Raw genomic sequence first — 69808 nt, forward strand, 5'->3', positions numbered from 1 at the left:
TATTGAGAGCTATACTATAGAGTATTGATGGGACCACTCTTTATCTCCTGAATGTTGATGATGGTCCTGTTGTCTCTACAAGGGGAAATGATACTCATTCTGTAATGGATCATTTTGGAAACATAGAAACATAGTTGAGCCTGCTGGACCATGACAACTAATGGAAACACTTCAACCATGTAAACAGGTGAGTGCAACACTTGCATTTATATCAATACTCCCCACAGGCGAATAAAATATCATTACAAGGATCGGGCATTTACACACCACAATCCAAATAAAATAGAACTTGCTCCATGGTCAGAGACAATACATTAGGCATTATTCCAATTATTTTCAAAATATTGTAAACCAAACACATTTTGCAATAACACAAATAAATAGACCTACTCTTGTCCCATCGGTTACACTTGTGCACTTTCTCTCCATGTGCAGAGCAGGCGGAATCTGTAATACAACAAGACAAGGCACAATCAATCATGCAATAAAGTTAAAGAGATTTACATATATATAACATCATGCAGCAACAAGGTACTGTCTATTGGAACCAAATAGTTATCTCTCAACTAACATCACTAAAACAGATTAACAGATCATTAGCAGCTTTCTGGGAGCTTTCTGAATGAAAATAGCCTGCAAGTTTCTAGGTGCATCAGGACAGCACTTCAAAATTAGTTCATTGGCTGTGATGCACTTTGGGATATCCTGAAGTCATAAAAGACTTAATATAAATGCAAGTCCTTTTTTATTTTATATCGATATATACTTCAACAACCAATGGAAAAGAAGCTAGAAATCAACATTGAACAAGTGCACTACTGATAACATTTATTAAAACGTATTATTATTGAACAGTTTGTTTTGCTCACCAAACCTGGTCGAGCTCTTTGATAGAGCTGTGCAATTAGTCCCATTCCCCAACTTTTCCACCAAACCCTGCAAATGAACTCCCTTCAACTGAAGGTTATTATGGACTCTGCTTCCCCAATACACTTTCAGGAAGTGCATTCCAGATCGTAAGACTCCTCTGTGTGAAGATGTTTCTCCTCATTTCCCTCTCTACTTCTTCTGGCAAAAATCTATGATCTCTGGTTGCTAACTGATTTGCCCAAGGAAATTGGCGCTCCACTATTCAAAGTCTTCATGGTTTTGAATATCTCTATTAAATATCCATTTAATCTTTTCTGCTTTGGTGAGAACAATACCAGCTTTTCTGACCTCTCCACCTAATTAACTCCTTCTTCAGTGGTATCATTCTGGTAAACGTCCAAGGCCATGGCGTCCTTCCAAAAAATTGGTGCCCAGAATACTCCAGATGGGACCTGACCTTATTTGTGCAGGGAGTTAAGGCACTTCCCATTTAAGGTGGCAAATGGATGGATAAAAAACGTCCAACAGCGGATGGACTGAGTTAGAGTCAAAGATGGGTGATGTTATGTAACAAGACAGTCTTTGTGACAGAAAGGATATGCATATCATCAGTCCAGGCTAGATTTAAACTGTGACTTCAGAAGTGAAAAGCTTGCAAGAACCTCATACACTGCGCACTATAAGAGAAACTAATAAAAACTAAGGTTGCATCTTGTAATTTAACGTGCATCTATGTTGTTTATGTATTGGTTGTGCAAGACCTGAGTTTGGAAAGATGCCCATTATTGGAACACAACTGTATCAGGAGTCAATGGAAGCATAAGTGAGTGACAACCTGATATTACTACTTAAGTGGCATTCCATTGGACTGATAGAGACAGACTCGAAGACTAGTTACCAATATTATACAATTGCAGGGAGGTGCAAGTATGGAGGGTGGATACAGGCATGAACCAGTTGAACCAAACTGTCCCTTTTTCTGTTGTGCATTCTAGGTAAAACAAATTATTTCATACAGGTACCAAGTTAAGTGCAAATACCAGTCCCCAAAAGGCAAAACATATATAATCCTGCAAGTGATTAGCACTGTGGGTGTACCTACACCTCAGGGATTGCAACTGTTCAAAAAGGCAGCTCACCACCACTTTCTCAAGGCCAACTAGGGATGAGCAATACATGTTAGTAGACAGCAATGCGCACATCCAGCAAATGAATTTATAAAAAAGTTACTCTAAATTGGACTCACCAAGAACATAAAGAAAATTACAACCTATTTACATTGAAACTGGGAGCAGATGCCTCATGTCTGATGTCCTTTGATCTTTTTCCTTCATATCTTTTTCCCTTTCTTTCCTTGAAGGGTGTTGAGCTTTGTTGGGGTAAAGTTCCACAGATAGCCAAGGCAAACTTCTTCAATGATTTTGCTATGCAATTAGACGCAAGTGACCTCGAAGAGTTTGCACACGGCCTTACCCCTGTGTGCTGAAAACACTGACAGCAATGCCCTGGATGAGATGAGCTAACATAGACAATAGGAATGTGAGGAGGCCATTCAGTTCCTTAAACCTGCTCAGCCATCCAGCCATGGCTGATCGTAACTCCATCTTACAAAGAACAAAGAACAAAGAAAAGTACAGCACAGGAACAGGCCCTTCGGCCCGGCGTGCCAACCATGCTGCCCGACTAAACTACAATCTTCTTAACTTCCTGGGTCCGTATCCCTCTATTCCCATCCTATTCATGTATTTATCAAGATGCCCCTTCAATGTCACTATCGTCCCTGCTTCCACCACCTCCTCCGGCAGCGAGTTCCAGGCACCCACTACCCTCTGTGTAAAATACTTGCCTCGTATATCTACTCTAAACGTTGCCCCTCACACCGTAAACCTATGCCCCCTCGTAATTGACCCCTCTTCCCTGGGGAAAAGCCTCTGACGATCCACTCTGTCTATGCCCCTCATAATTTTGTAGACCTCTATCAGGTCGCCCGTCAACCTCCGTCACTCCAGTGAGAACAAACCGAGTTTATTAAACCGCTCCTCATAGCTAATGCCGTCCATACCAGGCAACATCCTGGTAAATCTATTCTGCACCCTCTCTAAATCCTCCACATCCTTCTGATAGTGTGGCGACCAGAATTGAACACTATACTCCAAGTGTGGCCTAACTAAGGTTCTATACAGCTGCAACATGATTTGCCAATTCTTATACTCAATGCCCCGGCCAATGAAGGCAAGCATGCCGTATGCCTTCTTGACTACCTTCTCCACCTGTGTTGCCCCTTTCAGTGACCTGTGGACCTGTACACCTAGATCTCTCTGACTGTCAATACACTTTAGAGTTCACCATTCACTGTATATTCCCTACCTGCATTAGACCTTCCAAAATACATTACCTCACATTTGTCCGCATTAAATTCTATCTGCCATCTCGCCGCCCAAGTCTCCAAACGATCTAAATCCTGCTGTATCCTCTGACAGTCCTCATCACTATCTGTAATTCCACCAACCTTTGTGTCGTCTGCAAACTTACTAATCAGACCAGTTACATTTTCCTCCAAATCATTTATATATACTACGGACAGCAAAGGTCCCAGCACTGATCCCTGCGGAACACCACTAGTCACAGCCCTCCAATTAGAAAAGCATCCTTCCATTGCTACTCTCTGTCTCTATAACCTAGCCAGTTCTATATCCACCTTGCCAGCTCAGTCCTGATCCCGTGTGACTTCACCTTTTGTACCAGTCTACCATGAGGGACCTTGTCAAAGGCCTTACTGAAGTCCATATAGACAACATCCACTGCCCTACCTGCATCAATCATCTTTGTGACCTCTTCGAAAAACTCTACCAAGTTAGTGAGACACGACGTCCCCTTCACAAAACCACACTGCCTCTCATTAATATGTCCATTTGTTTCCAAATGGGTAATCTTGCTTGGCCTCAGTAATTTTTTCTTTAACAAAAATTCATCAATTCCAGTTTTGAAATTTTAAACTGATCTCTACGCTCAAGAGTTTTTTTTTCACAGGGAGAATATTCCAAATTTCTACCATCTTTCCCATGTATAAGTTCTTCCTGACAGCCTAGTCACTTCCTGATAGTCAGAAAGTCAGGAGCAAGTGGCTAAGGTGAAATAGCTTCTCTCTATCTACCTGTCAACTCATTTAATCATGTTAATTAGATCACCCTTTAATCTTAGAAATTTAAGGGAACACATGCCTTTCTGTGCAACGTGCCCCCATAATTTAACCCTCTGCTATCATTCTGGTGAATCTACACTGCATTCCCTCCAAGGTCAATATATATTTCCTGAGGTGGGTTGCCCAGAACTGAACATAGTACAGCAGATGGAATCTGAACTCAGCTTTCTACAATTGAAGTTTAAACTCCATCCCATTCAACTCAATGGGAAGGAGCCCTTTTTAAAATCTCTCAAAGGAGAGCCCTAGTAAAAATACTCGATAACGGGCAGAGGCTTATGTAAGAAAGAGCCACAGGTCAATTAAAGTGATATGGTGTCAAAAATCAATGCTACCCTGTGATGCATTCTGACTGATGATCTTCGTACCCAGTGACAGAAAAAGGCAGCAATGTGCGGAGACAAGAACAGCATGGGGTTAAAGCATGACCAATATCACCGTAATACTGTAGCAATGGCATCAGGGAGCTTCAATTATTAAAAAACATAAGAAATAGGAGCAGGATCACACCACCCCTCAAGTTCAGCAAGATCGTGGCTGACGTCCCTGCCTTGTCCCCATATCATCCAATTCCAAAATCTCAGTTTGTAATATACTCCATAGCCCTGGAGTGGAGGACTGCAAAGATTCCCAACTCTCTGAGTGAAAGCATTTCTTCCCATCTCAGACTTAAATGGTCAACCGATGGTCTCGAGGGAAATTAGGAATGGACAATAAAAGTGTTAGCATCACATAAGAAAATAGTAAAAAATCTGCCCTGAGACTATGACCCCTAATTCTGGACCTTCAGCCAGGGGCACAAACCTCTCAACATCTACCCGTTTTATTCTTTAAAAAAAAAATTAGAGTACCCAATTATTTTTTCCAATTAAGGGGCAATTTAGCGTGGCCAATCCACCTAACCCATCTTTGGGTTGTGGGAGCACAACCGACGCAAACATGGGGAGAATGTGCAAACTCCACACAGACAGTGACCCAGAGCCGGGATCAAACCATGAGGCAACAGTGCTAACCACTGCACCACTGTGCCGCCCTGCTCTACATCTACCCTGCTGAGCTCCCACATGTCATAGGAACTAGGAGCAGGAGTAGGACATTCGGCCCTTCAAGCTCATTGAGACAGATCATGGCTGATCACCTTTCTCTACACCAAAGAAATCCTACAGTTCCAAAAGAGGCCACTCAGCCCATCGAGTCTGCACCAACACCCCGAAAGAACACCCTACCTAGGTCCACTGTGCCACCTTGCCGACCCATTACCCCTTGATGTCATGAATCTCCAGAAGTCTATTTCTGTCTTGAACAAGCTCAGCGATTGAGCTTCCACGGTCTTCTGCGGTCGCGAAATCACCGAGATCGCCTCTCATTCTGCTAAATCCCAGAGAGTCTCGGCTCAATCCACTCATATGGCCTCTTGTCCCGCAGGTGCTGGCTGGAGTTGGGATATGGTTCTGCCTTTCTCTCACTGACGCTTTCCTCTGTGGGGCTGGACATTGACTAGCCTGTTCTTGTAGCTGGACAGCACAGCCCTGTCGGGATTTGACCTGCCTATACCCTCTCCAGCACGTGCCAGCTCAGCCCTGGACCCGGGAACTGAGGCCAATTGCAAGCCCGTCTTGAGCTCCTCGTTGCAACGAATAACAATATTTCATAAAGTAAAGCAGGGAATGGACACAGCCCCTATAATATCCCTAATGCAAATTGCCTGTGAATCTTTCCACATCCCAGGCTGACTCCCACCCCTCCCCTCCCGCCAGTAGCAAGGGAGCCTCACAGTTCAAGTTTAGACATCTAAAGTACAAAAATGAACGATCCATTCGCTGTTGGAATGCATGGCTGAACGTGAAATATTAAAAGCGACTCAACGGTATCGACAAGAGGAGGGAGAGAGACTTGAGCGTGGAGGGATAACATTAGCAGCTAGATTTACTTGGCGATGAGGGTGGGGGCAAATGCAAATCCCTGGACGGACCCTGTGGCTTTGATCGAGGTGACTGGGGGGGAGGGGGGTGTGGGGGATGAAGACCACCCGATGAATCCCCCCCCCCCCCCGGGTCTGGGGGTTCCAAGTGCTGCACATTCTCTCCGTCTTACCTTTGCAAAGTTCCAGCTGTCTAGTCCAATTCCGCTGTGTCCTCCGAGCTGCTTTTCCTTAACCCACCGCCCCCTCTCCAGAGCCTCACCCTCCACCCCGCAAGGCTTTGGTCAGAAATGGCGTGGAGTCTGGCACTTAAACAAAACATTAGAAATCTCCTTCCACCGCCACTGACTAGAAGGGGGAGGTTTTAAAACAAAAAGTTTCTTGCGAACTTGGGCGGCTGTGCACAGAGTGAAGGAGCTCCCTGTGGCCTCACTGCCCATCGTCAGGACAACGGCAGAGGCAGTCTGCAGTATGAGTGACTTCCCAAAACAAAAGCGGGTGATAACTGCGCTCATTGTGCAAAAATAACAAAAAACAAAAGCCAGATTTAAAACAAAAAACCCCACACAATAAACAGAAGCCATTTTTGCTTTCTCTAGTGTCCCGGGCTCTCTCCTTACCTCCCAATAATTCTTGCGTTTCTCAATCAGTTGGAAAGGGAAGACTCGCCCTCACACATCTCCCCCCACCCCCCTCCCACACATCTCCCCCCCCCCCCCTCCCATACATCTCCCCCCCCCACACATCTCCCCCCTCCCACACAGCTCCTCCCTCCCACACAGCTCCCCCCTCCCACACATCTCCCCCTTCCCTCCCACACATCTCCCACCCCACCTCCCACACATCTCCCACCCCACCTCCCACACATCTCCCCCCTCCCACACATCTCCCCCCTCCCACACATCTCCCCCCCCCACCTCCCCCCCACATCTCCCCCTTCCCACACATCTCCCCCCTCCCACACACCTCCCCCCCACATCTCCCCCTTCCCACACATCTCCCCCTTCCCACACATCTCCCCCTCCCACACATCTCCCCCCTCCCACACATCTCCCCCCCTCCCACACATCTCCCCCTTCCCACACATCTCCCCCCTCCCACACATCTCCCCCCTCCCACACATCTCCCCCCCCCACACAGCTCCCCCTCCCACACATCTCCCCCCCCACACAGCTCCCCCTCCCACACAGCTCCCCCCTCCCACATATCTCCCCCCTCCTACACATCTCCCCCCTCCCACACATCTCCCCCCCACACAGCTCCCCCTCCCACACATCTCCCCCCACACATCTCCCCCTCCCACACAGCTCCCCCCTCCCACATATCTCCCCCCTCCTACACATCTCCCCCTCCCACACAGCTCCCCCCCACACACATCTCCCCCCTCACACACATCTCCCCCTCCCACACATCTCCCCCTCCCACACATCTCCCCCCTCCCACACATCTCCCCCCTCCCACACATCTCCCCCCTCCCACACATCTCCCCCCTCCCACACATCTCCCCCTCCCACACATCTCCCCCCCACACAGCTCCCCCTCCCACACATCTCCCCCCACACATCTCCCCCTCCCACACATCTCCCCCCTCCCACACATCTCCCCCTCCCACACATCTCCCCCTCCCACACATCTCCCCCCCACATCTCCCCCCTCCCACACATCTCCCCCCCACACACATCTCCCCCCTCCCACACATCTCCCCCCTCCCACACATCTCCCCCCTCCCACACATCTCCCCCCTCCCACACATCTCCCCCCTCCCACACATCTCCCCCACCCACATCTCCCCCCTCCCACATAGATCCCCCTCCCACACAGCTCCCCCCTCCCACACAGCTCCCCCCTCCCACACAGCTCCCCCCTTCCCACACAGCTCCCCTCTCCCACACAGCTCCCCCCTCCCACACAGCTCCCCCGTCCCACACAGCTTCCCCTCCCAGACAGCTCCCCCACACACATCACCCCCTCCCACACATCTCCCCCCTCCCACACAGCTTCCCCCTCCCACACAGCTCCCCCCTCCCACACACTTACATCCCCCCTTTCCACACACACACCCCCTCCTTCCACCCCCCCCCCCCCTTCCACACACACACACACACACTCCCTCTCCCACACAAACATCCCCAAATATCTCCAAAGGTAAAATCCTGTACAATGGGCAACTTTGAAATACTGGATCAGGCTGGGCAAAAGCTGCCCACTGCAATAACAGTGCAATTTCCTCTCCTTCGCCCAGTCTCAAACAATCCTGTACTGAAAGTTCATCACTTTGCAGTGCCCCCCCTCCCCCCCCCCCCCCACACACACACACACAACCTCCTTCACCCCCATCCCACACCTCTTATTCTTTTCCAAATAGATCCGCCCATGAAGTCCACCTTGTCTCCCATTGACAGCGATAGTTCAAGCCCACGAGCTCAGTGATAAGTTAGAAGTCTTACAACACAGGTTAAAGTCCAACATGTTTGTTTAAACACAAGCTTTCGGAGCACTGCTCCTTCCTTAGGTGAATGAGCAGTGCTCCGAAAGCTAGCATGTTGGACTTTAACCTGGTGTTGTAAGACTTCTCACTGTGCTTACCCCAGTCCAACGCCGGCATCTCCACATCAGTGTCAATTGTAACAGATTTGCTCGTGTTTTCTGAGGGCGCCTAAAGCTCTCTCACACCGTGTCTGCAACAAGTTCTCTGCTCATTTTTACATTGCGGTTTTCTGTTTTGTGTGTGAGGAGTTTGCTGTCACATTTCCCATATCACTGCTGATCTTAAAGCCTGTAAAGCGTGTTGGGAAGTCCTGTGGTCAGTAACACATGTTGAAAGACACTGCCCTGAACTTCCACCCTGTCCAACCTGCTGGCTCAGGCAAGAGTTCTTACCCAGTGAGCTCGCTGGAATCTCCGGGGGGTCAATTGATGAACTGCTGCGCCTGAAAGGGAGAAAGTTAATTTTGAAGAGCCGGGAGGGAACCTATTTTGAAAGAGTGGGAGGTCCTCGATGGCCCAGTGAAAGAGGAGACGGAGGTGTACTGTAAGGAGTCTTACAACACCAGGTTAAAGTCCAACAGGTTTGATTCAAACACGAGCTTTCGGAGCGCAGCTCCTTCCTCAGGTGAATGGCGAGGTATGTTCCAGAAACATTTATATAGACAAAGTCAGAGATGCTGGACAATGCTTGGAATGCAGGCATTTGCAGGTAATCAAATCATTACAGATCCAGGGAGAGGGGTAACCCCAGGTTAAAGAGGTGTGAATTGTCTCAAGCCCGAACAGTTGGTAGGATTTTGTAAGTCCAGGCCTGATGGTGGGGGGTGGATGTAATACGACATGAATCCAAGATCCCTGTTGAGGCCGCACTCATGCGTGCGGAACTTAGCTATAAGTTTTTGCTCGGCAATTCTGCATTGTCGCGTGTCCTGAAGACCGCCTTGGAGAACGCTTACCCGGAAATCAGAGGCTGAATGCCCTTGACTGCTGAAGTGTTCCCCGACTGGAAGGGAACATTCCTACCTGGTGATTGTTGCACGATGCCCGTTCATTCGTTGTCGCAGTGTCTGCATGGTCTCGCCGATGTACCACGCTTCGGGACATCCTTTCCTGCAGCGTAAGAGGTAGACTACATTGGTTGAGTCGCACGAGTATGTGCCGCGTACCTGGTGGGTGGTGTTACCACGTGTAATGGTGGTATCCGAGTCGATGATCTGGCATGTCTTGCAGAGATTGCCTTGGCAGGGTTGTGTGGTGTCGTGGTCGCTGTTCTGAAGGCTGGGTAATTTGGGTAATGAGGTGTACTGGGCAGAGAGAGGCATTGCATTTGGAGGGGTCTGGAGGGCGTGAACACCGGGGGGGGGGGGGGGACGTGCAATCTCGGGGAACTGGATACACAGTGAATGGAATTAGTAGCGAGAGTGGCCAGGGGTGGTTGTGAGTGGACAAGGCGAGTGATGGCGAGGAGTAGCTGAGTTGGAAAGGGGACAGAACTTTGGCTCATCTCTGCCTTGCTAAGAGAAGAAAGCGTGAGCCCGACCTTACAGACCCATCGTGTAGCTGGATCTGTGATGCCTTATGCACATTTTGTCATTAGGTCTGCCTCTGTCACCTTCAAAACACCCCGATCACACAGAGAATAAAATCCCTTTCCATTCCGGCATGTTGACCAAGGTAGATTGCTGGGTATGGCGAACATTTCAATGTTAAGACAATATGCTATGTGAAGGGGAATTAACTATAACGAGCAGCTCATTATAATGCAATTGATGCTCGTCTTCTGAGGACTGGTAGAATGAGATCAGAGCTCAGCACCAAAGATAATGGACAGGCACGGAATGGAGATGGGCTTTCAGACTTGCCTGTCCCTGTGTAGATAGATGCACATCTATCGACCTAAAGTTCAAGTTGATATTTATGAAAACGCTCCCCTACCGATAGTGTTTGGTTGGATCAATGCTCCACCAGAAGATGTAGAATGCTGACGCTGCCCCAGATCAGAGGCAAGTTTAACACGCAGCAGAAAGTTGGAGTAATGGCTCCCTCTGGCGACAGAAATAAAGTACTTTAAGTTACATAGTGAGTTCCTTTGTTCATTTATGTATCCACGATCGTTGAACTCAAGCAACAAGCCACCGCCCAGCACAGCCAAAGCCAATGTTTTATATCGACAGTCATTTCAAACCAATTGGCATTTAATTCAACAGGCTCACGACATAGGATGTTACCTGTGAAAGAGCCGTCTAATTAGACACAATTCCTTTCCTCCTTACCCCTGCAATGCTCCTTTTCAAAAATATATCTAATTGACTTGTGAAAATTATCACTGATTCCGTTTCCACTGCCCATTCAGGCGGTGCATTCCAGATCATACCAGCTCACTGCGTTTTTAAAAACATCTCCTCATCTCCCCCTAAATCTTTCATTTTGACAATTATCTTAAACCTGTATCCTCTGGTTTCCGCCACTGGGAATACATTTTCTCCTTATTTTCATGCTTGTTCTATTTAAAGTTCATGGACATTTACAAAAGTCTCTTCGCAAAATGGCGATACATCCTAAATCAGAATCCCAAGCTCCCTTTAATGCCAGCAGTTTAAGATAAATGGAAAATGAATGAGAAAGGGGATTTAACTTTTTTGTGTGTGGCCGAGCCATACATTTAAACATTCCACAAAGGCAAAAAACTGGGAAAATCCCATACTGTAGGACAGTGTTCCTATGTTGGTACTACAGTATTAGCTGCGGATCAGTTGGTAGCAGACTTCACCTCTGAGTTAGAAGGTTAAGGTTTCAAGTTTATCACTTACTCAGCTACAATGCTGTCAATTCCTCCAGCAGTATCAAACATTAAAAAAAACTTTAGTGTACCCAATTAATTTTTTCCAATTAAGATACAATTTACCATGGCCAATCCACCGAGCCTGCACATCTTTTGGGTTGTGGGGGGCGAAACTCACACAAAGACAGGGAGAATGTGCAAACTCCACATGGACAGTGAGCCAGAGCCAGGATCAAACCTGGGACCTCGGCGCCGTGAGGCTGCAGGGCTAACCCACTGCGCCACCGTGCTGCCCCTAGCGGTATCAAACATGAGGCACATCAAGCTATACTTAACACTTGGAGATTGAGGTTGAAAAAGCTGAAGATTGGACCTTGGATGATGAAGTCTATATCCATTCATAGAATGTACAGTGCAGAAGGAGGCCATTCAGCCCATCAAGTCTGCACCGGCTCTTAGAATGAGCACCCAATTTAAGCTCACCCACCCCCCACCTTATCCCCGTAACCCAGTAACCCTAACTCACCTTTGTTTTGGACATTAAGGGCAATTTATCATGGCCAATCGACCTAAGCTGCACATCTTTGGACTGTGGGAGGAAACCAGAGCTCCCAGAGGAAACCCACGCAGACACGGGGAGGACATGCAGACTCCGCACTGAGAGTGACCCATGCCGGGAAGCAAACCTGGGACCCTGGCGCTGTGAATTAACCACTGTGCTACCATGCTTCCCAATAAGTACAGTGAAATGCAATCAGTGGAGACAGTCTGAACACCCTCTGGAATTGCCTCAGTTACAGCACTCCATTATAATTATGTTCCTATATATTTTACATAAATATATTATCCAGTGTTCAGTTTTTCTATGCTATTCAAAGGGCTGGCTGGGAACATTGTGACAGGTTATGATGTGTTTGCCAGTTGCAACTGTCCTGGGCTTTCATTGCCAGTTTCCAAATGTCACAACCTTTATTACAATAGCCTTTTGCTGCAGCCAATTAACCACCTTTTCTCCCAGCTTTTTTTGTTGCACTTCCCATTCTCCTTGTCAACAGAAAATGTTAAAAGGTTGATGTCATTTGTCATTGCAAGGTGTTAGCCACAATTTTAAAAAAAACACAGGTGACGTTGAACATCCAAGGCAATCCAATGACTGTCTTCAGTAATGATTTTTTAAAATAAATTTAGAGCACCCAATTCATTTTTTTCCAATTAAGGGGCAATTTAATGTGGCCAATCCACCTAACCTTTTGGCACATCTTTGGGTTGTGGGGGCGAAACCCACGCAGACACAGGGAGAATGTGCAAACTCCACACGATCAGTGACCCAGGTCTGGGATTCGAACCTAACCCTAACTCCCCCCCCCCCCCCCCAACACATCCAAACGAAACGTAGAACCAAGCACTGGCCCACAAAAACTCTAACTGTTAGTATTTCTCTTGTTCATTTGCAATTTTGCCTTCAGAAATGTGCAAATCCAGCTACAGAAGTTGCTTTCTATATGATTACATTTGATAACATTAATGTATTTTTAAAAACATTTCTGTAATAATTTGAAGAGTTCTGCCAGGGTGCCTGGGTGCCAGGGGGAGTGCCAGGGTACTACCCTGTCCCTGACCACCCGCATGCAATGCGGTGGCTGAATCATGCCCTTCATTAATTTATTTGAATCAAATTCCAACCCCAGCAAACAATGCATTGGTCTGCCAGCCTGATCTCAGAAGTTAAAGGTTGTGCCTATTAGGATGACAGACCAGGCTGGGCTTCTTTCCCTAGAAAATAGATTGAGGGGGTCACCTGACAGGAGTCCATAAATATTAGATCATTACTAACAAATCCAAAAGAATTTCGGAAAAAAGGGACAAAACACGGATGTTTTCTAAATGGTGAGAAGTTGGAGGTTGAAAGGCACTTGGGAGTCCAAGTACATAGGTCATTGGATTGTCATAGACAAGTACAAGGGCGGCATAATAGTTAGCACTGCTGCCTCACAGCTCCAGGGTCCTGGGTTCAATTCCAACCTCGAGTGACTGTGTGGACTTTGTACTTTCTCCCCGTGTCTGCGTGGGTTTTCTCCGGGTGCTCCAGTTTCCTCCCACAATCCAAAGATGTTCAGGATAGGTGGATTGGCCATGCTAAATTGCCCCTTCTTGTCCAAAAGGTTAGGTGAGGTTACTGGGTTCCAGGGATAGGGTGGAAGTGAGGGCTTGGGTGGGGTGCTCTTTCCAAGGGCTCGATGGGCCAATGGCGTCCTTCTGCACTGCAAGTTTTATAATTCTATGATTTTATAAGTCGATGAAATAAGCAAAAAGACTAAAGGAAAGGGCAGCACGGTGGCACAGTGGTTAGCATTGCTGCCTACGGCGCTGAGGACCCGGGTTCGAATCCCGGCCCTGGGTCACTGTCCGTGAGGAGTTTGCACATTCTCTCCGTGTCTGCGTGGGTTTCACCCCCACAACCCAAAGATGTGCAGGATAGGTGAATTTGCCACGCTAAATTGCCCCTTAATTGGAAAAAATAATTGGGTACTCTAAATTTTAAAAAAAAAAAAAAAAAAAAAAAAAAAAAAAAAAAAAAAAAAAAAAAAAAAAAGACTAAAGGAATTCTGATCTTCATATCTAAAAACTGGTGGTTATTGGAGGTCAATCAATTCCAGGACATCACTGGAGGAATTCCTCAGGGTAGTGTCTTAGGCACAACCATCTTCAGCTGCTTCATCGATGACCTTCCCTTCATCATAAGTAGTCAGATGGGGATGTTTGCTGATGACCACACAATATTCAGCATCATTTGCAACTGCTCATGTACTGAGACCATCCAATTCCAAATGCAACAAGACCTGGACAATATCCAGACTTTGGCTGACAGATGGCAAGTAACATTCACACCACACAAGTGCCAGGCACTGACCATCTCCAACAGGAGTGAATCTAACCATCGCCCCCATGAGATTCAAATGGTTTACCATCGCTGAATCCCCCACTATCTATATCTGGGGGTTACCATTGGCCAGAAACTCAACTGGAGTAGCCACTTAAATACTGTGGCTACCAGAGCAGGTCAGAGGCTAGGAATCCTGCGGTTGAGAAACTCACCTCCAGACTCCCCAGAGTTTGTCCACAATCTACAAGGCACAAGTCAGGAGTGTGATGGAATACTCATCCCTTACCTGGATAAGTGCAGCTCCAATAAAGCTTGACACCATCCAGGACAAAGCAGTCCACTTGATTGTTACCCCTTCCACAAATATTCACTCTTTCCACCACCAACATAGAATGGCAGCTCTGTCTAACCATCTACAAGAATCACTGCAGGAACTCACCAAGGCTCCTTAGGCAGCACCTTCCAAACCATGACCATTACCACTGAGAAGCACAAGGGCAGCAGACACATGGAAACACCACCACCTGGAAATTCTCTTGCAAACCATTCACCATCCCGACTTCGAAATATATTGCCGTTCAATCACTGCTGCTTGATCAAAATCCTGGAACTCTCTCCCTAACTGTGTTTATGCCTACACTACGTGGACTGCAGCGGTTCAAGAAGGCAGCTCACCACCACTTTCTCGGGAGCAATTAAGGATGGACAATAAATGCTTGCCTAGCTCGTGATCCCATGAATTAAAAAAAACAAGGCGATAGAATTCATGCTTCAGCTGTACAAAGTCCTGGTTAGATCATACCTAGAATACTGTCAGTGGTTTTAGGCACCAGGTCTTAGGAAGGATATGTTGGCCTTCGATGGAATGCAAGGGCCTTCGATGGAATGCAACACAGACTTACCAGAATGATACCTGGTCTCCATACGCTAAAGTACAAACAATGTCTTTATTCCCTGAAATTTAGATGGTCAAGGAGTAATTTGATCAATGTTTACATGATGCTAAGAGGAGCGGTTAGGTACGCTGGGGAAACTATTTACAGCATCTAGTTTGATCTCCCCCATAAGCAGAAACATTTCCTTTATATCAACCCAATCAAACACTTTCATCATTTTAACAACCTCTATTTATTTGGTTGAGGAGTCGAGCACCAAAAAATTAAAGCCAGACCTTTCAGGAGTGAAATGATGAAAAACATCTCCTCACAAATGGTCAGAGGATGGAACTCTTCTGCGAATGGCACTTGATATTAGATCAGCTGTAAAATTAAAATCTGTGCTTGACCGAATTTTGCTAATCAAAAATTTTTATGGTAAAGGTAGGTATATTTGGTTGGGTTTCAATAATCGAGGGCCTAAATGACCAACTCCTGCTCCTATTTTCTTTGCCCATAAAGTGGTCAGAATGTGGAAATCACTGCCACAGTTGATAAGCGTAGACGCTTTTCAAGGGAAGCTAAACAAACACACGAGGGAGAAAGGCTGATAGGGTGAGATGAATTAGGATTAGGTGAAGCATAAATACTAATATACGTCAGTTTGGCAGAACGCCCTGGGGAAGAGTCATGTTGGACTCGAGACATTCTCTTTCCACAGATGCTGCCAGATCTGCTGGGTTCTTCCAGTATTATCTGTTTCTTCGGCATGTTGGACTGTTTTATGTGCTGTAAACTCTACGTAATCTGAACCAAGAACTGGATGGTTTATTTTGAAATCAAAGATAACACCTTACAATCAGCTGACCAAGATTTCCACAGTGATTTAAAGAAAAAAATAACACAACCTTCTGGCTGCAACATTTCCAATGGTGTGACAGCAACAAATTTCGTGATGCAAATAGCTGTTATCTGTCTGTTAGTAATTAAGCAATTATGAAGTAAAAAAAAAAAATAGGCCAGTCTTGCGAGAATAGCACACAGCAGGTAAATACAGCACCGTAAGATTTCAACAGTACATTGAGCAGTCGGAAGTAAACCATGGGCAGGCTGAGATTTTGTTGGAAAATGACAACTGCATTCTGTAGGATCTATTTAAATAGCTATAATAAGTAGTCCACGTCCCGTGACATTGCAATCAGGGACTCAAGACCAAATGTAGACTTCAGGTGAACTGGAGTTAATACTGTAGGAGATAATTGAATCAGCAAGCATAGATGGAATTCAATCCCCATTTTCAAACCAAATTCTCTGTTATGTTCCTATGGTAACATGATTTTGCAATGTCTCTATAGTTAAGCAGCAAGACCTTAGGCAAATTTTTAAGTCGGTTTGATGACCTGCCAGTTTGATCTTGTAAATGCTGAGCAATTTAGCATAGAGTCCAAATTGAGTTGATGGATCAGCACCCGGTTTCAGTATGAGCACCACATTGAAAAACCTCCATATTGCAGCTTTACCCCAACCATTTAGAAAATAGGCCACCTTCTAATCACACACCCGAGTGGCCTGGGACTGATCGAGAATTCATTGCACAATGAGTTTCAATTCTCAGTTATCGCTACTGTGGCAAAAAGGCTGACCCGAGACTGGGTGTTTCCCCCAAAGAAAGGACAGGACAAAAAACAAAAAAAGAAATCAGCGGCAGTTCTCAACTGGTTCAGTCGCCAAAATATCAGCCTGTCATAAAGCAGCAGGGTCGAATACCTGATCAATACAACTGATCACACAATTGAAAGAAAAATAAATCATGGACTTGTATAACTTGCTCTCTTCCCCAGCAAAGATATTGTCACCATAAATACTCACAATCTAACCCCTCAAATCCCAAGCATGGAAATGTGTGCCTCCCAAAATTGCAGTCTTTGTCCATCAAAATTCTCAATGTAGTGAGTGGTGTTCAGGCACGTTGGGAGGTCAACACTAAAAACTGTTGGGTGCGACTTGGCTGAAATGTAACATTTAAAAACCATCAAACCCAATGCAAACCTGCCCTCACCTGGATTTAAGAGGCAGGGAGCAAACCTACTCTCAGGAGGCAGATTGGAAATTGAGGTATGAGGCTGTGAGCCCCGCATTTAACCTGTTTGACAGGTATAACCTGTCAGCTGGGTTTCTCAGACCTGGCAACTGAAGGGAGATAGGAACCGCTTTGGGAAATGGGTAAGGGCTTTTCACAGCACTAGTGTGGGCCAGCCAAAACAGAAATGCTTCCCCGTGGCCCCCTTGCAAACTTATCCTTTCGTTATCGTTGGAGCCCCATCCCAACATCCAGAGTCAGGAATCGGACCACCCCCCAGTCCACACACCATACTCCCACTAACAGTAGCAGGTCCCTTAACAGATCTGGAGTACTCCCAGCCCGGCAGGCAGCCAAGCATAATTATGTGGGGAATTACTGGACCAAAACTCCTTCCCTCCTCCAACTTGCAAAACTGCCAATACTTCACTCTCATATCACACTTCAGCTTGTACATTCCTGTCCACTGTTGTCATTTCTCTATCAGTGCAATACCAAAATGATAACTATCCCTCCCAATACCAGCCCTCACTTCACTTTCCTAATTTTAATCCCCTCTTACTTTAACTACCCATCTATTCATTCAACATCTCCCTTGCTTGGCCACCTTTTGATTTCAAATCAGAAGTGAAGCATGCACTGGAGACAAAGAATTGCCTCCTTACTATCACTGCCTTAGGCAGAAGAACAGAGAGGTACAAAATCACATTGTACCAGTGGTTCCATCGCCTTCACAGAGATCATTTCACTTACTGCAATAGCTGGCTTTTTGAAGTGTTGCTGTGGGATTTTATTGTAAATACCGTGCATCCCCAGATATTCAGTTCAAAAGAATTGTAATCCCAATGCTAAAGAAAACATAAAGTCAGATTACAATCACTTTTTTCATTCACTGCTAGCACCAATCAAAATGGTGGCACAGTGGTTATCACTGCTGACTCACTGGGCCAGGGACCCGGGTTCGATTCCAGCCTTGGCTGACTGTCAGTATTACATATTTTCCCCATGCCTGCGTGGGTTTCCTCTCAGTCCAAGATGTGCAGTTTCGGTGGATTGGCTATGCTAAATTGCTCCTCAGTGTCCTAAGGTTAGGTAGGGTTACAGGGATAGGGCAGGGGATTGGGCTTAGGTAAGGTGGTCTTTCAGGGAGTCGGTACAGACTCTATGGCCACCTTCTGCAGTGTAGGGATTCTATGATTATAAATAAAAACGAGTTGGATACAAATTAGAGCTCCCTCGAATCTTTCCTAGCAGCAGACCACCATCCTATCATAGCAAGTTTCCATTTCCCACATCATCATACTGGCCTCTTCTGAGGAAGACCTGCAATGTTGAATTTGGTCATCTAATGTTTAATTCCCTTTTCTTCCATGTACTGAATGATCTTTTGAGCTGCTTGCAGAAAAATACTTTTCACTGTACCTCGGAACACATGACAATAAACAAATCCAATCCAATCCAAATGCTGTGAACCAGACCCACTGGGAACTGGATGATGACCATATGTAGGACCAGTACAACCACCCAGAGAGCAAACTTCATCTCATTGTTTTAGAACACCATAGCTTTGCAAGACATTGAACATTCCGTTAGGATCAGTTTTACAGGACAGAAAGAGGGCCTTTGGCCCATCCTGTCTGCACCAGCCATTCAGCACCTGTATACTCTAATCCCATTTTCCAGCACTTGCCCCGTAGCTTTGTATGCTATGGCATTTCAAGTGCTCATCTTAAATGTTTGAGGGTTCCTTCCTCTACCACCCTTTCAGGCAGAGCTCCAGATTCCCAACACCCTGTGGGTGAAAAAGGTTTTCCTCAAATCCTCTGCCCCATTTCTTAAATCTATGCCCCCTGGCTCCCCTCTACTAAGGGGAAAGTTATTTCCTATATATGTCCCTCAATTTTAAACACCTCAATCAGGGCCCCAGCCTAAACAATCTACATAGCTGAAACACATTTATGAAACTATCCAGGGTAAATGTAACATTTGACAGAATGTTCTATGGTGTCTTCTGTGGACTCAATATATTCCAAAGTGCATTACAGCTAATTAAATAATGTTGGAAGTGTTGTAATGGAGAAAATGCAGAAGCCACCTTGGACACAAACAACTTGATGGATAAATTTTAGCCAGGAACCATACTGCTCCTCTTCAAATACTGCTTGGGATCTGACATTTATCTGAGGAGGCAAGACATACCTTGATTTAACATCTCAGCTACAAGTTGGCACACCAGACAGTGCTGTGCTCCTTCAGTACTGATCTGAAGTAGGGGCCTGGCTTATGTGTCTAAATTTCTGGATATTACACCCTGCCCCACTCTGAATATTTTGCATTAAAGGTGAGGAATTTTAGTCCATTTTGGGCACCGAGTGTTCGCAACAAACATTAACAGGCAGACAAGAGTCAGATGCAGAGTGGAGTTTCCATAGAACCATAGAATTTGTATGAACATACTATGACGTTCTAAGTGCATTGTTAAGACTCCCTTAATAATAGCATTTTTCTGATGGCACATCAGTCTAACCATAGAATCCCTTCAGTGCAGGAGGCCATTCAGCCCATCAAGTCTGCACCGACCCTCTGAAAGCACTCTCCCTAGGCCCACTCCTCCGCCTTAATTCCATAACCCGCCTAACCTGCACATATTTAAACAGTGGGAGAAAGCCGGAGCACCCAGAGGAAATCACGCAAACCACAGTCACCCAAGGCCAGAATTGAACCTGGACCCCTGGGGCTGAGGCAGCAGTGCTAACCACTGTGCCATCCTTAATTAGCTTCCTCTAATCTTCTTCAACAGCTTGTTACTACATCAACATGAAAACAAATACAGCCATGAAAACAAATACAGCAAAGTGAGGAACGACCAAAAAAAGGCGAACAAACGCAATGGTTTTGCTGAACAGGATATCACATTTATTACTGAGAAGTGATTAATAATGAAGGGCAAATTCCCAGCTTTTCACTGTTGACGAGGAGTGAAAAAGAATAAGCAGTTTTTGTTTTTCAAAGTTCAGTGTCCAAAAAATTCCTTACAGTATTCCTTTAGTCCAGTCTTCTTTATTAGTTAGGTGGATTTAGACTTAATTTGCGGCAATTTAAAAAAAACTTGCTCACTTTAACTTTTGTGAACAGTAACCATTTTAATTTTTTTGCAACGAAAGGAGGGACAACAGAGAAGTAACAGCTCTTTCCTGGAGCATTTTTGAAACAAAATGAGCAGCATTTTCAGGAAAACGTGGTTGGGGTGGGATGCAGTTCTCAAAAGGACCTGGATGTTTCAGTTTGGGCTCCATAAATTAAACTTGAGTTGGAGAAGGAATCTGTCCACGTGCTGACCCAGCTGTGCGATGACCTTTCGGATGCAGTGAAGCAGCTGGTTTCTTTCCCAAGGAAATGTATTTAAATGTAGCCCACGAACCATAAAAATCAAAAATTGATTTAAATTTTTTTTTTTTTAAAACAGAAGGAAAACAAGTTGTACCACTTTGTAAAGTCACAACCGATTGTTGAGAAAGGATTTTTAAACATTTTCCCCCACCTAGTTCTTGCTATCGTTACCAAAGTTCTATAGAAGAGGATTAAAGTTTGACAACTACAAGTCTGAAAGTCGTAGAGTTCACTGAAAATGAAAGAGGGCGAGTGGGAAGGTAGGGACAGGACGGGAAGAAGGGTGCTGGGGGAGGGGGTCTTCATTATCATTCAATTTCTTGAAGAGAATTCAGGACACGACATTTAGGTCGACGTCACATTTCCAGAGAATACATTGTTACTTGACACGACCTTGGCGTTCCTGTAAAGGAAAGGAAAAAGGTTTAACACACAGCTCCCAAAGCAGCTTCACATTCAGTGACACCAAAGCACAAATTTAAAAAAGAGAAAACTTTTCAGGTAAAAACACTCTACAGGTGCTTAGAACATGGGATGCTCAGTTGTTGAATGAAGAGTCTGTAGATTCTTTTAAAGGGCAAGGTAGCTATCCTTTAATATTCTTCTTCAAAAAGCTAATGGGAAGGGAGCAGTTGGGATTTAAACTGTATTACTTGCATAGACTCAACACTGGCACAAACGATATGGGCTGTCTCCGTTTGGGAATAATTAGGGATTAATAACCCTCGAATCCATTTTCTCTGATTGGTGGCAATCAATTAAAATCTGCTGATGGCCTTGTTGGTAAAGTGTGTATGTCGTGCTTATAGGCTTAGGTTCAATGTCTAGTACGTGCTCTTTTATCATTGGACACAGGTGAGAAATTAAATACAAAGTTGCAGTTCATCAATGCCACATGTGCTCAGGAGGCTCCAAAACTCTTCACATCTAATATTTATTTTGGAACGGCTGCCATCTTTATAGGTGCTTCCAACTAAGGAAACAGCAAAACAACAAAGGTGCAGTAATCCTGAGCTTGGGGAGCAAGGTGGGTTGCACATGCAGGGAGGGAATGATACTAGAGAACAAAGGCATGGAGGCAGAGGGTGGGAAAAGTCAGCCAGCGTTTAAAATCCTAATTGATATCAGTGGTCCCTGCTGGGAAGCATAAGTGTTGGATGAGTAATAGGGCAAACTTAATGCTGCCACTGGAGAATAACTTGGCATTTATTGACTAAATCAACCAAATAGATTAGGGGAGGTACCAAGGAGTTATTTGCAACTCATGTAACAACAGAACTAGATGGGATGTGTTTCTGTATGTCCCAAGAACAAGTTAGTTCATGTAATGGACACTGATTTGCTGCATTCCTTTAAGTCAAAAGCTGGACCCATTTCTGGCTAGAGTAATGGGTGATCACTGCTTACAAGAGTTAGGCATCTTGCGTTGAAAAGTAAGGGCGCCAAGGACCCAGATTCGATTCCGTCCCCTGGACTTTTGCCGGGGTTTTTCGCCAATTGGCCTTTGCCCCTCCATGGAGATTGCACAGTTCAACGAGTCGAGGTGAAAAGTGACTGCGTTTAAGACATCACAACTGTGTAGGGCAGGTAGGATGGTCCAGGACCTTCCATGTGTCACTTTGAATGTTTGTCATGTAAAGAATGGCCATTTAGGATGAGCCTAAGAAACCTTACTTTTTGAGGGGGAGGGGAGGAGGAGGTGTATCTGCCATGTGTTATTTCAAATGCCTAAATTTCTAATTATTTTTCAAGACTGCTAACAAGATCAGGATAATTCCTGTCTTCCTGGTTTGACCAATCTGACATGTATTTAGTTCATGCTAATAACGAATAGACGAATAGGCTCTAATAAATCAGCTCCCAGTAATGTTATCGCTATCTGAAAGAACTTTCTACCTTAACCTCAATTATAAACATTGTGAAACCATGGTCACTTTTTAATCCTGCCATTCCTTTAATTTCCCAATCTGCAATTCTACCCCAATATACTTTTAAATCAGGGAGGCTTTAAAAAAGTGTGACATGCACTTCTGTTCCTCCTTTCAACTATCTATTTAGAGGGGAGGAGAGAAATGGTGTTAGCATTAAACTATCAACTGTCTTTTTCCCAAAGGCCTAAAAGCAAAACTGCAAATATCACACTCTTAAGTCACAGGCAGAATCCTGCTAACTTGATGGTTGGCAAAGTGAATAAACTCGAGACCTGTGGATAACAAGTTACTTTGCATAGAATTATTTGCTCGCTTTGTTTCATTGTGATTCATTTCATATCTACACTATAAAAAGGTCTCAGGGCACAAGAGAACAGTTAGCCAGTACTCCTCACAGGGCAGTGTGTGTAGGAGTACATGTTACTTACATGCTACTCGGGCCCGACTGTTCAGAAACATTGAACTTGGGTCACGTACAGAACGAAAGTTCTTTTTGTGATTGCCATTTACTGGTGGCTTCAGATCATTAGTTTAGAATTAGTTTACAAAGCACTCACACCATTTTTGTAATTCGCACACACACACATATATATATATATATAATATATATATACACATTTTGTACTTTTATGCATTCTGGTGTGATGTTACATAACCTTCCTGTTATCCATTGGAGTGGGGTGGGAGTTGGGAGTGCTCGCAAACCTCACCCAAGATGGTAGTCAACACCTTCAAGAGAGGAAGGGAGTGAGTCATGAGAAAGCTGAATTTTGAAGCCAACAGTCATAGAATAGAGGAGGCCATTTGATTCATCTTGCCTGTGCCAGCTGTTCGAAAGGAGGTTCCCATGTTTCTCCATCGTTGTGCATATATTTCCTTTTCGGTTATTTATCTTTTTGAAAATTACCACAGAATGCTTGCACAATCTTTTCAGACAGCATATTCCAGATCACGTCTCGCCGAGTTTAAATTAAACAAAAATCTCACCTTCCCCACCAGCCACTCTCTGCCACATTGGTAAAAGATTTTTTTCCCCCAAATTTAGAATACTCAATTATCTTTTTCCAATTAAGGGGCAATTTAGTGTGGTCAATCCTCCTAACCTGCACATCTTTGGGTTGTGGGGGTGAAACCCACGCAGATACGGGAGAACTTGCAAACTGGTAGGGGAGAATTTATTGTATATTTTGAAAATACATACCCAATGTACAAAAAAGACCACGGATCAATACCCCCCCCCCCCAATCAGATTTGAAAGCTATTCATTGCAAGTTACATTAGCAAAATACAGTTGTGATTAACCTATGTCCTTTTCCTGGGACACATCCCTCATGAGCTATTTTCTTTCTATCTTCAATCACTCCTATTTCAATTTTTCTCACCACTACCATTTTTGTGCATCAGTCTGCACTGCAGCTAATTTAACATAGCTCCAGACATCTGGAAATTGTGAAACAGCACTTCCCCAGATGTGAAACCCACAAGCCAGTTATGATGCAATGATGATCATCGCCAGCACAAGGAGGTTGCTTACCTGGGGCACATTTACACTTCACATATCCAGAGCATTCTCGAGAGCTCAATTATTTGGACAAAATGCAAATTGCAGTACAGACATCCCAAGCTGGCAGAGAACAGAACATCACAATACCTTTACTGGAATTCTATCTCAATATAACAGCAAACTAGTCTGAGACACCAAATTGCATGTTGCAGAATGCATCGCCTGTGATGATGTGCATGTCAAGCTGATTGCCACTTCTGATTTATTAAAATGGTTCTTTTGCAAGGCCCAATTTTGCAGGCAATTCCAAAATATCTTCCTGGTTCAGCCAGGAGAGAAATTGGGGAGAAAGCGAGATTGGATTCTGAAGTCAATACTTTGAGAGAGCACGAGTTGGATTTATAGTCTAATGTCATAAAACTACATTTTCTCTCTTGCAGACAGATCATTAAAGCAAGAAATTAATCGGAAATCAAAGAAGAGACCTTTCTATCCGCAAAATGCTTTAAAAAAAAATCTTACTGATATTGTGCAGTATATATTTCACACAAGTGTCTAGTGGTTTAACAGCCTTTGGTGAACCAAGTTTCAATTGTGTGTGCATTTTACAACTATAATGGCACTCAGTTCAACTTTCTTAAGCATACCAGGAGTCACCTCCACAGAGATAGAACTTAGGGTAAACAAATAAATATCGTACTTATAAGATTACAAATGAAATTCAAATAAATCTCAAGACTCAGGAGTCATACAGACTCAAAACATTAACTATTTTTTTCTTCACAGATGCTGCCAGACCTGCTGAATTTTTCCAACGTTTTCGGTTTTAGATTCCAACATCTGCAGCATTTTCATTTTAAAGAAGATAGTCAGAATTTTCAGGATCAAGTCAAAGGGGAGATGTTCTCATTTACCTCCATGATGACACGAGTGAAATATGTTCCCCAATTTCTGAAATAAGTTTAGAAACTAATCCTCTCATTTGACAATGGTGAAATTCGGAGATTAAAATATTTTGGCATACAAGTACCATGGAAAATTTTATATAAAAATCAAACATCAATTTTGTGTAATCCTTGTAATTTTGGACGGGTACATTGTATTGGATGATTGGTATTTATTTGCAACTGACTAATTAGCATTTGCAGCTTAAAGCTCTTAGGGAAAGTTTAAAAAAATTAAATTCAACCATACACATTACTGCCACCAACATCACTGATATTCATGTTTCCTAAAGTTTGCAATGAGTGCGCTCAGAAGTACAGAAAAGACATATGCACCTTCTCTAACAAATCAAAGAATCCCATCAGTGCAGGAGGCCATTTGGCCTATCAATCCTGCATTGACCCTCCAAACAATCACCCCACTTTTGTGAATATAAATTTAAAGCACCCAATTTTTTTTTTCCAATGAAGGGGCAATTTAGCATGGGCAATCCACCTACCCTGCACATCTTTTGGGATGCGGTGGTGAAACCCACACAGACACGGGGAGAATGTGCAAACTCCCCACGGACAGTGACTCAGAGCCGGGATCGAACCTGGGATCCCGGCACCGCGAGACTGCAGTGCTACCACTGCGCCACCATGCTGCCCTCAAACCCCCTTCTGTTTGACAGATTACAGTGAAAGGATACTGTACGTTTCACTCCTGAACGTAACGGAGGGGGGGGGGGGGGGGGGGGGGGGGGGGGGGGGGGGGGGGGGAGAGACACAGAACCTTAGAACACAGAGGGAACGCATTCTACACATTATGCTTGTGACCCAGGGCCAGGATTCGAACCCAGATCCTCAGCGCCGTAGGCAGTAATACTAACCACTGTGCCTCCTACGATCACCCCACTTAAGCCTGTAACTCCGCCTAACCGTTGAACATTAAGGGACAATTTAGCATGGTCAATCCACCTAGCCTACGCATCTGATGTGGAATTTCTTCTCTGTCATTAATCTTTGGAATTCATTACCCAGACAGCAAAAGAAGCTGGAACACTGAATATATTCAAAGTTCAATCAAGACATATTTTAATTTACAAGGGAGTCAAAGGTTATTTGGCTGGGGCAGCAAAATATAATTGAGGCCACAACCAAGGCTGCAATTAAATTACTGAACGGCGGAGTAGGCTCAAGGAGCCAAAAGGTCAACACCTGAGCCTATTACATAGTTAAAAATTTTTATTTTTTTTTAAGCATACCCAATGACTTTTTTTCCAATTAAGGGGCAATTTAGCATGTCCGATCTACCTACTCTGTACATCTTTTGGTTGTGGGGGCGAGACCGATGCAGACACGGGGAATATGTGCAAACTCCACACTGACAGTGACCCGGGGCCGGAATCGAACCCGCGTCCTCAGCGCCATGAGGCAGCAGTGCTAACCACTTCACCACTGTGCCACCTATGATCAACTTCAATCATGATGTGCTTACTGTAATATAATGAACTGACCACATGTGTATGGTACATGATGACACTGACTCCCATGGATCAGCATTCCAGCCATTGCCTCAACTTTCAGAAAAAAATGTAGCAAAAAAAAGTATCAACGGAAATAAAGGTACATTTCAATGGCCTTTCTCGTGATTCGAATAGTTGTTTGATCTGAGCATTGACAGTTGCCGAGGCTGGAGCCGCAAGTCATCAGTGCACTGGCAGACTGTTTAATTGCACAGGCGATTGTGGAGTCACCAATTCATGTCCTTCACACTATGGGTGCCCAGCCGGTTACATTTTAAAAAATAAATCTAGTATACCCAATTCATTTTTTCCAATTAAGGGGCAATTTAGCGTGACCAATCCACCTATCCTGCACGTCATTGGGGTGTGAGGGCGAAACCCATGCAAAGACAGGGAGAATGTGCAAACTCCACACTGACAGTGACCCAGAACCAGGATCGAACCTGGGACTTCGGCAGGATGAGGCAGCAGTGCTACTAACCACTGCACCACCGTGCTGCCCAAGCTTTGGTAAGTTGGCTTCAAACCAGTTTTTTGCGCTTTATTTCTTACTGGCTGGTTTGTCCTATTTTAATATTGTGGGCATAAAGAATTCGAAATTGCTCATTTTGATTCGGTCACTTTATTGGTGGGGAAATTCCAACTAGCAACCCGCCCCTCCTGAGATAAAAGTAAATTCATGAGAATATGGTTTAGATTTATGTACCACCATGGTACCAGGAAATCCACAAAAGAAAAACACTCCCTTGGATTCTTGAAGCCATTCCGTTTCTTTTAGAACAGATGAGGGATATACAATGCAGCAGATATCTTGCACAATATTTTAATATAAAAAGCAACATATAGGTTTTGTAAATCAGCCAGATTTCCTGATCTTGATCACCATCAATTGACCAGATGGGAGGGCAGCACGGCGGCCTAGTGGTTAGCACAGATGCCTCACGGCGCTGAGGTCCCAGGTTCGTAGTGTAGCGCAGTGGTTGGCACTGGGACAGCAGCGCTGAGGACCCGGGTTTGAATCCCGGTCCTGGGTCACTGTCTGTGTGGAGTTTGCACATTCTCCCCGTGTCTGCGTGGGTTTCGCCCCCACAACCCAAAATGTGCAGAATAGGTGGACTGGCCACACTAAATTGCCCCTTAATTGGAAAAAATAATTGGGTACTCTAAATTTATTTTTAAAAAGTATAGAAAATTGACCAGATGGTGTCAGGTGAAGTCAAAATTTCATGCACATCTACGATGGCCCCAAAACATCGGTAGAACAGTTTGCTAGGAATTACACATGAGAAATTGCCAGTTGGTTACGGTATCAGCATCTAGTCATTAATTCAAACCATTGCTAGAATCAATGCCTTCAGAAAAGCAAGAGTGAAAAAGTGGAAAGTTTTGTTTTGGGTTGGGGGGGGGGGGGGGGGGGGGTAAGAAAAAGAGAAAAAAAACTGGCCTACATTGTATAAAATGCCTTTAGTTTCATGGACGTTAATATGTGGAACCACACCAAACCTGCAGCAGGCTCAGTAACCTATATTCAAGCCAGACAAGTCTGCAAACACCTCAGACAATCACTGACAATTGATTAGCCTGCCCGACATAGAAAGCTGGAGGGGAAGTAGATCAATCACTGACAATTGGTATTATCCTAGAATCTCGAGCGCCGAAAGAGGCCATTCGGCCCATTGAGTCTGCACCAACGCTTTGAACGCCCACACTACCCCCGTCCAATTCTTGCAACCCAAGGTGCAATTCAGCATGGCCAACCCACCTAACCTGCACATCTTTGGACTGTGGGAGGAAACCCACATAGACACAGGGAAATAATACAAAACTCCCTTTCAGCTCCTGATAACCATACAAATGTAGCACTGGCTGAATAAGCATATAGCAGCCTGCTACTGTTGTGTGCACCTATAGCTATTTCAGCAATATCGCTGTACACTCTTGGTCATTCTCAGTCTTTGGGTCTGCGAGCCTCACCTGAACTCTGGATTATGCAGGTAGGTGTGTCACTTTGGGGAACATAGCATGTTTTCTATCTAATATGAAAATGGGGTGTGGCTTATTCAACAGTTTGGTTTGGTTACTTTAGCAGTAATGGGTTTGTATGATTATCAGACATCTTGCTGACAAAATAGTTTCTATGGCGAAATAGTAATGTCACAGAACTAATAATCCAGAGGCCTGCTCTAATGCTCTGGGGCCATGGCAGCTGGTGGGATTTGAATTCAGTTAATGAATCTTTTATAAAAAGCTGCTCTCTGTAATGACAATCATGAAACTATCATCGATTGTTGTAAAAATCCAACTGGTTCCCTTTCGGGAAGGAAATCAGAGGGCAGCATGGTGGCACAGTGGTTAGCACTGCTGTCTCATAGCGCCGAGGTCCGTTCCCAGCTCTGGATCACTGTCCCTGTGGAGTTTGCACATTCTCCCGTGTTTGCATGGGTCTCGCCCCCACAACCCAAAAATGTGCAGGGTAGGTGGATTGGCCATGCGAAATTGCACCTTAATTGGAAAAAATGAATTGGCCCATCTAAATTTTTTTATTTTTTTTTAAATGGAAGGAAATCAGCTGCCCAAACCTCGTCTATCCAACGTACACATGCCTCCAGACCCACTGCATTGTAGCTAACTGTTAACTGCTCCTCTGAAATAGCCCAGCAAGCCCCTACGTTCAAAGGCAATTAGTATGGGCAACAAATGCTGGCCTTGCCAGCAACACCCACATGTCATGAAAGAATAAAGAAAATTATGCACCCAGCACAAATACAAAATATTTCTAGGCTGCTTCCATTGGAAAATTCCATAATATAAAATACAGCCATCAGCATTTGCTACCTCAGGAATGATATTAGCAAGTCTGACTGGAAGTAAACTTGTATTTGAAAACTCATTTATGCACAAGAATACTTACAGCATATTGAGAATTACACTCAAACAGCTAGTCTTTTCATTTGGATGCTTCTTCCTAACTTTGCTCTATGAGACTCTAGATGATATCCCAAGACTTGCACTCAAACTCGTTTGCTATCCCCAAGTAGGAACATTCAAAGCTTGATGATGGATTCAGAAAGTTGTAAAAGCAAAATAGATTGCGTGCATATTATACACACAAACCTAAAGCGTGGAAAGGGTAGGATGGAACTGTAGAAAATGGAGATAAAGGAAGGAAATTAAGTATAAGTACAATAAAGGTTAATAAATAACGGTATTCTCCCAGCCCCATGTAATGCGACTGCTGCAGTAAACAGCAACCAAGCCAGTTATCTGGGTAGCACAGCGGATAGTACGGTTGCTTCACAGCTCCAGGGTCCCTGGTTCGATTCCCGGCTTGGGTCACTGTCTGTGTGTGGTCTGCATGTTCTCAGTGTCTGCATGGGTTTTCTCCGGGTGCTCCGGTTTCCTCCCACAAGTCCCAAAATTTGAACATTCTGAATTCTCCCTCTGTGTAACCGAACAGGCGCTGGAATGTGAGACCAGGGACTTTTCACAGTAATTTCATTGCAGTGTTAAAGTAAGCCTACTTGTGACAATAAAGATTATTAAATTATCTGGAACAGAAGTAATGGAATTTCTTTTTGAATTATTTCTGAGATCAAAAGATTCCTTTCTTAACACAGTACTGCTTCCTCATTCATTTCATCCAATTTTCTACCCTTGCTTATTTATCCTTACCTACTAAAAGTGCACATCTTCTCTAAAATCCCCAAGTGCTAACATCCTTAATTTTTTTTAAAAAACCTATCCATCATCTCCACCCACAAGTAAAAGTCAAAACATTTCTGGGCCTCACCGATTTGGTAAGCTTTGCATCATTCAATTTGTATCAGGGTTCAAGCACTGCAACACAACAAAGAATGTGTTTAGCAGGCCACAGGAAGAGATCAATGCAGATCACAAGTTCCAGAGTACCCAATATTTGCTTTTAAGGGTCTGGCTGTATATTTAAGTTATCCCAATATGGAAGGCTTCTTTCCAGATATTATGCTGGCTGCCTCCTCCCATAACTTCACTCAGATATCAAAATTTGCAAGCTTAATGCATACACAGCTAAATATTTCTTCTTAGATTAAAGGTTTACATATTTTATTCAAAAATATATTTGTAAACTGTGCCAAGATTGCACTTTTAGATGAGTTATGGCCAAGAAATTCTAGAAACACATTGATAGGACTCTGCGGGCTAATTCCACGTAACTGTCACAGGAATGCACTTATATCAGAGGATGGTTGTACTTAAGTGACTTTACATTTACTCTGGGTCTTATGCCGACTGGTGTCCTGCCATGAACCTTGAAGTGTTGAACTGATGCCCACACCTGTACTCAGGTGGATGTTAGGTTCCATATTAATTTTTTTTAAAACGGGGATTGCTCAGCAACCTGACCAATATGTATCCTCAACCCTTAGCACTGAAACAGATTGCCTGGCCATATATTTTAGTACTGTTTGTAGAAACAGTGTGCAAATTGGCTGCTCAGTTTTTACAATGAGCCAACATCTCATTGGCTGAAACGCTTTATGGGACCAGTAGTGAAAGGAATGAAATTGCAACTACATCTTACCCTAACAGCATAAACTTCCTATTAAGTTTTCTCATTTGCTTTATTTTGCATATATGCATTTAAGGGAAAGCTATGTATCACATCTAATCCCTACATTTACCCTATCACAACCTTTCATAATCTTAGAAAGTTTCCTCACAAGTATAACCTTAGGTCTGGATTACAAGATAGATTAAACAAATACATGTATCATCAATTTAAAGTTATGAGAGTTCCAGGAGCTTATTCATTTTAATGCTGGACTGGTGCTGTGCATCGTTCTATTTTGGATCAGGGCTCAGGCACTGCAACACAATGAAGAATGTGCATAGCAGGTCACAGGAAGAGCCGAGGCAGCTCAATAGTTCCACAAAAAGCAGTTGTTTCTGCCTGCAGCTAGCTGGATGGATGACGTTATTTATATGGCCTACTCAAGGCTCACATCTGCAATCAGCAGCCTTCCAGTCAAAAAGCCTGAATCGCACGTGTCCTGAGGGTAATTAAGAAAAAGATTAGTGGGCTGCTTGTGGCATTCACCATACTATAATATAAGCAATGCAGTTCCAATGTTTCCAACCACACGTAGATTCACCTCAAAGCGATTTGTCCTATGCCATAGGGTAGCACTGGATCATGGAATCCCCGCTGTGCGGGAGGCCATTCAGCCCATCAGGCCTGCACAACCCTCCAAAAAGAACACTCTACCTAGGTCCACTTGCCCTATGCCCGTAACCGTGCACATCGCTGGACATCAAGGGGCAATTTAGCATGGCCAATCCACCCCTAACCTGCACAGCTTTGGACTGTGGGAGGAAACCCACGCAGACACAGGGAGGAACTCCACAGTCGGCCAAGGTTGGAATCAAACCCGGGGCCTGGTGCTGTGATGCAGCTATGCCACCATGTTGCCATACAGTGCAATTAAATTGAGACAAATTACATAGTCTAGGCTTTGATCCCAAAGTATAGCGGTTAAGGGACGATTTGAAGGGTTTTAAAAGGGAGTTGACGGGGTAGCGAGAAATAGTTTATCATATGAATGAACTCGAACAAGAATGCACCATCTGGAAATTACAGCAAAGCCTTTCAGGAGGTGCAGTCAGGAAGCACATTTTGCACTCCCAAGGATCTCTCATCTAAATGGATGAGGGCACAGAAATACACCCCCGCCTCCCGGCCAATTATCATCCTGACTTGGAAACATAACAATGATGAAGAAATAGCGATGTGTCAAAATCATGCAATTCCCTCCCCATCAGCTCTACAGGTGTACCTACACCAGATGGACTGTGGCTGTTCTGGAAGGCGGTAGGTATATCACCACCTCAAGGGTAGTTAGGGATAAATAACAAATGTTTACCCTGCACATGACTCCCATATCCTATGAATAAATAAAATCAATTCCAGCACGTAGAGATTATCAGGACAGCCATTTTTTCATATCAAGTTTTCACACAACACTTTTTTTACATTTAACTCCAACTATTTTTGCATTGTCTCACTTACAGATACTTTTATTCCTAGTTTTTATTTACAACAATGAATAAATAATGCCGCTTAACAGTTACTGTCTTTGACATCTTGCTGTTTCCTATTTTATGTGCCAATATTTATGATGCAAAAAGCACAGAACTTTTTCTCTAGGGAATATTTCACTCACTCCATGGCAAAACATTTCCCCATGAGTCACTTCAGTTTAAGCATGTATTCCCATCCAGGTCGACTCCATTCTCGAGACCAACCTAAAATTAAAAAGAAAACCACCAACACTTTCTGTTCTAAGGCACTTACACTTATTGAGCCTTGTTCCATGGATACAAAAAGATCAGTGGTGAATCTTCACACAAATTTTGGTGTGTCTCACTATTGAGCTCCCTAGTTATTTAGTTTTAATAAAAGTCCACATGGCGACACGGTGGTTAACACTGCTGCCTCACGGCACTGAGGACAGGGAGCGATCCTGGGTCACTGTCCGTTGAGTTTGCACATTCTGACCGTGTCTACATGGGTCTCACTCCAACAACCCAAAAAAGATGTTCAAGCTAGATGGATTATATATAATCGTTCACAACCTTTCTAAAATTGCCAACTACATCTTGCAGATTGCTGTTAGATTCCTCATTTACATTAATCTCAAAACAGAAGTTCACCCACAGGATCTCCTCTTACTATAGTACCATATAGTTTCTCACCAACCTGTTGCATTAAAAGTACTCCTTCAGTCCAACCTTCACCAGCTGTTGATACTATTTGTCTCTTCCTGGGTCAGATCGGCACCCTTTTTAAAAATGCAAGCGCACATTTTCATTCAGAAATTGCAATATATCTGCTTTTCTCAATAGTATTAAAAAAAAGAGTTCCTCAAGGAAATACCTCAAAAAATCTTTAGCACACTCAGGTACATGACCCAGGCATTTCAGTCCCTTTAAATCCAACTACTCGCTTTACGCCAATTACATGCCAAGATTCTCAGGTATTCAACATATTATAATGATAGGTTAGCAAGTCAGTATTTTCTTTTTCAAGACAGAGAAATGTTCACTCATCAGCTTCAACCCTCAATGGCGTAATTGGGTTCAGGAATGCAGGATGCACAGCACATTTTAAAACACGTCAGGACATTAATCAACAGATTCTTAGGGAAAAAGAGACTTTCTCAGTTATGGCAGACACTCCGCCTGCACGGTTTATCAATTTGCATATTTACAGTATTGAGACAGTGCACACATTATGTTTAGAGGTTTCATTGGCGAGGTCTCAACACAGCAGCAGAATTTTTATATTTTCTGCAGGCTTGATGCCTTTGTTCTCAACATGCAATTTTATTTTACATTGGAATGTATACTGGCATCATGTCACAGTCACAGAGAAGAAATGGTTTGGTGCATTTAGCACTTCAAATGAAGACCAGATAGCAAGACCCGTGAATATTTGCAATGTCTTGGAATTCTCATGGTCTCAGTTGGTATTTGAGAGTAGAGGAATAACACTCAATATAAAGGCTTGTTAAGATGCAATTAACAACTGACAAAGAGGCTGCATCTTTCTTTTGGCAACTTTTGAGTTTCAGGCAGCCATAATCTATTCAACCTTCCATATCCCAAGGACAAACTTTCAAACCCCTTGGGAAACTGCCTCAATAAGTATCTTGGAAGAACCGGAGTTAGTAGCTTAAACACTGGAAATTCAGTTCACTGCCGCCAATCTTCCAGGATCTGAACAGAGATATAGCACTGTGCCCTGTCACAAAGCGACATCTATTGTAGTTTGCTTAATCACTGCTGAATAAACTTTAGCTCTTGATCCAGCAATATATATCACACTAATTTAATTGAATTTTAAATTCCGATTAGGAACTCCTATAAATGCCATCAAGATCAACTGGGAGAAGGCAAAAATGTAAAAACTGAAATTTCAATACAAGTTGACCAGTCATATTTGGATACTTTTTCGATATGTATTTTCTGTGGTCAATTAAGAATTTCTCAGAACTTTTTCCTTTCTTAAAGTGTCAGACATGTGCCTTTAGAAGTGAGCACATCACTCATTTGAAATGCAGTGTTTCGAGACATCCAGAGGACATGACAGGACACTCTACAAATGCAGTTCCTTTATACCAGATAAGGTGCAAGTGACTCTCAAGGTTGCACTCAAGCAGCCCATGGGACAGCACAAGACAAAACTCAGGAACTCTCTCCCCATCTCCCGCCAATATGTTCAGGTTTTTCGCTGCCTCTTAATGAGGGCCAGAATTGTGCATTTCACAGTGACAAACCTAAGTTTTCCAGATTTTTATGCAGCCAAATAAGCATGTAACATTTCACAATGTTATCCACCACTGTATACCATTCCTCTCCCCCTGTCATCTCGGGATCAATGCCTGTTAGATAGCAGTCCTCTCATACCAAAAGTAATTTGTTATGGGCAATGGTCAAACAAAAGTTCCAGTACTCCAGGCTATTTGTAGCACATTTTACAAACCAGTCAGTACCTAGCCTATCCTTTGGGTCTACAACAAATTCCACTGTTTCCCAGTGTTATCCTAAGTGCTCTTACAAGTAACAGACACCCTAGGCGAGAATCGAATCCAGGTCCCTGGCGCTGTGAGGCAGCAGTGCTCACCACTGTGCCACCCTTTATACAGTAATTGTCATGTACAAAGTTCCCAATGATGCTTCAGAGAGGAAAGCTACCTACAAGGCATTACAGGAATTAGAAAAGAAGTGCTGGGCAGCACGGCGGCACAGTGGTTAGCATTGCTGCCTCATGGTGCCGAGGGCCCAGGTTCGATCCCAACTCTGGGTCAGTGTATGGAGTTTGCACATTATAGAATTTACAGTGCAGAAGGAGGCCATTCGGCCCATCGAGTCTGCACCGGTTCTTGGAAAGAGTACCCCACCCAAGCCCACAAACCCACCCTATCGCCATAACCCAGTAACCCCACCACACACTAAGGGCAATTTAGCATGGTCAATCCACCTAACCTGCACATCTTTGGACCGTGTTGGACATTCTCCCCATGTTTGCGTGGGTTTCACCCCCACAACCCAAAGCTGTGCAGGCTAGGTGGATTGGCCATGCTAAATTGCCCCTTAATTGGAAAAATTTATTGGATACTAATTTATAAAATAAAAAGAAGTGCGAAGGATTTGAGGTGGTTTTAAAATAAGGCAGGGAGAAGGAGCAAGACAGTTTGGCTTAGGTCGAGCATGTCAAAGAGCAAAGTTGAGATCCCTGGAAACTCTTGCACTGAGGGTGGGAGTGGAGGATGCTCATGTCAGAAAGCAGGATGCACTGCACAGTGGCAGTGGTTAGTGTGGAGTTTGCACATTCTCCCAGTGTCGGCGTGGGTCTCACCCTCACAACCCAAAGATGTGCACGGTAGGTGGATTGGCCATGCTAAATTGTTCCTTAATTGGGAAAAGAATTAGGTACTTTAACCATTAAAAAGGACCACAAAAAAAAAGCGAAACCTAAAAAGAAAACAAATTTGCATGTATATAGCACTTTGCAACCTCAGGATGCCCCAAAATGCTTTTCAAAATATTTTTGAAGCATGTCTGTTATACTATAGGAGAAATGGCAGCCAATGTGCACACAGCAAGGTAATATTGAATAGACAATAATGCGATGTTGGCTGAGGGATAAATACCACTAGTATCAAAGATAACTTCTCCAGTCTTCAAAGTAAGGCCGTGGGATTTTTCTGACCAGAGAGGTTGCCATTTATAGAATATCTCCCATCTCCAACAGTGCAGCATCCCTTGGTATTACACTGAAGCACTGACTTGGGATAGCGAGTTAGAGGATGTATGAAGAAGAAATGGATATACTCCTGAACATTTTTTTTAAATTTAAGAGTACCCAATTCATTATTTCCAATTAAGGGGCAATTTAGCATGGCCAACCCACCTATCCTGCACATCTTTGGGTTGCGAGAGTGAAACCCACACAAACACGAGAAGAATGTGGAAACTCCACATGGACATCCTGGGACTTCGGCGCTGAGAGGAAACAGTGCTAACCACTGCACCACCGTGCTGCCCCTACACCTGAACATTTCAACAGTTCAAACGGAATTTCAGGTCAAGGATGCAAATTGGCTATAAGGTATTTCAGACATTGTCTCCCATCATTCTAAATCACAAGTCTCAGAACCCACAAAGCGCTTGACAGCCAATTAATACTTTTGACGTATAGTCACTTGAGTGTAGGAATAACGACGGCTAATTTGCACACTGCAAGCTCCCAAATAGCAATGTGATGACCAGGTAATTGTTTTGGTGTTGTTAATTAAGGGACAAATATTAATCAGGACATTGGTGATAACTCTCCTGCTCTTATAGTACATGGGATCTTTTATGTCCATCTGATGTCTCACCCAAAAATGTAATCTTTGGACTTGAATCAAAACTCTTTGGGAGAGACAGCCAAGTGAAATTAATTTTAACTCAGTCACAATTTAGTGCACAAGCCATGGCATTCTCACAGAAAATCGAGCGAGTTGTTTGCCAATCTCAATGCTACATAGGGACGAGGCTAGGCTTCAGTTACATTATCAGCTTTCATCTGCATGTAACTCATGCTGCAATTTATTTGAGTCTCAAATATGAAGCTGATTCTTTAACACCCCCCCCCCCCTTGCTAAAAGTTTAAATATTTATTTAAGTTTCCAATGCCCAGATGATGAGTACACAATCAAGTCATAAAATTCAGTAACTGGAAAAGTGCAGAACAGCATGTGGTTATAAAACAGTCAACTGAAGTGGGGGACATTTTGGATTACTTGCTTGTCAAGTGCCTGAAACAGCATCAACCTCTGCTTTGAAAAGCACATATCAGATCGTTCTAAAGAGGTAGAGTTGAGTAGTTATCAGCCATTCAGGTTGAGCCATGAAAATGCTATATTTGGTACCACTCAGATTTGTCATTCCACATACACAGAATGATTCATGCTGGATAATTCTTGAAGGAAATGTGCATATTGATGATAAGATAATGATAAAATACTTACATACTAGAGCAATATGTCATATCAAAGCACTGAACAAAATGTTTTTTGTGCCGACAGTTGCATATATTTGCACAGAATTAACAGCAAACAGGCTATTTGATCTTAACTGACCTGCCATTGTTTATTCTCTGCATGAGCTGTCTCCCACCCTTCCTCCCCTCACCCCCATTCAGCATTCCTTTCAGGATGCCCAGCTCATTAATTACACAGCAAGGTCCTAAAATCAACTATTGGGATGCATTTTCTACAGAGTGTTGTGGAATCTTCAGCATCTACCCACCAAAAAGTGCACAGGATCTCCCATCAACGTCTTCGCCAAAGAGGGCGCCTCTGGCAATGCAGCACAATGTTAGCTGAGATGCTATGCACAAAGTCTTGGAAGCGAGGACTGAACCCACGACCTCTTACCTCATCACAATGGAAAGGAGTTTCAATATCAAGTATTTTTCAAATTCAACTTAGCGAGTGTTAGATATGGACGCCCCTCCCCAGCCTGAATCTTTAGAAGAGTAGCTTCCAGCACATCAGTTTGATATTTTTCATTACAATCCTGTAACTGGGAACCCATTTGACTTTAACTGCAGGGAGTTTTTTTTTCTGTGAACGTGGATCTACCAGAAATTACCTATACTCATTCCAAAAAATACATCAGCGAGAGGTTAACGCAACTTCCATACAGTACCCAAATCCACTGCTCAGCCCAGAATACAACTTAATATATTATCTGATGCCAATGAAATATAGAATCCAACCAGAACATTTAGCTTTCACTTGATTAAAATACTTAGATCTCATGTATTTCCTAAAACAATTAACCCTGTAGTTATTTAATCAATTTGAATTGGATTATAGTAACCTGAAAATTTAATTATCTGGCAAGGTCAGTACCTGTTGCCCATCTTTCATGCCTTTGAGAAGGAGGTGGTGTGTTACCTTCTTAAACAGTTACAGCGAGGGTGTTCCCGCAACACAGTTAAGGATCTTTATTTAGCCATATATTTTCAAGTCCGGATGGTCAGTAACATTAAGACAATGGTATTCCCATCAGCACAGTGTGCCTGTCCTTTCAAATGACGGAGGTTGTGCATTTAGGAGGTGCTGAGTTGTCACAGTACACCCTGTAGATAGTGCATATTACAGCCACAATACACAAACAGTGGATGCTTAAGCACTTGGATGGGGTATCAATCAAAGGAACAGCTTTGCCCAGTAGAATACATGGGATTTGTTTTGCAATATTTTAGATACCAGGTTTGTTTTGAATCACTAGCTTTTGGCACACTGTTCCTTCCTCACCATGCTTGGATGTGGAGCAGCAGTCTCCCTACTGCACCTCAAGTTTAGAAAATGCCCCCTGTAGTACAAATAATGCTTTTTCATTTACTGCACAAGTTGATGTGATTTTTTTCATCGTCAACACCATCCCAAATTAGGGATAGTTGTGGACAATCAGGATGGGGCTGAATTGCTACCAACCATTTCAGTGAAAAGAACGCTCAACCCATCAGTCTGGCTGGACCCCAAGTCTAGGTGGAGAAATAAAAGCAATATTACAGATACTGAAAAACAAAATGCTGGTAAAGCTCAGCCAGTCCGGCAGCATGTGGTGAGAGAATGAAGCGTTCACCAGATGCTACCAAAGTCATTGGGTATACCCGGCACCTACATTATTTATCCCAGTGGTGAAAATCCAGAGACTAACCCATTGCACCAACTCACCCCCAGAGATTTCAGGTAGCCTTTATGATCAATTCAAATGGTTGGTCTTTATTACTTTTTTCTACTTTCGACAAACAGAAGGGAATGGAATGCACACTAGCATTTCTGGAGAAATACGTGCTTTAAGCTTGGTCATGAGCTGCATCCCAATCCTTCAAATAAATTTGTCCACAGCATTCATTAAACTGTGCAAGTGACTGGTCTTGCCACTGGTCTTTCTTGCAAGTATTATTAGTAAAAAGAAAAATCACATTTCACTTTTATTGTACGATATACTTATGCAACACCCCAAATTCATGCCTTAAATTTTTCTCACCACTTGACCTCTCAACTCAATGCTCTACTCTGTCCAAGTTTGAATGGGCAACATCTATAATGTTGGAGTTACAGTTCAAGTGGTCATTGGCCATTTTATACCCCTACCATGTTTATTGAAATTCTAGTGGCATTACTTAGAAAAATCTAATTCTATAAGCTATCAACTCAGACATAATGAGAATCAAAATGAAAATATCCAGTAAATAAGATATTTTGTATGTGAAAAATGAAACTTAACATGGTACTCAAAAGCTTGCAGGGGCTTCCAAGCTGGACAATTTTCAGCACATTACAATCTTCCATTTAACATTTTTTAGCATGACCAACCTTTTTAACACATTCCTCCTCCTCTTGACGTTTTTCGTAATGAGAAAAGTCATCAAAAATGGAGGTCGTATGCTTGTAACTGGCAATAATTTTCAGAACCTGCTTGGCTTTTTCCAAGGGCACCTCCTGAGTGTCTCGGGAGTTGGTGACAGGTTTATTCTCATTATTTTCCAGACGAATGTGCCGCAGTTGACTATTGGGCACGTCCTTCACAAAAATCCACCTCACGTCAAACCGCCCCTTCCACTTGTCCTGAGACCACACCCCAGCACAAGTGTTGTAGTCCACAGTTGACTTCATCTCGGCGACACCACAGAAGTGACCACTCCCATTGACGCTAAACAAGAGGTAAACAGGACCCTTGCCGTTCATGGTACGATATGCTCCATCCAGTCTCTTATTGCCATGCTCGGTACTACACCAAATGGAATATTTTATAGAGCGATGGATGTCATCCTCAGAGTAGCTCTTAATGATGAAAACTCGTCCGTGTTTGGGATTCCAGTCAAAATCCTTGGGGTTGTAGTTGTTGACAGATCTCAATTTCTCCAAGACTGGATGTGCTTCCACTGAAGCAGAATTTGAATTGCCATGTGCCAGACCAATGCCTCCAGCATCCACTCCATTTTGACCAAAGCCAGCTGCCCGGTTGCGGGGTGCAACCCAGCGGTTTGGCTGTGGCTGCTGCTGTACTGGCTGCGGCGGCACCTGCTGCTGCTGGCCAGACGACACTTGCTGTGGCTGCATGTTCACCACCTGCTGGTTTACTGGCAGCGGAGGTGGCTGGTTTTGCTGCGGGCCACTGGCTTGATTTGATGGTTGAGGAGCACTTTTGGCCACAGTTCCCTTGTTGTCCCAGGTACCAATATCCATATTATGTTTAATTGGAGGTGGTGGAAGGGATGGTCCACTAGATCCACCTTTTGCCTTCTTGGGTTGGGGTTTTGCTGGCTTGCTTGCAATATCTGCCCATGAAGTTGGCTTCGGGGGAGCGATAGTAGTTGGTGGCATGGGATTAGAAGGTATTGCATTATTTGAAATAGTCGATATAGGATTACTCCCAACAGCAGAACCTACCATTTTAGATACGTTACTGGCGACCTCACCACCACTTATCTTCAGTCCTGCCATACCTTGGTCAATGCTATTCATACCTGGTGCTTTATTCAGCGTCTCATTCGTGAAAGCCGACTGTCCATCCATCATTGCTCCACCCAAAGAGCTAGGAGGGTAGGCATAACTGCTGGGGCTATAGCCCGAGCTTTGAGTGGACTGTCCCTGAGAACTGCTGGTCCCCCATGCCGAGAAGTCCACACCACTAGGAAAGAAATTAAACCCATGCTGGCTCAGGAAAGGAGTGTTCCCCAAAGTTCCTGGCTGTCCAAACATTGCATCAGGTAGGAAGTGGTGCTCTCCATTACTCAGCTGTCCATACGATGTCAGATAGGGCATAGGTGGGTCTCCTCCTGTAGACCAGGCAGCCTCGCTTAATGAATACTGGAACCCTATAGATGGACTATAGTAACTTGGTAGGTAGGAGTCAGACATGGCAGTATATGTATTGTTCTGTTTAAAAACAAAAGATGAAAATATTCATTAAGGAAAGGTGCATAAGTACGAGTAAACAACAAGAGTTGAAGTGAACTCGCATAATCAAACCAACAGCTGTCAAAAAAGTGCTCAGCAATATCACTTGGATTGTAACACATTAAGGTGGGTATGTGAAGTTTCTACTTGCATCCATTTAAACCGTCATCACTTGTTAGGGAAAGTAAAAGGAAATCCCCCAGGAATCTTTGGACTATACAGTAGGTACAGCACAGTGCCCCATAGTTATTAAGCTCCCGCAATCTTCACAGAGGTACTTAAATAATAGACTTGTCTGACTGGAAATATTGCATTTTGGAAACTCAAATGTAAAAGAAAGCAGAAAAAGTATATACCATACACAAGCTGGAAAAGTTCTGAATCAAATAAACCCTTAGGCTTATCCAGCCTCAAGTTTCTTCTAAATCTCCACATTATTATTAATCATCTTTATTATTGTCAGAAGTAGGCTTACATTAACACTGCAATAAGGTTACTGTGAAAATCCCCTAGTCACCACACTCTGGCACCTGTTTGGATACGCAGAGGGAGAATTCAGAATGTTCAAATTGCCTAACAAATGCGTCTTTCTGGACTTGCGGAAACTGGAGCGCCAGGAGGAAACCCACGCAGACACGGGGACAACGTGCAGACTCCACACAGTGACTCAAGTCAGGAATCGAACCCAGATCCCTGGCTCTGTGAAGCAACAGTGCTGATCATGCCGCCTGAAATTTTTAACAGGTGTTAACAATTCAATATTATTCCTGCCCAATGATCAAACTTGTCTGGCGTCTCCTGGAATACAGCTTGAGGTTGGAACGTGGCATGTTAAGAAATCATTTGCACACTTCAATTTTATTAAAGGCCATGGAGATCTAATTTCCCATCCTAAAGTCATCTGTGCCATGATCATTAGTGTCAATCTCAATTTAGGACCCAGTCCCTGGAATACCCTCCCTACAACTCAGGCTCTACACTTCACTTTAACACAGCCCTTAAAACCTATCACTTTGAACAAGCTTTTGGTCATCTATTCTAACATTATCTCAACATAGCAAGGCATCATATTTTCATTTTACAATGCTCTTTTAAAAGCACATTGGGATGTTTTATTGACTAAAAGGTGCCATAGATTAAATTTAAAGTTGTTGGGTGAATCACTTCCCTTCCTTTGCACTAATATCCCTCACGTAGGCAAGCATAAACATGGTTTAAAAATATGAAATTATTTCTTCACCCCTCTTGCTTCTTAATTACGAGAAACAGATACGTTCATAAGATATAGGAGCAGATTTGCACCTTGGGTTGCAAGAATTGGACGGGGGTAGTGTGGGCATTCAAAAGGGTTGGAGCAGACTCGATGGGCCGGATGGTCTCTTTCTGCACTCGAGATTCTATGATAATTCCATTTGGCCCATCGAGTCTGCTCCACCATTCTATCATGGCTGATATGTTCCTCATCTGTTACCTACAATGCTACAGGCCAAGAGGTGGATTGCAAAATCAGCCAGAGCATCTCCTCCCTAGAACACATGACCTAGGAACAGGAGTCAGCAATTTTGCCTCCAGAGCCTAAGCAGGGAAAAAACATTAGAAACATTACAGAACATACAAACAGTTAAAATAAATAACTCTACAATGAATGGGTCAGCATAAAACAAACAGAACAAGGATTCATCTCATTATAAAAAATATTTTAAAAAATAAATAGCTTTAAACGATTTTGCTTCGTCAAGTGGTTTTCGAATTCTGCAAAGTAATTTGGCCATAAACATCTCCACAGAAATACACAAGTGTAGCCTTTGTCCTGATTGCTGAAGCCCAAACTATATGAACAATTATACTACATTCTAATTACAAGACTGCAATGGAGAAATGACAACTCTTCTATTCAATCCTGCTGCAACAACTCCCATTAGACATTCAGATAGAAAGCTGGGAGCTCAAAGATGGCTAACGGTCGCTCCAATTACTAGCAAAACAAAATAAAGAACTGTTACTTTATTTCCGGGGGGGGGGGGGGGGGGAGAGAGAGAGAGAGAGAGGAGGAGGAGGAGGAGGAGGAGGAGGAGGAGGAGGAGGAGGAGGAGGAGGAGGAGGAGGAGGAGAGAGAGAGAGAGAGAGAGAGAGAGAGAGAGAGAGAGAGAAGAGGGGAGAATGCTTGGGTCTTCCAATTACATCTGTCTAATAAATAAATAGTCCAGTAAACAAATTCAGGGAAAAGCAATGACTCCTGTAAACTTTTCTTTCATCAAGGGGCGGCACAGTAGTTAGCACTGCTGCCTCACGGTGTTGAGGACCCGGGTTCGATCCCAGTCCCGAGTCACTGTCCATGTGGAGTTTGCACATTCTCCCCGTGTTTGCGTGGGTTTCACCCCCACAACCCAAAAGATGTGCAGGGTAGGTGGATTGGCCACGCTAAATTGCCCCTTAATTGGAAAAAATGATTTGGGGGCTCTAAATTTAAAAAAATACTTACTTTCATGTAGTGTTGCTGTGCTATGCTACCCTGACTGGGAAGGGCACTGGTAATGTCTCTGTTCCTATCAAAGGTGTCAAGAACAAGACAGGAGCACTAGAAAACAACTGGTCATCCTGCGAGCATGAAGACAAGTAGACCAGGGGCAGCATCAACAACTGGCATCGAGCTATACAAAGGATACCCAGGGTACTCCACAAATAGCAGCCAACAAAAATTAACATTAAGACACTGATCTTTCTGAATTTGAATTATTTTTCTTATGGAATGGATGGAGCTAATTTAAGCATCATGTTTTTTAAAAATGGAATATGCACTGGACTGGAAGAAAATGCTTTCAACTAGAGAAAGCGAATAAAAACCAGACTGAAGTCGCCAGCCAGATAAATCAGGAACAGTCATGGTCGCACCTCAGGTGTTTTGAGAAAATATGGACTCCTTAGGGATGGAACATCCCCTTCGGTTGATCTTTGCATTAAGCAAGTTCCATAAGGGACAGGAAACAAGAGAGCACGCACCCATATGTTTGCAGTCTTTTCTAGAGATGCCTGGAAAGTCAGTCACGTTTTAAACAGAATGCTACAGGAGGTAGCTTTGATCAGTAGGAGAATGCAGCAAGGTAGTTAGCGATTTTTAAAAAAGGCTAACATGGAGGAGCTTGTTCCACTCGTTATTCTGTACTATGCAAAGACAAGCTGTCAACTTCCTGATAGGTTTCTGAGTATGCCTCCAAAAAGATTAGGACACGTGTAAAAGACAAAGATCACGGGAGACCTATATCATTAAAAGTCTGGATCATGCACACAGACGGTATAAAATCTACTGCAACAGCCAAGAGCTGTTTACAAGACTGACTGATCCCACCTAACAAAAGGAATAATCTGGTGAAGCCGAAACTTGTAGCCAGAAAGAGAAGGGTGTACAAAAGATTGATTGGAAAGATGGGAAATGCTTTCTAAGAGCATTAAGCAGAGAATTCAAAAGAAAAGGTACACAGTAGTCAAAGGCTCAAGTTACCAGTACAAAGATGATGGGTACCCGAGGAGTGAATCAAGGGGCAGGGGCTGTAACTGGTTATAGGGAAAGCTCAGCACGAAGGCGACCTAGAGATGGAGAATCAATGGATTGCAAAGTAAGTGGCGTTTACCGTGGGGGGGGGGGGGGGTTCAAGAATTATGGCCTTGATCTTCCAGATGTTGAACTGACGAGCTCTGATTAGGCACTGGACAAGCAGTCCAAGAGTGGGAAGGCATTTAACTTAACATATATTGAAGCTGACCCCATGCCCGTCCTTGATCACAACTAAACCCTCACTAAATGGTCACATCACCAGAAGTGAGAATGGGAAATCACTAGAGAGTAGTGGGAACTAATTATATCCCAAACTAAGGACACCATGACCAATTTTAGCTTATTTTTGATGTCCTGGCTAAAACCAGTTAACTCGCACAACCTCGTAATTGAACAATGGTTTTTATGGCAGAGAGCTGACTGGGTATGGGGGAGGTGGGCAGGGAAGGGCTGTTTTAAGAAAGCCTTTGAGAAGTGAAGCAATTGGCCTTTCTGTATGGATTACACCTTTCTAATCTGCCCTAGAGTTGTCTCTATTTTAGCCTCCAGAGCAATGAAGCTCTTTGAAATATAGGCAAATAAACTTTCATCCTAAGATCTGATTAGCCTGTCCCCGAAACATTTTGAAAATGACATTTCAAACATCTGGGTGAGGATTATTCCCAAAAGATATTTAGCTTTTTTTTTAAAGAAACAGAGGCATCTGTTTAAATACAGATTAGCAAACCAAGTTGGTTGTAGCTTCTCCTCATTGGAAGTAGGACAGGCTGGCTGCAACAGTGCGTTATCACTCCTCAGTGTTTGATTTGCTTCCCACTAGCTTTCCACCCTCCAGCAAATAACAACCCTCCTCCCTATCAAAGAAATTACTGAAGACAATTAATAGATAGACAATGAAATTTGTTTCCAGATAAATCACAGCAGTTTAAGTCTCCAAAGCCACGCCTAAATATACTTGGGTGGGGAAAGAAACAACCAATAATTTAAAAATTTATATAAAAGAGTACTCAATTATTTTTTCCAATTAAGGGGCAATTTAGGGTGGCCAGTCCACCTACCCTGCACATATTTGGGTTGTGGGGGTGAGACCCCCGCAGACACTGGGAGAATGTGCAAACACCACACAGACAGTGAGCCATGGCCGGGATCAAACCTGGGTCTTCATGCTAATCACTGCGCCACCATGCTGCCTGGAACCTCAGAACTAACAGCAAGAGTTCACATGCATTACCCACCACGTTAAAAAAAAAACTTATGCTGTATAATGGGCCACAACTTCAAATCAAATGGGAAGCTCAGGATTTATTAATAAACTACTGGAAGAAGAGACTTTGAAATTAGGTAAAGTATATAACCACTTAATGAGGTACATAAAGGTTCATTACAAACTTTGAGAAAACAGTGAAGTACTTGTCCTCAAAATGGCTTGATTCCATTCGTAGCTCTCTTGTACCCAATCAGCAGATAATTTAAGATGCCCCTCAAATGCAGTACTAAAATGTTGCATTGCTAGAGATGCTGTCTTGGAGTTGGACATTAAAGCAAGGCCGTTTCAGCTGAAGTGAATTTACAACCCCATAGTTATCATGGAATAAGCAGGTTGTTCTTCAGTAACTGAAACCAACTGATTTACCAGTCACTGGTCTCATTTTCCTTTTGAGAACTGTGTGGAAATTAGTTGCTGCATATGTATGCACAAGTGAGTGAGTAGCATGGTGGCACAGTGGTTAGCACTTCGGCCTCAAGAGCACAAGGGACCATGGTTCAATTCCGGCCTTGGGGGACGGTTTCTGGAGTCTGCATTTTCTCCCCGTGCTTGTGCCTGGGTGCTCCGGTTTCCCCCCAGTCCAAAGATGTGCAGGTTAAATGGATTGGCCATACTCTGGTAGTAATAGATTTATTTGAGAATTTGGAGGCAGTTTCATCAGCACTTCGGGTTGGGGGCAGGGTCAAGGGAAATGCCAATTTGGGTGAACCATAAATTTGAACCAGGGAGGTGGGACAGAAATTTAGGGAGATGGGAGGAGAAAGGAATTAGGACATTAAAATATTTGTTTCTTGGGGGCCTTGGTTCTTGGTTTGCGGGATTGAAGGAGCTGAGAGCGAAGTATGGGCTGGAGCAGGGGGAAATATTTAGATACATGCAGGTTCGAGACTGCCAGAAAGGAGATACAGAGCTCCTGGCAGAGCCAGCTTCCACATTGCTGGAGCTGGTGCTGACGACAGGGGACTAGAGAAGGGGGTAGTATCGGCAGTTTACGGGGCTATTTTGGTGGAGGAGAAGGCGACACTAGAAGAGATCAAGGCAAAGTGGGAGGAAGAGTTGGGCGAGGGCATGGAGGAAGGGTTCTGGTGTGAGGTGCTCCAGAGGGTGAATGCCTCCACCTCGTGAGAGGGGTTGGGGCTGATACAGCTGAAGTTGGTGTATAGAGCACACCTTACAAGGGAGAGAATGAGCCAGCTCTTTGAGGGGGTAGAAGGTGTGTGTGAATGTTGCGCAGGCCCCGCAAACCATGTTCATATGTTTTGGTCCAGTCCAAAACTGGAGGGTTACTGGAAGTTTTTTTTAGGGTAATCATTAAAGTGGTGCACGTGAAACTGGTCCCAGGCGCGGAGGCAGATGTTGTAGCCTTCGCCTCATTGATCGTCCGAAGGCAGATCCGGTTAGGGTGGAGATCAACCTCTCCATCCTGTTCCCTGGCATGGCGGGGGGACCTGCTGGAATTCTTGACGCTTGAAAAAGGTCAAATTTGAACTGAGGGGAAGGACAGAGGGGTTTTATAATTCATGGACGTTATTCATTATGCATTTTCAAAAATTGGATTACATCAAATATTGGGGGGGCTGGGAGGGAGAGGGGCTGTATGTGTCAACAGTGACTATGGGTAATTCCCAATTCTTTTTTGTCATTTGTTTATGTTCACATGTGGGCTAATGTTTGGGGTTTGGTGGGATCGTTGTTATTGATATGGGGATTGACATTACATTCGTTACTGATTATTGTTGGGTGTAAATTTGGGAGAAAATGTGAAAAAGGAGAATAAAAATACATTTTTTTAAAAATAGACTGGCCATGCTAAAGTGCCCCTGGGTGCCCAAAAGGTTAGGTGCGGTTACTGGGTTACGGGGATGGGGTGGAGGCATGGGTACTCTTTCCTAGGGCCGGTACAGATTCAATGGCCTCCTTCTGCTCTGTAGGGATTCTATGATTCTAAGTAATTGGTTGCGAAGCGCAGAAATCCTGGTGAAATATTAAGACGCCACATAAATGGTATTGTTGCTAAATTGGTGTAAAGAACCCGCAAAAGATCCAAGTTTGCAAGATGCTCAATTTATACGATTTGGTAAATTGAGCTATTTTCTGCAGGTTATTCCAAAAACTAACCAACGAGATCTACAGTATATGACAGTACGTCAAACAGAAACTCCGGCTCCATCAACAACCTGCTTTACTCAATGCCTTTAATGCAAAGTTTGGTTAAAAGGGTAGCTAAAAGCAGAGTGCCTGTCGTCACAACACTAAAGATCGCAAAATCACTGGAGTTCAGAAGAATGAGGGGGGGGGGGGGGGGGGGGGGGGGGGGTTTCATAGAGACTTATAAAATTGTAACAGGATTAGACAGGGTAGATGCAGGGAAGATATTACCAATGATGGGTGCGTCCAGAACCAGAGGTCACAGCCTGAGGAACCAGGGTAAACCATTTCAGACTTGCCAGGGGTAAACACTTACAAGGAGAAGCATTGGATACCATTTTGTGAAAAACTGGATTGATACGCTATGGAAAACAGCCCCCATTTTGCAATCGTATACCGTCATTTGTACTGGACTTTTTTTCCCTCCAATTCACAGGAAATGACGTTTCCAATTTTGGGCACTCAGAAATGAGAATCTAGACGAGGCCGCAGATGAGATGTTGGAAGAAAAGGAAGAGGCGAGAATACAGGATAGAGATTTATCTCTAATACCCCCAACAACAAATCCAGGAACAACAATACGCCCAGACAGTATAAATTCTTCAACTCCAGAAGGAATATTCAAGTGCACATGGCTGTTGCAAATGATTCCTAAAATTTCTGTCCTAACTTGCCCGAACAAATTCCCAACCAATTTAAGGAAGCCGGTCCATTCAACAACTGAATTTACAATTAACGCAAAGACACCGCCAATTTTATTTTGTAAGCATATGGAACTGCTCCCTCCATCACCATCACAACCTCCAGCACTTCATATTTAAAACGGACGGAACACTATCCATTTCCTCTTCAACTCCCACTCCATAAATTGCTAAACAATTCTTGCACACTCACCTGCCTGGTCTGAGTGCTCAAATAAGGCTCAAAGTCATCGTCGTTTAGTGCATCCTTTTGATGAACAGCTCCATTTTGCACTATAATGAAATTGGAGGAAAAGATTTAGTGAAAACTGGAAATCCTATTTGGCCATTACAGCAGTTACCCGTCAATAGTACTAGCCTCAAAATATGAAATTAAATGCTGAATCTGGTAAGCAAGAGCTGAAATAGAATTTGATGAAGGCAAAACTCTTGACTTTTTTAAAACACTTTTTGCTGGCCCTCCAGTTGTATCCTCTCATGAAGTCCTAAGTCTAGATAGCAACACTCAACAAGCAGGGAATCAGACACCTACTCCAGCACTTCCAACCAAGGGTCTGGTCAGCATGACTCACTGGCTCACCATGCAGTGTATTTAGTTAGTAGGCCAGACAAGCGTGTGGTGCAGCCCTTCAAAGATACAACATTCTTGCCAGGATAACAAGCTCAAGGCCTATGAATAGCAGCTTGGCTTTCTCATCACATGTTTTCTTTAACTGTGTATATTCTCAATCACAAATCCCAGATATCTTTCAGTGATAATAGCCTCAACCAGCTCTTTCAATAAACACAGCTTACTGGTTGTGGTAAAACAGAGGGTGCCATTACACAGTTGCTTTTACATCAACTGCAGGTTTCAAGAAAGAAAATGAAATGAGCAGAACTCTTCACTGAGTCAGCTGATCAATACACCACCTTGTGTGTTGCTTAGTCAGACACCTGAAAGTTCCAATCTATGCCAGAATGCAAGTGAGAGGTTCCAAAGCAGCCCAGGGCGACAAAGCATTGAATCATTCACTGTTACTGCCCCTGATCACTATTCATCTCACCTACTGGAATGTGCTCAACTATGGTATTAGTTATATTGAGGATTTCATCCAATAGTGATGGCCCTTCCAGTCGAACAACATGTTTAACATCCCGACTAGCACACAGGGGCTAGCCAATTGAAATGGTATCCTAGTGAGTCAGCACAGTTTAGGAATCTTGCAAAGCATACCGAGGCACAGCACAATACACATTCTAAAATCATACTATGCACGCCACAATTTTAATCAGGACGAGTAAATTATCTCTTTTAAGTAAGCCAGTGACTCCAGAAAGCCCTGTACTAAACAGAAATGTTTTACAACCAACATGTTTTTACAAACATAAAATGTACAGCAATAGAAGCACGTGTGTCTGCTGCCCAAGTGTTTATAGTTCAAACAGCAAAGCTAGCTGAGGATCCAGAAGGACTTTTCCACAGACTAGATCCTAAAGATCATATTAATTTATCAGACAAGTTGAGTAACGTGACTTGGTCAATCAAAAAGGCTTTTTACTTTAATTCACCACATGAATTGCGGCCATTGAGATCTGCTTCTACATTAATAGTTTCCTCATTTACTGTGCTTATTTAAACTTGAAGATCGTGACCCATTAGCATTTTAGTACAGCAATGCACAAGCAAAAGATGAATGCTTTTGGAATGGCCTCACCGAAAGGGAATGTTGGAAATTGTCTAGAAAGGTTAGGGTGATTTAACACTAAAGTAATTAACTTGTGATGGGCAGGGGACACATTTTGGATGGCTGGAAAATCAATTACCTCTCAAATGAACATTCTGCATCAAATAATGATTGGTTGCCATATATCTATGATTAAGGGCAGCATTGTCATGCAAACAGTGGTTACTTATTTTTCCCAGAGCTGCATCAAAATACTTTGCACCTCTAAAACTGGACATGAATGAGCCTTCTCCAAATGAATGGGTATTGACATGTCCGTGGCTTCTTGCGAGAAAAGGGCCATATGAAAACAAAAGCCAAGAATGGGAAGACTTTTAACAGAGTGGAAACAAAGGGCATGCAGCCCCAGGACTTGGGAGAGGAAAAGCACAATAGCAATGATCTTTGGTTGGCTATTTAAAATATCAAAGCTATCAATTCACAACTGAGCTCTACAAAACATTTGCAGCATAATTATGCCAAAGAATTGCAGCTAAAAAAGCCAATCTTTCAAACAGCAGAAAGTTAAAAATAATCTATAAAATTTACGTAGAGGCTATATTTTTAAATGGACAACTGCAGTGTAAAAATTCGATTGCAACACATATCAAACTCATTCAACAAAAATGGTGAAATGTTCTCCCCTCCCCCCCATTCAAGGAGTGTCTTGCAACTATAAATGTGTTTAATTGTACTTAAAAACTCTGCTCTGGTGTTAAATGTACATGCTTTGACAAATTGAAAACCCGAAACCTCTGAAAGTACAAGTTACGAGCAACAATGCAATTGTTCTGTTGTAAAAATGCAATCTACAATGAAGGATGTAAATGAAATGCATTAGTCATTCTTCCTGTTCATTGGGGGGGGGGGGGGGGGGATGTGCATTTTATATCGGGGATCTCTGTACAAAATTAAATTCTCATCGCAGATTTCCCGTTCCCACCCTTGGGGGGGGGGGGGGGGAGGAGACGGGGGGGGAAAGAAAATTAAGGTCGAGGCGGTTAAAACTCAAAGTACATTGGAGACTTGGCCCTTACTCGAGCCCCAGGTTTTGAGGCCTGTGCTGCTTTCCTTCCCCTAAACACAGGAAACCTCCCTCAACAGATCCGAAGCAGCGAGGAGGGGAATTGATTCTAAATAAAGTCCCCCTCCTCCCCACCCCCCGCCCTCCACCCGCGGCCGAGCCACCATTTTAAAATAAAACACACCGGACAGCCCCAAGCTGCAGGGAGGAGGCCGCATTTTCTTACCTTTATTTCCTTGGCCTTTCGGTCTCTGCGCCATTCGGTTTCCGAGCGGAGAGGGAGAGAGAGGTTTTAAAAAAAAAAGAGGAAAGATCATTAATCGAGTGCCAAGGCTGCGGCCCCCGTGTAAAGGGAAGGGGTGGTGGTGCTGGGAAGGGGCGAAATAATCCACAAACTGGGGCTGGTCTCATATCCTTACCTGGTCCAGGACGCTGGTGGCCGACATTTCTTCATGAACCGAGGTCGGGGGGGTGGGGAAGGGGAGGGGAGGGGGGGAAATAAGAGCGAGTCCCGAGGCTGTGGGCTAGACTCCAGCGGCCTTGCAACAGCGCGCCGACTGAACGGAAGAGGGGGGGTGCAGGAGGGCGCCGCGCGGCTGGGGATTTATTTTTTTTCTCTCTGACCGACCGAGCAGACTGGCACCCGGTGGATCGATCCGCGCTGGAGGGGTGGGGGGGGTTTATTGTGTTAAAAACAAAACTGGGCCGACCACCCGCTTCGGAGTGCCGGTGCCGCTTGCTCGCTCGCTGGCAATCTCTCTCTCTCTCTCTCTCTCTCCCTCCTCACACAATGGCCGAGCCGCTCACATGGGCCGCAGCGGAAACCCAGCTACAAGAGCGCCGCCCGCCCCGCACATCGGCTCATCCCAAACCCTCCCCCTTCGGATCACAGCGGCCCCAACTCCTGCGCTTTTCCCGCCGCAGCGCCGCCTGCCGTCCGGGAGGACTACCCTCCAGACAAGCCCCACCCACCCCAAAAAACCTGACGCCCTTTTGCATTACCCCCCTGCCCGCCGACAGGATTTGTACGTGTGCCACGGGGTATCTCACGAGGCGGCACACATCTCAGATAAACACAAAATACTGCGGGTGCTGGAAATTTGAGATTCAAACAGAACGGAGATCCGTAGAAGGATGCCCAAAGATGTGCAGGTTTCGTGGATGGGACACTCTTTTGAGGTCAACTAAATAGAAGAAAGGACGTAAACCGAGGGCCAAAGCAACAAGGGCCGCTCCTGTTAGGGGCAATGCCCGAACGTCCTCCCCGTGTGTGCGTGGGTTTCCTCCGGGTGCTCTGGTTTCCTCCCACAGTCCAAAGATGTGCGGGTTAGGTGGATTGGCCATGCTAAATTGCCCGTAGTGTCCTAAAAAGTAAGGTTAAGGGGGGGGGGGGGGGGGTGGGGTTGTTGGGTTACGGGTATAGGGTGGATACGTGGGTTTGAGTAGGGTGATCATTGCTCGGCACAACATCGAGGGCCGAAGGGCCTGTTCTGTGCTGTACTGTTCTATGTTCTATGTAACAAAGGTCAAGGGAAACTTAAAAACATCAAATGAGAGTGCAATTAAAGGGGCAATAAAGCACTCCAACCCCTGCGGTGCCCACCAGGCATGGAAGGCCTTGTTGATGGTGTCCGTGGACGCCGCATGAAGTCTTTCAAGGGTCACCCAACCGCAAATGTAGCCGTGGGATAGGGGCAGACAGTCTGATTGGACGACCCCTTCTGTCGCCCAAAGCGTGGACCTATAAATGCCGTGCTTTGCCAGGCCCAGGAGCAGGTTCACAAAGAGGTTCTCTGCCCCTGTCCACACCGGGTGCCCGTAGATCAGGTGCGTCAAGTGCAAATAAACTTCAACAAAAGATTTGTCAAAAAACAAAAAAGGATGTGCAGCCTATAACACATAACATAGACATGGTCCATGGACTCTATAAGGCCGCACAAATGTCAGGCTTCTTGGGGTCCGTGAACCAGTGCAATCAGTAATTGTATGGCACTGCTGTATGCAACACCCTCCACCCCATGTCCAAGATCGAAGGGGAGGACTCCTCCATAGAGAGAGATCCAGTGGGGACCTCTGCCACCAGATGGCATGAAGGCACGCCATGACATATCCGGGCAACGGGCGAGGGTAAGGAGGTGAAGGGTGTGCAGCTACAGCACGTACAGGAAACCCCTCCACGCAGTGCAAAAAGGCACGCAGGGCATTTCCGTGAGGCAACTAGGATCGTGGGGCCCCAGCCTCTGAGCGAAGTTTCAGGGCCTGGGGCCAATGTGGAATTCTGTCCAAAGTTTGGTTTCGCTCAGACATTATGCCACCGCACACCGTGTCCTCTAGACCATGAGTGACATCGGGTCTGAGCGCGACCGTTTTGAGGTCTCGGATGGCATTGGCCACAATCTGGACATCCACCGCCGCTCGTTGGGCTAACTCGTGGGGTGTCATCTAGCCCACTCCTCCACAACCCAGTACGCCCCCGATTCTGGTCACCCCAGCAGCCACAGCTCGCTCCTCTGCCAGCCACTCGAAATGGTATTGATGGAGGTGCAGATCCCTGAGTAGTGGCTCCCTGAAGACAGCCACCACTCCTGTCGGGGGAGAGCTGCGGTGCGAGGCGACCATGCTCCAGGCTTTGAGAAGGTCTGAGGTGGGCAGCGCCTGCACAGGGTAACGGACACCCTGCAGATCTATGAACAGGAGCTGCACGCCATAGTTCAGACCGTGCACCTGGCGGAAGAAATGCGTCGCCAGGGCACACCAATGTGGAAGAGACTCAATGTAAAGGTAATGCAGGGTCTGAAAGCGGAAAGCTGCCACCTGGGTACAAAGACATATCAGCACCTGGCTGCCCTCCCTAAGCAGGAGACCTCAGCAGCATCCCAGTGCAGTATCTTTATCCCAGAAGATCTCCACAAGCATTCTCTGGAACTTTGTTTTAAAACATAATTTATTCAAGGTATTTGCATATAAACAAACAAAAGCAGAAGAACAACCAAACATTATAAACAACCACCACCCACTCCCCCCTGCTCCTCTAATACCGCCCACTTCTCCCATCCTACCTTCCCCATTTTAACTCCCTTACCCCTCCCCCCATTCACCCCCGCCACGCTGACACCTTAAAATCCCTTAAAGAAACCAATGAACAGCTTCCACCTCCGGATGAACCCATCCGCCGACCCGCTCAAGATGAATTTGACCTTCTCCAGCCTCAGGAATTCTGTCACTCTCCGACTACCCCGCTTTTGGTGGCTCCGAGTCCCACCACCCAAGCAAGATCTGTCCCTGGGCTATCAGGGAGGCAAAGACCAAGACAGTGGCCTCCCTCAGCCCCTGGACTCCCAGGTCTTCCAAAACCCCACCTCTGGACTCGGGACCACCTCCAGCCCCAGCACCTCGGACATCATGACCGCAAACCCCTGCTGGAACTCCTTCAACCTTGGACATGCCCAGAACATGTGGACGTGATTCGTGGACACCCCACAGCTATCCTCTACCCCGTCAAAGAACCTACTCATCCTTACTACCATTATATGTGCCCTATGTAATAATAATAATAATCTTTATTATTGTCACAAAGTCGGCTTACATTAACACTGCAATGAAGTTACTGCGAAAAGCTCCTAGTTGCCACATTCCGGAGCCTGTTCGGGTACACAGGGAGAATTCAGAATGTCCAATTCACCTAACAAGCATTTATTTCAGGACTAGTGGGAGGAAATCGGAGCACCTGGAGGAAACCCACGCAGACACAGGGAGGATGTGCAGACTCCGCACAGACAGTGACCCAAGCCGGAATTGAACCGAGGACCCAGGTGCTGTGAAGCAACAGTGCTAACCCCTATGCTACAGTGTATTACCTTGTGCTGAATGAGGCTTAGCCTCGCACATGACGAGGACGCATTCACCCTCCGCAGGGCCTCAGCCAACATCTTGGCCCCGAAATTCCCTCCCAGCTCGTTCTCCCACTTGTGTTATGTATCCATCACCAGGGTCCCCTCCAAATCCATCAACTCCTTGCAGACCTAGGACACCTTTCTCTGCCCTATCTCATCCATCGACAGCACCGTGTCCTGCAACCCCAGGGGCAGCAGCCCAGGAAGGTACGGCACCTCTCTCCTAACAAAATCCCAGACTTGCTGGTACCTGAACCCAATCCCCTTGAGCAGCTCGTACTCTTCCTCCATGTCCTCCAACTTTGCAAATTTGCCCCCTATGAACAGATCACCAAATTGCTCAATCCCTGCCTGCCGCCACCCCAAAACATTCCCCCCCCCCCCCCCACACCCCCGGTGCAAACCTATGGTTATCGCAGATTGGTGCCCACACCAAGGCACCCTCCAGCCCCAAGTGCTGCCTCCATAGTCCCCACACCCTTAGTGCCGACACCACCACTGGACTCACGGAGTACCTGGCCGGCAGAACAGCAGAGGCACTGATAACAAAGCCCTCAATGCCGTTTCCCTACACAATGCAGCCTCCATCCGAGCTTACGACAACCCTTCCCCCACAACACATTTCCTAACTATAACGATATTCGCGACCCAGTAGTAGTTCATCATCTTCAGCAGCAGCACCAGCCCCCGCTCCAGAAAAACCCTCCAAACCCACGGGGTCTTCCCCGTCCACACAAACCCAGATATCAGAGCATTAACCTTCTTTAAAAACGATTTCAGGACACAAATTGGGAGGTTCTGAAACACAAAAAGTAACCTTGGCAGCACCGTAATTTTTATTGTCTGCATCTGCCCTGCTAGCGCATCCCACCTCCAAAAGTCCCCTTTCATCTGCTCCATCATCCGAGCTAGGTTTAACTTGGATAGCTGCACCCAACCCCGAGTCACCTGGATGCCCAAATATCTAAAGCTCATCCCCACCACCCTGAACGGCAGCTCCCCCAACCTCCTCTCCCGCCCTCTAGTCTCAATCACATATTCAATTTGTCCCCGGGGAACCGGCCAAACTCCTCCAAAATCCCCATAATGTCCCCGAACCTGCCCAATGGGTCTGCGATATATAACAACAGGTCGTCCGCAAATAATGAGACCGTGAGCTCGATGCCCCCCACGCCACCTGCTCAATCCCTCTCCAGTCCCTCGACACCCTAAGTGCCACTGCCAGCAGCTCTGTTTCCAAGGCAAAAAGCAACGGGCAGAGCGGGCTCCCAGGCCTCATACATCGATACAGCCCAAAATAACCCAAACTTACACATTTCGTCCTCACACTTGTTACCGGCGCCTTGTACAGCAACCGGACCTAGTCCACAAACCCCTGTCTGAACCCAAATCACCCCAAAACATCCAGCAGATACTCCAACTCCACCCGATCAAATGCCTTCACCATGTCCATCGCCATTTACCTACTGCCCCTCTGAAGGCATCATGGTTACATTGAGCAACCTCCTCATGTTCCCTGCCAACTGTCTCCCCTTCGCAAAACCCATTTGATCCTCGCCTATCACCCTGGGATGCAGTCCTCGATTTGCGAAGCCAACACCTTCCCCAACAGCTTGGCGTCTACATTCAGTAACAATATCAGGTGGTACAACCCACACTGCTCCAGACCCCTGTCCGCCAGGGGCTCAGACTTGTATAGATTTCTGCAGAACAGTTCAAACACGCCATTCACCCCCTACGGGTCCAACATCGCCATGCCCTTATCATCCTTCACTCTGCCAATCTCCCTCGCTGCCTCTTGCTTCCTCAACTGGTGGGCCAACATCCCAAAGCTCCACAGGTCCACCGCCCCCCCCCCCGTGCTCCATGAACACCTTCACACCACTGCCCACACCGTCATCAACTTCGGACTCAACCAGTCCAAGCTCGTTCTTTAACCGTATTAAACTCCATAATCAACCGGTGGGAGTCTAAGTCAGGAATCTTCCCTGACACCAGCCTCATAAAATCTACGTCATCCCAATTTGGGCCATAATCGTTTACCAAAAATACCAGCATTCCCTCCAACTTTGCACTAACCCCACACCTGCCTCCTGACAACCCTGGGAACACTTAATGAACAGCACCAAATCCGACCACCGGTCGAGGGCTAGCTGCACTCGGTCTCAGCAACTTCGGTTTGTCGTGGCACAGTGGTTAGCATTGCTGCCTAAGGCACTGAGGACCTGGGTTTGAATCCCGGCCCTGGGTCACTGTCTGTATGGAGTTTGCACATTCTCCCCGTGTCTGCGTGGGTTTCACCCCCACAACCCAAAAAATGTGCAGGGTAGGTGGATTGGCCATGCTAAATTGCCCCTTAATTGGATAAAATAATTGGGTACTCTAAATTTATTTTTTAAAAACTGCGGGTTGTCTGTAGAAAATCACAGAGTTCCCCTGGGGAACGAGGGAGTTGACTGCCTCGCTACAGATGGACTCAAAATCTTCCCCCCGTGATCCCCACTGAACAGACATCCTCATCCAGGCAGCCGCCGTCTGGGATCGAGTTAAATGTGGCGGACGGCGCGGACCCACCAACCAACCCTGGGTCTGCCTCGATCCCACCCCCCGGATCATCGACAGACTGGTTCCTCGCAGGCTCCTCTGGGAGTATCAGGCCAGAGGCAGGCGGTGGCTCAGACCTTAGCTCCTCTTGTCACACTGGTCCACCGGACAGATCTGGGAACAATTCCGGGAAAAGCTCTAGAATGAAGATTGAGGCACTCGGCGTCAGAGGTTGCGGCGGAGGGGGGAGGGAAGCGGGCGCTCTCCATGGCAACACCACCCAATGACACTGAGTCGAGGCAGCTGGCGCAGCCCTCTGGCTTGGTGGAAACAAACTCCTTGGGGCTGTAAAACTGCACCGGGTGGAACAAGCCTTTGGGGGTCCCGCTCGCACCCAACCCCAAGGCGTCCAGCTCGGGAAGCTGCAACAGCTCAAGGGTGAATATATGTTTCTCTTTTTCAGTTTTCTTGCGGGGGAAGGGCATCAGCCTCTCTGCACCGGTGGGGGGGGGGGGGGGGGGGGGGGCTCACAATGTATTTCAACCCCCCCCCTTCAGGAAGTGGGGCCGCTTGCCGAGGTTGGTCTGTGATGAGGAAACCCCCCCCCCCCCTTGCTGACCTGTGCTGAAGCGGTGCAGGGCCCAGTAGCCTGCACTGAGGCGTCAATGGGCCCAGGATGCGGTGGAGCACCCGTGGGGCAAGTGACCCCCGAGCCGGTGTTCCGGGGAGCGGGGTTCTCCAGGCCGATGGGGTTGGAGGTGTCTGGGGAGATCCACACCTCACCTTTTTACGGTCTTGCTGCATGACGGATATCTGCCACCTCCATGCCAGCAGCTGAGGTGTCAGTAGGCGCTGGTGTGGTCTCCCCTCACAAGACATAGTACAACAACATAGTATGACGGATTATCACGGTATCTGTGACCACGGTCCCAGTAATAGCATTACCTTATTTACCACGGTGTGCATAGTAAAGAGAATGTATTAGCTAATGGACGGAAGGCATCATATTAAACCATCAATTACAGAGGATGACAAGGAGGGCAGATATATCATGGTGAGGGGTAGGCTGCAGGGAGAGAAGGTGGTGCTGGTGAACGTATATGCCCCGAATTGGGATGATGCTGGCTTCATGAGGCGCTTGTTGGGCCACATCCCGGACCTGGAGGCAGGGGGCCTGATCATGGGGGGAGATTTTAACACAGTGCTGGATCCCCCACTGGACCGGTCCAGTTCAAGGACGGGTAGGAGACCGGCGGCGGCCAAAATGCTGAGGGGATACATGGACCAGATGGGAGGGGTGGATCCCTGGAGGTTTGGGAGACCGAGAGCGCGGGAGTATTCCTTTTTCTCTCAGGTCCATAGGGTTTATTCCCGGATAGACTTTTTTGTCCTGAGCAGGGGGTTGATCCCGAGGGTGCAGGATGCCGAATATTCGGCCATAGCGATTTCGGACCATGCCCCGCACTGGATTGATTTGGAGATGGGGGAGGCATGGGACCAGCGCCCGCTCTGGCGCCTGGATGTGGGGATGCTGGCGGAGGAGGAGGTGTGTAAGAGGGTTCGGAGAAGCATTGAGGGGTATCTGGATACCAATGATACGGGGGAGGTCCAGGTGGGGATGGTCTGGGAGGCTCTGAAAGCAGTGATCCAGGGGGAGCTGATCTCCATCCGGGCCCACAGGGAAAGGAGGGAGAGGAAGGAGAGGGAGAGACTGGTGGGAGAGCTTCTGGAGGTGGACAGGAGATATGCGGAGGCACCGGAGGAAGGGTTGCTGGGAGAACGGCGCAGATTGCAGGCCAATTTTGACTTGTTGACCACCAGAAAGGTGGAGACACAGTGGAGGAGGGCGCAGGGTGCGGTATACAAGTATGGAGAGAAGGCGAGCAGGATGTTGGCGCATCAGCTCCGTAGGCGAGATGCGGCTAGGGAAATTGGGGGAGTGAAGGATGGGGGTGGAAATGTAGTGCAGAAGGGGACAGAAGTAAACGGGGTCTTTAGGGACTTTTACGAGGGATTGTACCGGTCGGAACCTCTGAGGGGGAGAGAGGGGATGGAGAGCTTCATGAACAGGCTATGTTTCCCAAGGGTTCAAGAGAGGCTGGTAGAGGGGCTGGGGGCGCCGATAGAGTTGGAGGAGCTAGTCAGGGGGATCGGGCAAATGCAGTCAGGTAAGGCCCCGGGGCCGGACGGGTTCCTGGCAGAATTTTACAAAAAATATGCGGACCTGGTGGGTCCCCTGCTGGTGCGAACTTTCAATGAGGCGTGGGAGGGGGGGGCTTTGCCCCCGACGATGTCGCGGGCACTGATCTCTTTGATCCTAAAACGGGATAAGGACCCCTTGCAGTGCGGATCATATAGGCCTATTTCACTCCTTAACGTAGACGCTAAGTTGCTGGCGAAGATCCTGGCTACCAGGATAGAGGATTGTGTGCCAGAGGTAATTCATGAAGATCAGACAGGGTTTGTCAAGGGGCGGCAGCTCAACACGAATGTGCGGAGACTGCTCAATGTTATCATGATGCCGGCAGTGGAGGGGGAGGCGGAGATAGTGGTGGCGCTGGATGCAGAGAAGGCGTTTGATAGAGTTGAGTGGGGGTACCTATGGGAGGTGCTGGAGAGGTTTGGATTTGGGGAGGGATTCATCAAATGGGTGAGGCTGCTTTACGCGGCGCCGATGGCGAGTGTAGTCACAAATGGAAGGAGATCGGAGTATTTTAGGCTTTATCGTGGGACCAGGCAGGGGTGTCCCCTGTCCTCCCTGCTCTTTGCACTGGCGATTGAACCGCTGGCCATGGCGTTGAGGGAGTCAGGGAAGTGGAGGGGTCTGGTGCGGGGGGGGGGGGGGGGGGGGGGGCACCGGGTATTCGCTGTATGCGGACGACCTGCTGTTATATGTGGCGGACCCAGAGGGGGGAATGCCGGGGGTGATGGAACTGTTAGCGGAATTTGGGGGCTTCTCGGGCTATAAGCTGAACTTAGGAAAGAGCGAGGTATTTGTAGTGCACCCGGGAGATCAGGAGGAGGGAATTGGGAGGCTCCCCTTCAGGAGGGCAGTGAAGAGTTTCAGGTACCTGGGGGTGCAGGTGGCCAGGAGTTGGGGGGCTCTTCATAAGCTTAACTTCACCAGACTAGTGGAACAGATGGAGGAGGAATTTAAAAGGTGGGACATGGTGCCGCTATCGCTGGCGGGCAGAGTGCAATCCGTCAAAATGACGGTTCTCCCGAGGTTCTTGTTCCTCTTCCAGTGCTTGCCCATCTTTATTCCTAGGGCCTTTTTTAAAAGGGTGACCAGCAGCATCATGGGATTTGTTTGGGCGCATGGCACCCCGAGGGTGAAGAGGGTCTTCTTGGAGCGGAGTAGGGATGGGGGGGGGCTGGCGCTGCCCAACCTCTCGGGGTACTACTGGGCGGCCAACGTGTCGATGGTGCGTAAGTGGATGATGGAGGGGGAGGGGGCAGCATGGAAACGGATGGAGAGAGCGTCCTGTGGGGATACAAGCCTGGGGGCCCTGGTAACGGCGCCGTGGCCGCTCCCTCCCACGAGGTATACCACGAGTCCGGTGGTGGCGGCTACCCTCAAGATTTGGGGGCAGTGGAGGCGACATAGGGGAGAAGTGGGGGGCTCGATGGAGGCTCCGTTAAGGGGGAACCATAGGTTCGTCCTGGGGAACATGGATGGGGGATTTCGGGGATGGTATAGAGCGGGCATTAGACAGCTGAGGGACCTGTTTATCGACGGAAGGTTTGTGAGCCTGGGGGAGTTGGAGGAGAAATTTGGGCTCCCGCCGGGAAACATGTTTAGATATCTGCAGGTAAAGGCATTTGCTAGACGGCAGGTGGAGGGATTCCCTGCGCTCCCCGCGAAGGGGGTGAGTGACAGGGTGCTCTCGGGGGTCTGGGTCGGGGAGGGGAAGATATCCGATATCTACAAGCTTATGCAGGAGAAGGAAGAGGCGTCAGTAGAGGAGCTGAAAACGAAGTGGGAGGGGGAACTGGGGGAACAGATCGAAGACGGGACATGGGCTGATGCCCTGGAGAGGGTAAATTCTTCCTCCTCGTGTGCGCGGCTTAGCCTCATCCAATTCAAGGTGCTGCATAGGGCCCACATGACTGGGACGAGGATGAGTAGGTTTTTTGGAGGTGAAGATAGGTGTGCCAGGTGCTCGGGGAGTCCAGCGAACCATGCCCATATGTTCTGGGCATGCCCGGCATTGGAGGAGTTCTGGAAGGGGGTGGCGAGGACGGTGTCAAGGGTGGTGGGATCCAGGGTCAAGCCAGGATGGGGACTCGCGATCTTTGGGGTTGGGGTAGAGCCGGGAGTGCAGGAGGCGAAAGAGGCCGGTGTGCTGGCCTTTGCGTCCCTAGTAGCCCGGCGAAGGATTTTGCTACAGTGGAAGGACGCGAGGCCCCCAAGCGTGGAGACCTGGATCAATGACATGGCGGGCTTCATTAAGCTTGAGAAGGTTAAATTCGCCCTGAGAGGATCGGTGCAAGGGTTCTTTAAACGGTGGCAACCTTTCCTCGACTTTCTGGCTCAACGATAGGGTACTGGGACAGTAGCAGCAGCAACCCGGGGGGGGGGGGGGGAGGGGGGGAGGGGGGGGGGGGGGGGGGTGGGGGGGGGGGGGGGGGGACGTTGATTATGTTAGCTTATTTTATTTAAATTTGATTTATCTAATTTTAATTTATGGTTAAGTTCTCTTGTTTGGGGGGGGGATGTGATACATGTGATGTTACGGTATGGGGGGAATTGTGGGTGTTATGGGGCTGTTAGTTGCATATTACTGCTTTTTGCTATACTTTTTGTTATATTTTCTGTAAAAAATTCCAATAAAAATTATTTTAAAAAATAAAAAATTACAGAGGATGAATCGGGTGCTCTTTCTCTCCAGTCTTTTACATGTGGGAAGGGCCTGTGCCCCTTCAGGTGTAGGGCCTGCCTCCCCATTTCTCTTCTGTCTTGTATATGTTCCCCCGGCTGTTCTCCCTCCCGTCTCCCTGTGCTCTCCCCTTCCTGTCTGCTGTCCCCACCCGTCCCCTGTCCCCCACAGTTGCAAGTTCCAAAAAGGTCTTCGAAGAGATTGGTAAATTTTTCCTCAAGTTGTAGAATCTCTCCTCAGATCCTCTGATTGAGAATTTTATTTTCTCCTACTTCAGAAATTCAGACAGGTCTGAGAGCCACTCCGAGGCTCTGGGTGATGCTGCCAACTTCTATCCTCGTAGAAGTTTCTGCCATGCGATCAGGGAGGCAAAGGCCAAGATGTCCGTTCCTTTCCCTGTGCAGAGCTCTGGGTGCTCTGACACCCTGAAGACCGCCACAAATGGGCACTGCTCCACCTTTACCCCATGACCTTGACATAGCCTCAAAGAATGCTGTCCAGAATCCATTGAGTCTGGGGCAGGACCTGATCAAATGGGTGTGGTTGGCCGGGCCCCGCTGAGACCGCTCGTACTTGTCCTCCACCTCCGGGAAGAATTCACTCATCCACGTCTTGGTTAGGTGCACTCTGTGCACCACCTTGGGTTGCATCAGGTTTAGCCCTGCACAAGAGGAGGTGGAGTTGATCCTGTGCAGTGCATCAGTCCAGAGTCCTCCCCCTATCTCCACGCCCAGTTCATCCCCCATTTCCATTGCGTTTCGTCCAGCTGGGTACCGACCTTTTCTACAAGTCCTCCGTGTATGTCGTTACACTTGTCTCCTCCTAGCGAGTCCAGCATTACCATTGTGTCTACGAGTGTGTGTCCAGGTAGCTGGGGGACCGACTTGGTCTCTTTGCGGAGAAAGTCACGCAGCTTGTACCAAAGCTTGTTCCTTTTTGGAAGTTGGAGCTTCTCCATCAGTTCCCCCAGGGGTGCTAATCTACCGTCCACATACATCCTTCACCCTCAAGGTCCCTATGTCCTCTTTACGGGCGAAATTCTCCCAAAACGGGAGAAATCGTCAAACTGCCGTAAAACCCGGGCGGGTTTTACGGCATCGCGCCCCTTCCCGACGGGGGACCGATTCTGGTCCCCCGTCGGGGCTAGCAGCCCGACGTCGGAGGCTCCGACAAGTCGGGCTTAACGAAAATCGTTAAGCCCGCTTGTCGGACTTAGCGCCGGCTGACGCGTCATATGACGTCAGCCGCGCATGCGCAGGTGGGAAGACTCCACCCGCGCATGCGCGGGTGACGTCATTCCGTTTTTGCGCGAAACCCGCGCATGCGCGGTCCGGGTTGCCCCTCAGCCGCCCCGCGTATTGATACTGCGGGGCGGCGGAAGGACAAATAGTGCGCGGGCATCGGGCCCGCTGCCCGCGATCGGTGGGCACCGATCGCGGGCCCATGGCACCCTTGGCACGGCCGTGGTACTGCCGTGCCAATCGGTGCCATGGTTATTTTTTCCAGGTAGTCACGACGTTTTTACGAACGGCAGGACCAGGTGTGTTTGCCGTTCGTAAAAAGGTCGTAAAGGGCTGGGACTTCGGCCCTTCTAACAGCTGTGAATCGCTGCCGGCCGTAAAAAAACGGCGGCAGCGATTCGTGTCGGGATTTCGGCGGGGGGGTGGGAGAATAGCGGGAGGGCGTCAAAAAAGTCGGGAAGGCCCTCCCGCTATTCTCCCACCCGTCGTGGGGGGCGGAGAATTTCGCCCTACATGTCCTAAACGTGCCGTCTATCTTAGCTGCTGTAAACCTTTGGCCCTGGATTCTCTGTTTTTGGGACTATGTCCCCACGGCATCATGAAAACTGTGGACTTTCACCCCAGAAAAACTGGCGTTAAAGGGCCACATATTCCTAGCCCTGCAGGGGGCTAGCAGTGAACCAGTGTGAAACTAGCAGCTTTTGCTGCAGATACAGGCCACCGCACTTCCAGGTCAGAGGCCCCGCATGCGCATGGTGGCGGCCTCCAGTGGCCGCGCCGTGCTCCATGGCGGACTCAGACAGCGGAGCTAGACCTTAAATATAGCAACCCCGATCGGCCGCGTGCCTGATCCGGACTGCCCACCAAAAATTGCCTGGACGTGTATAAGGCCCCCCTGTCCGCCGATCAGCCCGACCAGGGTGGCCGCGGACTGAGTTGAAGCCGCCACGCTGGTATCACGACCGACAGGACCATGTTAGATCCACACTGTCCCGGACTTCGGCCAGTCGGGGAGGGGAATGGCCATAGGTAGGTGATATGCGGCGCTTTTTCAGGGCCCGGAGAATCAGGGTACCGGCGCCGATCCCGAATCCATGTGGGGAAATGGATTCTCCGCCCCAGGCGCCGGCCGCGATTTTGCTGTCAGGGTGCGGGGATTCCAGCCCATGGTTGTTGAGACATACCACCCAGCTTGAAGTGGCACCTGAACTGATTAATGTGGCCACTACCACGAGCCTCCCAGCATATGTTTGCGGGGATTGAGGCAGTGGCCAGGGCACGGAAAGACTTCCCAGTGCAAGAGGCCTCCTCCATTTGGACCCAGTCCGTCTCCAGCTCTCTCGGCCACCCCCTCACCCTCTCTGCGTTTGCTGCCCAGTGATAGATTAAACCCTACCCCCCAACCATTCCCCAAAGACAAACGTCATAATTAATATATCAACCCTGATGAAGAAGGATTTGGGATGAAGATCGGAAATGATCTAAATATGAAGAAGGACCTGAGCAGCACTTTCATTTTGATCGTTTGCACCTTTCCCGCCAGTGAGAGCGGGAGTGAGTCCCATCATTGCAGGTCCCTCTTCACCTCCTCCACCAGGCTGGACAGTGCAACTTCGTCCAGTTGTGAGCTATTTGTATCCCCAGGTCCCTGAACTTGGTTTAGATCATTTTAAACAGCAGTTCTTCCAGCTCTGCTCCTCAAGGGTTTACCAGGAAGATTTTGCTCTTCCCCAGGTTGCATTTGTAACCTGAGAACGCACCAAACTCTCCAAGGAGTCTCTTTATCTTTTCCATGCTCGCCAGGGGTTTCAACAAGCAGAGGAGCAAGTCTCCACATACAGTGAAATTCTGTGCTCCCTGCCCCCTCTCTGAATGCCTGTCCACCACTCCGTCATTCTAAGAGCAATGACCAGTGGCTCAATTGCCAGAGCGAAGTAGAGCGGGGATAATGGGCATTCCTGCCTAGTTCTCCTATGGAGTCAAAATTACTTGGAACTGGTGGTGTTTGTCTGCACGCTCGCCATGGGAGTGTTGTTCAGGGGTTTCACCCACATGGTGAACCTTGATCCAAACCCAAACCATTCAAGCACCTCCATGAGTTACCTCCACTCTACTCCATCAAAGGCTTTCTCATCGTCCAGGGAGATGATCACTTCTGGTGTCCCCTCCCCGGGTGGGGTCATTATTAAATTCAGCAAGAATCTGATGTTCACTGTTAGATGCATGCCCTTGCCAAACCCAGTCTGATCATCTACGATCACTTCTGGAAGACAACTCTCCAGGCACCTCGCCAGACCTTTCGGCAGGACTCAAGCATCAGCATTTACAAGAGAGATGGGTCTGTATGATACACACTTCATTGGGTCTTTGTCTTTTTGGGGATCAGTGAGATCAAGGCTTGTTCCAGCATGGGCAGCAGGGCCCACTTCAATAGTGAATCATTGACCATCGGCCGCATGTGCTGTTGCCAGTGCTGTTTTATAAATTTTATAAATGTCTACCAGGAAGACATATGGTCCGGCACCTTCCCTGACAGCATGGAATTAATGCATTCCATGATTTCATCAAGCCCGAGCAGTGTTTCTAGCCCTTGTTTCTTGTCTTCCCCCACCACTGGTATATCCAGTCCATCAAGGAACTGCTTCATCCCCAAGTCCCCTTTGGGGGACTCAGAGGTGTACAGGCCTTGGTAAAAGTTTGCAAAAGCCTTGTTAAGCTTATTCGGGATCGCAACCATCACCTCTGTCCCTGACTTGTACTCGTAGAATTTATCATAGAATTTACAGTGCACCAATGGAAGGATGCGAGGCCCCCAAGCGTGGCGGCCTGGATCTCGGACATGGCGGGGTTCATTAAATTGGAGAGGGTGAAATTTGCCCTGAGGGGATCAGTACAAGGGTTTTTCAGGCGGTGGCAGCCGTTTCTGGACTTCCTGGCTGAACGGTAGGGAAATAGGCCGACAGCAGCAGCAACCCGGGGGGGGGGGGGAACTGTGCACATGGGTTTGTGGAGGGTGCTATCTCTCTCTTGTTTGGTTTTTTTTTCTTTGTTCTTTTTCTTTGTTGTTGTTCTTTCTTTTTGTTGAAGTTGCTCTTGAAGCTGGGGGGGGGGGGGTATTGTTCATGGGGTGTTACCGCGGTTGTATGTTAATAGAGCTAAGATGTTTATATTTTGTATTTTGTAAAAATTTCAATAAAAATTATTTAAAAAAAAAAGAATTTACAGTGCAGAAGGAGGCCATTCGGCCCATCGAGTCTGCACCGGCTCTTGGAAAGAGCATCCTACCCAAGGCCAACACCTCCACCCTATCCCCATAACCCAGTAACCCCACTCAACACTAAGGGCAATTTTGGACACTACGGGCAATTTATCACGGCCAATCCACCTAACCTGCACATCATTGGACTGTGGGAGGAAACCGGAGCACCCGGAGGAAACCTACGCACACACACGGGGAGGATGTGCAGACTCCACACAGACAGTGACCCAAGCCGGAATCGAATCTGGGACCCTGGAGCTGTGAAGCAATTGGGCTATCCACAGTGCTGCGTACTATTCCATTTGTGGCAGGCTGGTTCCTTAGTTGGTGTGCCAACATGTGGCTGCCCCCCCCCCCCCCCCCCAGTACACCCCTCCCCTCCGTGGAGTACTGCCAATCTACCTTCAGTATGGAGTCGATCAGCCGCTGCTTGGTTTCCCTTTCCTTCCTGTCTCTAAGGGCCCGATAAGCTATTATTTCCCCCGCTGTCTTCAGTGCCTCCCTTAATGTGGAGGATGAGACCTCTCCATTCTGAATACAGCTTACATAACCGTCGATGGCTCGGGATATTTATTTTACAGAATTCCTTATTGGTGAAGAGGGCTGTGTCCATGCCTCCATGGGTGGGGGGGGGGGGGGGGGGGGGGCATTGGGCCAGGCTCTTCTCCAACCTCACATTCATGTAATGCGGCACTTGGTCAGAGATCACTATTGCGGATTATTCCACCCTCACTGTCCCTGGAAGCACCATGTGCCCTACGATAAAAACATCTGTGTGTGCGTAGGCCTTGGGCATGTGGAATTATTTTTCCCTCGGGTGATTGAACCTCCATAGTTCCATGCCCTCCATCTGCTGCTAAAAGGTGTTTAGCTCTCATGTCATACCTGTTATGATTCCCATCCTAGGATTGAATTTGTCCATTTTCGGGTTCTGCACACAATTAAATTTGCGCCACACCTCCATGATGAATTGATGGGTATCTAGGTCAGGGATTTAGGTCATTGTTTTCTTGGTGAACCCTGCGTCATCCCAGTTTGGGCGTATATATTTACCACAACTACCAGGGCCCATTCCAGGATCCCGCTGAACATAACAAATTCTCCCCCCTCACCGGGTCCGTCACTGTATTCATCACCGTGAACGCTATCATCCTGATAACTAGTATGGCCACCCTCCTCGGCCACATGTCGCAGCACACATTTGTCCCACCCAGCCCATCCTTACCCACAGTTGGCCCCTCCCTCTTAGGTCCACTCTCAGGTTTTTGAGATGGCGAGGACTCTGGGGGCGAAATTCTCCGCCCCCCACGACGGGTGGGAGAATAGCGGGAGGGCCTTCCCGACATTTTTGCCGCCCTCCCGCTATTCTCCACCCCCCCCCCCCCCCGCCGAAGTCCCGACCCGAATCGCTGCCGCCGTTTTTTTACGGCCGGCAGCGATTCTCAGCTGTTAGATGGGCCGAAGTCCCAGCCCTTTCCGCCGTTTTTACGAACGGCAAACACACCTGGTCTTGCCGTTCGTAAAACCGGCGTCACAAACTCGCTATTAATAACCATGGCACCGATTGGCACGGCCGTACCACGGCCGTGCCAAGGGTGCCATGGGCCCACGATCGGTGGGCACCGATCGCGGGCAGCGGGCCCGATGCCCGCGCACTACTTGTCCTTCCGCCGCCCCGCAGTATCCATTCGCGGGGCGGCTGAGGGGCAACCCGGCCCGCGCATGCGCGGGTTTCGCGCAAAAACGCGATGACGTCACCCGCGCATGCGCGGGTTTGAGTCTTCCAAACTGCGCATGCGCGGCTGACGTCATATGACGCGTCAGCCGGCGCTAACTCCGGCAAGCGGGCTTAACGATTTTCGTTAAGCCCGTCTTGCCGGAGCCTACGGCGTCGGGCTGCTAGCCCCGACCGTGGACCAGAATCGGTCCCCGGTCGGGAAGGGGCGCGCTGCCGTAAAACCCGGGCGGGTTTTACGGCAGCTTTACGATTTCTCCCGTTTTGGGAGAATCTCGCCCTGGATCTTTTCACCGGCCATACTCACCCTGTGAGCCTGACCCTGTTCGCCCGGGCTTGCCCTCGCTCTCGGGCCATTCAAGATGGCCACTGTCTTCTTCCTGTTTTTTGTCATCTCCACATGCGACTTGTTGCAACCAGCATTCTTCCTTCCTCCCCCCTGCCATCCCTGCCCACTACCTGCTCCCCACAGGC

General features: G+C 46.5%; 1 protein-coding gene across 6 annotated transcripts; it reads right to left on the minus strand.

Moving 5' to 3' along the window:
• Positions 1-19994: 19994 nt before the first annotated feature.
• On the minus strand, positions 19995-52638 carry LOC119966537 (YTH domain-containing family protein 2-like). Of its 6 annotated transcripts, none has more exons than XR_005460791.1 (6): positions 52009-52184; positions 49246-49325; positions 39797-41362; positions 33115-33196; positions 32579-32660; positions 19995-20894 (listed from the first exon to the last, which is right to left on the minus strand). XR_005460791.1 is itself a non-coding variant. In XM_038798434.1 (6 exons), the coding sequence occupies exons 1-5, from the start codon at positions 52226-52228 to the stop codon at positions 33149-33151; spliced, it is 1746 nt and encodes a 581-aa protein (XP_038654362.1). In that variant the 5' UTR covers positions 52229-52638; the 3' UTR covers positions 19995-20894; positions 33115-33148. The 6 variants fall into 6 exon arrangements, 4 of the variants coding, with proteins under 4 accessions (XP_038654362.1, XP_038654324.1, XP_038654352.1 ...); XM_038798434.1 differs by lacking the exon at positions 32579-32660 and adding an exon at positions 52202-52638 and having other exon boundaries at positions 52009-52033; XR_005460790.1 differs by lacking the exon at positions 19995-20894 and adding an exon at positions 30961-31408.
• Positions 52639-69808: the final 17170 nt, after the last annotated feature.

The sequence above is a fragment of the Scyliorhinus canicula genome, chromosome 1, assembly GCF_902713615.1.
Source record: "Scyliorhinus canicula chromosome 1, sScyCan1.1, whole genome shotgun sequence".
In the NCBI taxonomy this organism is placed as follows: Eukaryota; Metazoa; Chordata; class Chondrichthyes; order Carcharhiniformes; family Scyliorhinidae; genus Scyliorhinus; species Scyliorhinus canicula.

What these genes read in the sequence shown, in the direction of transcription:
- LOC119966537 (XM_038798396.1), bottom strand. Translation starts at nt 52,099, where the DNA reads ATGATCTTTCCTCTTTTTTTTTTAAAACCTCTCTCTCCCTCTCCGCTC. An exon ending in GAAAGGCCAAGGAAATAAAG is followed by an intron (nt 49,326 to 52,008) that starts GTAAGAAAATGC and finishes ATTTCATTATAG; the next exon opens with TGCAAAATGGAGCTGTTCAT. An exon ending in TGAGCACTCAGACCAGGCAG is followed by an intron (nt 41,363 to 49,245) that starts GTGAGTGTGCAA and finishes GTTTTTAAACAG; the next exon opens with AACAATACATATACTGCCAT.